This window comes from Durio zibethinus, chromosome 4, assembly GCF_047325235.1.
Source record: "Durio zibethinus cultivar Kanyao isolate XHJ-2024 chromosome 4, ASM4732523v1, whole genome shotgun sequence".
Classification (NCBI taxonomy): domain Eukaryota; kingdom Viridiplantae; phylum Streptophyta; class Magnoliopsida; order Malvales; family Malvaceae; genus Durio; species Durio zibethinus.
This window is the reverse complement of record NC_143165.1, coordinates 9400910-9472998: the sequence shown is the minus strand read 5'-3', so window position 1 is coordinate 9472998 and position 72089 is coordinate 9400910. Positions and strand designations below refer to the sequence as shown.

The window sequence follows — 72089 nt, the reverse complement described above, 5'->3', positions numbered from 1 at the left end:
AAACTTATTAATTGATAAATATAGCTACGTGTCATGTCTTTATACTTATGTTTCAATTATTGGATTTTTTCAACATTCATGAAAGCTTATTATTTATTAGACTACGAAAAGAGCATAAAGTATCTCTCATCCTATAAAGTTAACTCTTTTTACGCACCTCAGACTTTCAAATTTTCTAAATATTAAGTTGAACATGTCGTTGAGACTTAAGTTAATTATTTTATGTTACATAACAATTATTGATTATTCACACTAAAAAACAATTGTTGATTATTATATTCTTATAAAAAATATAATAAAGTGGCATCCATGTTGGCAAGTCTTTTCTTATTTTAGATTATTACTAATTTAATTTTTAATTTTGAATTTAAAATATAAAGTTGTTGGTAATATGAATATATGAATAGTTAGATATTTATAGTTATAAAAAATATAAGAAAATATTAGTTTTTCCATTTTAGATCTTAAAATTAACGAATACAAAACAATCAAATTAAATATAATAGTGATGTCATGAATTTTTTAAAAATATGATTTGAGAATGATTAGTTTTAAAATTTAAAAATATTATAATGTAATGTTATCCATAATATACTTCTTTTATTTCTTTCAGAAATGGTTCGGCCCGCTATGATTTTTTTCCAATAAAATTATAAAGTAATAATTAACAAACTATATTAAGCTAATATCTTTGACTTACAGTACTACTCAATAACAAATTAATATATTCAACAAATAAATAAATTTAATAAGGCAAAAAACAATAATTGCAATTTATAAATGGTATAACTAATAACAAAATGAAGGCACCTTAAATATCACCAATATTTAATTATAATTTGATAACAATAATGACAAAATTATTAAAGTAAAATTGAAATTTATATTTTATGATTACTACAATAAATGAAATTTATTACCAAAAAATGTGAAAATGTTTTAATTTTGATAGAATTTTCTTTTCTTACATGAAATCTAACACAAAAATGTCCTTGAAATTTAACAATTTTGCTTACGTAAAATTTATTAAAATTACTTGAAATCTAACAATTAACACAAAAAAGTAATCAAAACTAAAATAAGAACTATATTGTGAAAAATAAGAAAGACTAACTAACATAATTTCAAACAATAGCTTCAACATAGAACTTGTAAAATAATATGTGAGCAAACTATACTTTTTCATTTCCAATTAAATTAATGTATAAATTTACTTACCCAATATAATTTATACAAAAAAAATTATTGAAAATAAAAACTTAAAAATTAATATAAAATAAAACAATATAAATTTTATAAAAAACCAAGAAATAATATAAAAAAAATTTATCCCTTTTACAAATTCATCCATTGAAAAGGAATACGTCATCAATAAGTTTTTCTTAAAGCAACAAATAAGAGATTAGACAATAAAAATTTATCTTTAACTTTAAGAATAAAAAATTCTTAAAAGATGAAAATAAATAAAATTCAAAGTTAGAGAGATTACATACATTTATAAGAAACCTAAAACATAAATTAAAAATAATGATAAAATTGATATTTACTTCCAATAATAATAAGAAAGTTAATTTTTAAAACAAATAATTGCTCTTATAATATTACCAATATAAAAATATTAAAAACAAGAATACCCTAAAACTTGAAAGCATAACATCATACAATTTACGGACTCGTCACCAATAATTCGAAGATGAGACAAATTTATACCAACAACAATACCAATAATATATAATAAAAACTTTAATTTTTTAATAACTGATGTTTTTCCTTCGATTCAACCGATTATAATTGGATCTGATTATCTCGGCCAAAAGTTACTAACCTTTTTTTATTAATTTAAGAAATAAATGAAATTTCTCACATCTTTATAAGAAAACAAAATATCTACGTATATTTTAATATTATTTTTTAAACATTGTAGAAAATTTACTTAAAACTCTAAAAAAGGTTAAAATAATAAAATAAAATAAAAATATTTATATTTATTTAATTACTTTTTAAAAATAGTAATTTTCTTTTGTGATTTTCTCATTTCTTTTAGTAGAGATGTTCATAATTTGATTTTAACTTAATTAACCTATTGAATCAATTTAATATTGTTAATCGGTTGATTATTGAATTAATTTTAATTGATTAACAAAAATAATTTTAAAAAAATTTTGGTTTTTGATTTATTTAATTTAGAAATTGAATTAATCGAATTAATCAAAATTTTAATTGAAATAGAATATAATCTAAATATAAAATAAAAATGCATGAAATTGATAATTTAATTTCATAAATTATTAAAGTTTTTAACATAATATTTTGGCATTTGAATATTTTGTTAAAATTCATAAATTTATTCAATTAATAAAAATAAAAAATATAATTTGATTAATTTAATTTTAGATAAGTTGATTTAAAATTAAACAAATTGACGGAATAAACACTTCTATATTTTAAAATGAATATTTTTTTAAAACACTTATAATGCGTGATCAAATTTTAATTTTATATAATTAAAAATAGTTTTAAATTTTCAAAAATATTCAAAAACCACAATTATAATAAATTAGTATTTCGTAGGAAAAAAAAAAAAAACCTGGGAAACTCCGGTTGGTCCACCGACACGGACCAACCGTGAGACTGACATACCACTTGACTGACCGAAAACCCAAAAAAGACAAAACCGTCGTCGTACCAAAGTATGGGGGAATTCTGGTAGCCAGAATCTTGTCCTCCCATGGACAAAACAAGAACTAAAATCTGGTAAACATCGTTCATATGGGGCCACCAATCTGCAAATGGGCCCCACTTAGGGACTGATTTCTTCCTGTGGGAACCATCGACCATTGCTGTTGGAAACTTGATGCAAACCAAAAACATACCAATGTGTCGGCTACTAAACTATTTTTAAATTTAATAATGATATGATACTTAGTTAACGAATTAATTTAGATCAATTAATAAAAGTAATTTTAAAAGAATTTTAATTTTTAATTAATTCAGTTCAAAAATTAAATTAATCGAAATTTTAAATGAAATATAACAAAATCCAAATATAAAATAAAAAACACATAAAATAGATCTTTTTATTTCATAAGTTGTTAAATTTTTTAACATAATATTTTGATATTTGAATATTTTATTAGATAATTTTATTTTGTTTATTTAAAATATAAGAAATTAAAAGTTTAAAATATAATTTAATTTTAATGTATTTATTATTTGATTAATTAAAAAAATTAATTGAATTGATCGAATTAAAATAATATAATATAATATAATATAGTATAATATGTGAGCAAACTATACTTTTTCATTTCCAATTAAATTAATGTATAAATTTACTTACCCAATATAATTTATACAAAAAAATTATTGAAAATAAAAACTTAAAACTTAATATAAAATAAAACAAAATAAATTTTATAAAAAACCAAGAAATAATATAAAAAATTTTATCCCTTTTACAAATTCATCCATTGAAAAGGAATACGTCATCCATAAGTTTTTTTTTTAAAGCAATAAATAAGAGATTAGACAATAAAAATTTATCTTTAACTTTAAGAATAAAAATTTCTTAAAAGATGAAAATAAATAAAATTAAAAGTTAAAGAGATTACATACATTTATAAGAAACCTAAAACATAAATCAAAAAATGATTAAAATGATATTTACTTCCAATAATAATAAAAAAGTTAATTTTTAAAACAAATAATTGCTCTTATAATATTACCAATATAAAAATATTAAAAACAAGAATGCCCTAAAACTTGAAAGCATAGCATCATACAATTTACGGACTCGTCACCAATAATTTGAAGATGAGACAAATTTATACCAACAACAATACCAATAATATATAAAAAAAACTTTGAAAAAATTTTTAAAAAAACTCAAAATCTATAAAAAAGATTATCAGAAAATAAAAATATTAACACTTAGTTGAACATTTATCAAAATAATCATAAGCTACAAACAAAAAAACATACGGTGGCCTTTCACCTCTTGACCAAATAGCTAAGAGGCTTTCCAGGAAAGGTGTCATCTTTGAGAGAGACAAAACATAAGAGATCTAGAGAGAGAGAGATTCAATAACTGATGTTTTTTTTTCGATTCAACAGATTATAATTGGATCCGATTATCCCGGCCAAAAGTTATTAACTTTTTTTTATTAATTTAGGAAATAAATGAAATTTCTCACATCTTTATAAGAAAACAAAATATCTTCGTATATTTTAATATTATTTTTCAAACATTGTAGAAAATTTACTTAAAACTCTAAAAAAGGTTAAAATAATAAAATAAAATAAAAATATTTATATTTATTTAATTATTTTTAAAAAATAGTAATTTTCTTTTGTGATTTTCTCATTTCTTTTAGTAGAGATGTTCATAATTTGATTTTAACTTAATTAGCCTACTGAATCAATTTAATATTATTAATCGGTTGATTATTGAGTTAATTTTAATTGATTAACAAAAATAATTGATTTAATTCGATTAACCACTCAGTTAACGAATTAATTTAGATCAATTAATAAAAATAATTTTAAAAGAATTTTAGTTTTTAATTAATTCAGTTCAAAAATTAAATTAATCAAAATTTTAAACGAAATATAACAAAATCCAAATAAAAAATACATAAAATAGATCTTTTTATTTCATAAGTTGTTAGAATTTTTTAACATAATATTTTGATATTTGAATATTTTATTAGATAATTCTATTTTATTTATTTAAAATATAAGAAATTAAGAGTTTAAAATATAATTTAATTTTAATGTATTTATTATTCGATTAATTAAAAAAATTAATTGAATTGATCGAATTAAAATAATATAATCAATTTAATTTTAAATAATTCTATTTGAAATAATTCAAATTAAATGAATGAATAACCTATTTATATGTAGTATTTTTCTTTGCACGTTTTCTTGACATTTTAAAAAGAAAACCAAACAATAATTTTTTTGGTGACAATTACTTAATTCCATTCACATAGATAACACATTTTTCCAAGTTGTCCTGAAAAATACAGTTTGAAAATTATAAAAATTAATGCATGGTTAAGAATTGATTGAAAACTAAAAAGAAAAAGGCTTTTTGTGCCATATGATATTTGTTCCCAAAGTATTCCACGCCCCTGCTTGACCAATAGGTAAGTGACAATTTGTTGGATTTCAATTCTTTTAAGCCAGCTTTTGTGGCCTCTTCTTTTCAATTCTCTCAATCTTTCAAATACTTGTTAGAAAAGAAAAAAAAATGTTTTCCTTTGAAAATTAAGCAAATATTTGTTTTTAATTGATCTGTCAAATGTTGGATGTTGTTTATTTTGGAAGATATGGTTTTCATTATCAATTTTTTTTTTTACTAATTTCAAATTATTTGATTATTATGTTCAATGAACTAATTGGTCAATTAGAATTTTTTGATGGAATTATTAAGTTATGGAATTTAATATAATTTGAGTATAGATTTTTTTTACTTTTTTGTTTCTGTAAAATTCTTTTTTTTTTTTATCTTGTTTCTAAATAAAGTGTCAAAATATATTTCTACCATCTCATTTTGTCATTTTCTTTGTCGATCGCTTTAACTTTCACGTGTATTAAGAATGAATTTTTTATTTTTGTGTATTAATATTTTTAATTTAAATTTTTATATAATATGTTGTTTTTTATTATTAGAAAGTAAAAAAAATAAAAATCAATTCGAAATATAGAAAAAAAAATGTATTAAGTGTCAAAAAAATATATTAGGACATTAAAAAAAATGTAGAAAAAAATGAGATGGTAGAAGTAGCATTAATTGACAACATCCATACAATATATATATATATATATATTTATTTATTTATTTAAGAAATGAACATGCAAATGATAGGTTAATATAGCATTAAGTTTTGAAATTTAATGATCAAATTCAATCATAATTAATGGTGTAATCAATCGAGTTCGAACCGAAAAAATATTAAACTCAAACTCGAGCTTGATTTGAAATTCGAGATTCGAAATTCGATTTGAACTCGATTGAATTTTATTTTTTTTAGCTCGAATTCGATTCGAAATAGAAATCAAACTACTAGAGTTTGCTCAATTAAGCTCGATTAATATGTAAAAATAAATTCAATTCTTATATTTGATAAAAATTTGATTATTTATGTTCGAGTTCGAGTTTAAAATATTTTATTAATTAAAATAATAATAATATATTAAAAATAAAAGCTCAATTAAACTCGTAAGCTACTAGAGTAAAGTATAAGAATGTTCAAACTTCACTCGATCGATAAGTCGAACTACTTGAACTCAAGCTCGACTCGATAATAACCAAGTCGAATTGAAGTTTTATTCAAATCTAACTTAAGTAATTTATGAGTACTTATATATCATTTACACCTTTAATCACAATAAGATAAAATGACATGTATTTTGTTTAGAAAAATTTTCCAACTTTTAGATTTTCTAAGTTAAAATATTTTACTGTTTAAACTCAATAATTTAAGATTAAATAAAGGTCTATTCAAATTTAACATCTAAGGTGCTATTTTCAACTTTCATTCTTATAAAAAATAATTCTTCTACTTGATATGGTACCAAAATCAATGTTTGCTTCCATTATATATATAAAAAAATCTCTTGTAACTTTCCACTTTCCAGGCTAACAAACAAACCCATGATAGATTGTAAAATATTAATTTATTTTTCCAGTGTTAAGATTTGCAATTTCCTGGGAAAAAGTGGGTGTGGTAACAAAAGATGCTACTTTGACACGAAACTTGGAATATATTATTAGTCCTTTGACAAGAAAGTTGGAATATTTGAAAAACATATTTTCTTTGGCAGCAATGAAGAAAATTTATTAGTATTTTTTACCCATTTTCAGTTTCCATCAACAATTTGTTGGAAAAGTGACTGGGAATGCTGCAAATGCAAAGGCTAGTTTTTATGTATTTCACACATAAAAATAATTGCATGAATCAATCTGAATTATGCTGCAAATCCATATTTTACTTTTTGCTCAAGGGAAACATGTAGCTATACACAACAAATGTTTATAACCGACGGATGATTGGTTAAAGTGGCAAAAAGATTGTAATCATTTCTTTATTGTTTGGGTTTGAATTTACTAAAAGATTAAAAAAAGGTAAATTTTTCTTTACATAAATGTCAATTTATTGGATTTCAATACTTAATTCAGTTTTTGGGGCCACTTATTTTGAATTCTCTTTGCTTGTTAGAAAAGAAAAAAGAGTTTTCCTTTAAAAATCTAAGCAAATACTTGTTTTCAATTGATCTGTCAAATGTTGGATGTTGATTATTTTGGAAGATATGGCTTCATTATCAATTTTATACTAGTTTCAAATGTTCTGTCCAACTTCTAATTAATTTTTTGATTATTATGTTCAATGCACTAATTGGTCAATAAGAATTTTTCAATGGAATTACTAATTCATGGAATTTAGTGTAATTTGAATATAGATAATTTTTTTTACTTTTTGGTTCTTATAAAATTTCTTTCTTTTTGTTTTCTGTTTCCTAATTAAAATTATCAAAACATATTTCCTCCATCTCATTTTATCATTTTCTTTGTCTCATTAACTTTCACGTGTATTAAGAATAAATCTTTGATTTTTGTGTATTTATTATTTTTAATCCAAATTTTTATGTAATATTGATGTGCCATTTTTTTTTTTATTGTTAACAAGTAAAAAAAATTTTGAAATATCAATTTTAAATATAGAAAAATAAGAGTATTAAATGTTTAAAAATGAAAAACAAATTATTTTAAGATATTAAAAAAATGGACACAAAAAATGAGACAATGGAAACAGGGACGGAGTTAATTTAAATTTTTTTCATTGAAATACAAATTAATTTTAAAAATTACAAATAAAATTAGTACGTATAATATTTTTGTATATGAAAAAATTTTGCAATAGAAATAGTACTTGCAAAATTAGTTATATGATTTTTGACAAATAGCCTAAACACTATTTAGATAAATCATCTTTCATAATAGACACACATATATATATATAAATATATTAATTTAATAAAATTTTACATACAAAATTCTTAAAGATAAATATAATATGTGAAAGAATGAAATAAAAATTGACACATCTAATTTTATTATTTACTTTTGATTTATTAGTTTTGTTATTTTCTTTCAAAAAAAAAATATATTTGGTTTTTTATTCAATTTAATTTGGAGAATAAAAAATGATTATTTTCTTACATATAATGAAGAGAAGAATGAAAACATAAATTTATATTAGTTAAAGATGATTATTTATTTTTATTTTATATGTTATTTTGTGGAGTTAGAAAGTGATTAAACCATTTAAGTAGTGCAAGCTCCAAGTCTCATTACCGGCCCTTATAAGATCATCTTGCATCAATCTAAACAAATTATTAGAAAACATTAAAAGTTTAACAATTTCAAAGTCTCTATAAATAGTTTACTTCAATTTTTACAAACTTGAAAATATATAAATATATATTATAAGAAAATTTCTTAGCATTTAAAGTGTCAATGTTCAATTACTAGATAACCAACAAAAAACTTCTTCTATTAACCTTAATTTAGTTGGGACAAATATGATCACAAAAATCTTCAATCACAAAAATTTTCAATGGGACCAAATTTTAAAATTTTCAAACTTTTAAAATTTTTTTTATAATAAATCCAAAAGAAATTTAAGAATTCATTGAGGACAACTGCCCCATATGCTTTTATGTATATCCGTCTCTTGGGAGTAGCATTTATGGACAACATTGATATGGTATGTTAATATAATACTGAATTTTTAATTTTAATGGTCGAATTCAATTAGTAATAGTCTAAAAGTGACAAGTACATTATTTTAAAAAATGTTTATCCTCTTGGACTTTTTTTTTTTGAAATTTTAATTTTAATGGTCAAATTTAATTTATGATAGTCTAAAAGTAATGAGTGCATTATTTAAAAAAAACTGTTCAACTTCTTAGATTTTAATTCTAATTGCTAAATTCAATTCATGATAATCTAATGATATGTATTGGTACCAATCTAATGACAATCCAGCAAAATTGTGGGTACCAAGGGAAAGGTCTCTTCAAGATCTTTTTAACGGTATGTGTGACACCTCATTTAATTAAATAAATTAATAGAATTTAGTGTTTCAAATTTTTTATTTTTGAGTTTCTAACAATTACAGATATCCAACTTTCAACAGTCAGAACTCTTTACTCTTGTGACTGATTTGGTCTAACTTTAGGTGCTTTTGATAGTACAAAAAGTGAACTTTCTAGTGGTATAATTGGTTTGTTCAGATGATTTATATGCTAATATAATCGAAGTTCTAAAGTAAGCTTCATAAATCTGAAACTCATAAAATCTGGACTGTTTGTGATAATTTATCAAATTTTGGCCTTCGAAACTTAGGCTTCTGAAAATTATTTTTGCCAAAACAAAATTCTAGGTTGTAGCATTACATCTCTACTTTAAATTTGTGCCTCCTTTTGTCATTAGGAACTGTAGGATATTTGAGCTTTTGTGGCTCAAAAGAAGCCAAATGATCACAAAATGTGAGAATTTCAGGATTTAAAAATTCTCGTTTTTAATTATTTTAAAAATTATTTTCAGTCAATATATGATGTATTTGGTTATAAATTACTTTAATTTTAGTTATATTATTTTTAATGAATTTTTACTTATTTTAATATATTTTTACTGTATTAATTTCATATTATTAATATTAATTTCAAAACGTGTGCAGTCTTTCAGTCCAATTAGGGAAGAAGAGGTATCAAAGATGGTTAGAGCAATTTCTTCAAAAGCAGGATCACCAGTCAACCTCAGTAAGATGCTATATTCTCTCACATATGAAATTGTTTCAAGGACTGCTTTTGGTGGGAAATGCAAAGATCAGAAAGATGAATTCTCATTACTTTTCAGAGAAATGATACGGTAGAGTTCAGGTTTCAGTGTTGTAGACTTGTTCCCTTCAGTCAAATTGCTTCAGTTCCTCAGTGGATTGAGGCCTAAACTTGAGAGGCTGCACCAAAAAGTAGATAAGATTCTTGATATTGTCATCAATGAATATAAAGCTAGCAACGAAATGCCAAAGAATAGTGAGGGGAATTGGATGATGTTCTGAATGTTCTTTTGACCCTTCAGAAGAATGGTGACCTTGAATTTCCTTTAACAACTGACAACATCAAAGCAGTAATCTTGGTTAGTAAGTCTATTTCTAATATATTTTTTACGTTTTGCATTGTAAAATTTGCTTGATTGATTAATGATCTTTTGTTTTATTTGCAATCATTATCTAATCTAACGGGATTGATTGAGTTAGTGAGGTTCGAATACTTCACGTGTAATGCTTAGGTTTGAATCCTGCTGTTCACAATCTGTAAATCTAATGTAAGTCCTCTATGAGACCTATGCTTTGCATTACCCCTAGATAAGAACACCTCCCCTCATCTTAAACTTTTTTGCACAAAAACAAAGTTACTATTTGTGTTTCTATGCTTATGAATCAAAATTTACGGAATTTAATAATACTTTTTTTTAATAATTAATACCACTTCAGGATATTTTTGTTGCTGGGAGTGATACATCATTCACAGCAATAGAATGGGCAATGTCAGAAATGCTGAAAGACCCAAGAGTCATGGAGAAGGCTCAAGCAGAGGTGAGGCAGGTTTTCAACAGAAAAGGGAATGTTGATAGTGAAGGGTTACATGAATTAAAGTACTTGAAACTTGTCATCAAAGAAACTTTGAGATTGCACCCTCCTGTTCCTCTGCTACTTCCAAGAGAATGCTCACGGAGATGCAAAATCAATGGATATGATATACCAGTCAAGTCCAGAGTCATCATCAATGCATGGGCAATTGGCAAGCATTCTGACTATTGGAGTGAAGCTGAGAGATTCTATCCGGAGAGATTTATTAATAGTTCAATTGACTACAAAAGGGCTGATTTTGAATTCATCCCATTCGGTGCTGGAAGAAGAATATGTCCTGGTATAGTGTATGGTATTGCCAATGCTGAGTTACCTCTTGCACAGCTGTTATATCATTTTGACTGGAAACTTCAAGGTGGAAAAAAGCTGGAAGATCTTGACATGGATGAGGCTTTTGGAGCTACAGTTAAAAGGAAAAATGATCTGTGCTTGATTGGAACCCCTTATTCGTCTCTTAACAACTGACTTGCGTTTAGACAAAAGGAAAAAAAATTGCATCAGAATTGAGTGCCGACAGTGAACAGTACTCAGGGTAGTAAGAAAATATCATTGTGAATTGTGCCTCTTGCTCGTATTATTTTGTGATGTTAGTCATGCTTAGTTATAAATTTGTGAAACTCTTTTTTTTAAGGAGATATGTTTAGATCTGATAATTTTAATCATGATATGATGATAAAATATGAAGAATATATGAAACCAAAGCGATTTAAAATTTCAAAAAAAATCATTTATAGATTTCAAAAAATTAAAACATACATATTTTATATTTGGTGTATGAACACGAATCATGACACGATGATTTTTGTGTTTTATATATATTAAATACAAATACATGAAATGTTGGTCTATATACGTCTTAACTACTACACCTAATGGTTTTTATATAAGTTCAGCAGATAATAAATACAGTAGCAAGTAGTTTTCTGCAATTTTCTTCTCTATTTTGTTCTCCCTTTAGTGTTTTTTTTTTTTTTTTTCATTCCTTGCGTCAATACTACAGCAATGTACACTAAAGGTGTGCCTTGACTTTGATATGTGTGAAATATATAAAAATTCCAAAACATTTAGAACTACTCAAGTAATTAAAAGAAAATAAAAACCTGAACCTGTAAGCTAAATAATTGCTGAGCTTTGCCCTGTGAGATATGTGACTCTTTGGATGTATTTTAGCAAAGAGATAACATAAAAAATAGCCTGAATGTGATTCAAAACATCATGCAGATATTTGATGAAAAAGATGGTTTGACATCTTTTGATTTGTTTAATTCTATTAATTTGTTCAATTTAATTAGTATGTGGATTGATAGGCTGTGAATTTTCAATCCATCAACTTTGTTGTGTTGCTAAACCAGATAAACATGTGCTACTCTTTGCTTTGATTTTAAGTTAGTGATGTAAATAAGGATTAACAAATGTGTGAAAAATAATAACAATGAATGAACTCAGAGCAGCTAGTTCATTGATTATTCTATCATTGGTCAACTAAAACAGTTATATGGGACTGTGAACTGACAGCTGAGCATCAAAGTATGTTAAAAGGAGAGTTCATTGTAAAAGGAAATCATAATAACAACCTTTCCAAAAATCAGTTTCTCTCTTTATTCTTATTTCTCCAACTCTTTTCTTCTTAGTTGACAGCATTTGATCTGAGCTGTATCAACCCATCTCTTCTAATGCACACAGGATTGCTCTTCAACCTTGGAGATGTAAGCAACATGAAGCATTCATTTCACTTGTGAGGAAAGTTGTTTCTTGAAAGCATCATTGAAGAACATAGTTGATGACATAACAGATGGTCTAGTTGATGTTCTTTTGAATCTTCAGGATCATGGAAGCTTCGAATTTCCCGTAACAACTGATAACATCAAAGCTGTTTCACATCTCATATCTTGCATGTTTGTTTAATTATATAATCCTATAAATTTACCGTACTCAAAAATCAATTAACTTCAGCTTGAGATTAATATGATTTGGAAGGAACATTTAGTTAGTGTTCAATGAGACCTTGCCTTCTTCAGTTCCATGAAAACTAAGTACTTCATTTCAGGACATTCTCTTGGGTGGAACTGACACAGCTTCTACAACAGTAGAAAGGGCAATGTCAGAAATGATGAATAATCAAATTTGGCAAAGGCACAAGAAGAAGTGAGATAAGTGTATATAATATTAATTATTATGTATCAACCATTCATCTGTATCTTTAGCTAAATTCTGTAAATTTTTCACACAAAATTCATATACGAAGTTTCAATAACATTTTAATGGAATATATATACACTAAAGAAGAAAAGAAAACATTACTAGGAACATCTTCAGCAGTGTCTAAAAACAAAGTCAATTATCCTTCATCTGATTCCACCCAAGATTGAAATGAATAAATCAGGTTGTGGGGTATGGAAATTTAGCAGGTAAAAAGTACAAGATAAAGAGGGTGATATTAAGAGACTGAAAGTGCCTGCATGCCTGGATCCGAATTTGCTGGAAAGTGATGAGAAGGTAGTTTTCCAAGAATTTATTAGACCTAGATAAACCTGCTTAAACCGATCCGGAAAGGATGTACCGAGTAAAGCAGTTGTAGGAATGGTTTCTCTGCTGGTTGGTCTTAGAAATGAGCAAAACCTCAGAAGTCTATTGTAAGGTTGCAATGTCCTCTCTTCCCAATATTTTACCCAAAATCTTTCCTGCTATTCCTTGTATAGACGACTGAAAAAAAACAAAAAAAAAATTCTGACTATAACTAAGAAAATTATAAAAACTGAGAGGTTTTTTGAGTTTTTCACCTACTTCATGAGTTTATACCATTATATCAAGAAGTTTTTGATGGTATGGGATTATCTTGCCATTGGCAGTTTAGATATCCATTGAAATATCTAGTTAGTGAAGCTTTTAGTTATTTAGAGCAAATCAATTTCAGATATACAGCTTTTCATGAACAATTTGTTGGCTAAGATGAATGTAAAACAAAATATCAACTGTCATTTCAAGGCATGTAACAAGATTCAAATGAATGAACTAGGTTGGGGTAAGTGGCTACATTCAATGTCTTGGAACCCAAAAATAAACAAAGGGAAGTAATGAAAGCAGAGCAGACAAGGACATTAGGCATTATATCATGTGCAATTGACACCAAGAAGATCAATTGCCAATCACATTTCTCGAAAGAGAATCACAAAAGTTTTCTATTATATGCATTATTAAACCCTTTCTTGTAATTTTCATGGCAGTTTTTTGGTCACATTGCTTAGTACTCCTTTATTGTGGGTTGGAATGAGTTTAATAAGGTTAAATATTGTGTCTCATCCAAAAGTTTGTGAGGAATCTTTCTTTCCTTTGATTCTTTGCTTGTTATTATTTGGTATTTTATTTAATCTGTTCAACTATCAATACTTTCAAGTTATTTATCTCAGCTCAGGAACCTGACTTTTGTTTCAGGCTGGTACGGTAAATATAATTTTTTTTATTTAACGATGCAGTCCACGAGCTTTGCTCAATATATCTCCTTTGAGTTGGTTCAAGTAAATTTATTCACATTGGATTTGACAAATTCATAAAAATTTACTTTTATATGATCTTTCAAAGAATTCAAATCCAAACAATAAAAAAATACTAAAATCTCTTTGCCATTTTAATCAATCATCTGTTGGTTGTAAACATTTTTTTTTTTTAAATAGCTACATGTTTCTCTTGAGCAAAAGGTAAAATATAGATTCGTATCATAACTCAATTGATTCATGCCATCATTTTTATAAGATGACATCCAATAGATATAAAATTCAAATTTCACTGCTTGTAAATCATTCTTCTATGCTGCAGCATCATGTAAAAAAGAAAAGGACATGTAGCTGAGAAGATCACAATAAGTAATTTAACTACTGGCCGTAAAGAAAAGAGATGGTATAAGTCTTGGAAAGCAGCCTGATCATTGAATTTTTTTATTCCAAGGCTTTTTTCGCCACTATCTTGGCATGGTTTAAACTGACAGACCAAGCATGTTTCACAAATACTGTCTTGGAAGATATAAATAAAAGTTCAAGAGAGGCATAAAAGTTTGTTAATGTTAAGATTTCACTGAACTAGAAGACAAAAAGATGTCAATGGAGAACCATTTCGTCAATCACCTACATAATGGAATGCAAGCCATAAGACTGTCTATTATTCTACATTCATGGACCAGCTGTTCTTCTCGTTTCCAATGCTGTTCACTTTTGTTATCTTCTTGTTCATGTTGCTGAAACTAGGGAAGAGATTCAAGACCAACAACTTGATTCAAAATTTACCACCAGGGCCATGGAAGTTGCCTGTTATCGGGAATATGCGCCTGCTTGTTGGTTCTCTACCCCATCATTCATTAAGAGATTTGGCCAAGAAATTTGACCCCTTGATGCATCTTCAGCTTGGAGAAATTTCAAATATCGTTATTTCTTCTCCACAAACTGCTGCAGAAGTGATGAAAACCCATGACATCATTTTCGCTAATGGGCCTCATCTAGTTTCTGTAAATATTTTATCTTGTAATTTTACAGACATTTTATTTTCACCATATGGAGACTATTGGAGGCAGCTGACAAAATTTGCCTGTTGGAGATGCTAAGTTCAAAACGTGTGCAATCTTTCAGTCCAATTAGGGAAGAAGAGGTATCAAAGATGGTTAGAGCAATTTCTTCAAAAGCAGGATCACCAGTCAACCATAGTAAGATGCTGTGTTCTCTCACATTTGAAATTGTTTCAAGGACTGCTTTTGGTGGGAAATGCAAAGATCAGATAGATAAATTCACATAACTTTTCAGAGAAATGATACGGTTGAGTTCCGGTTTCAGTGTTGTAGACTTGTTTCCTTCAGTCAAATTGCTTCAGTTCCTCGGTGGATTGAGGCCAAAACTTGAGAGGCTGCATCGAAAAGTAGATAAGATTCTTGATATTGTCATCAATGAACATAAAGCTAGCAACGAAATGCTAAAGAGTAGCGAGAGGGAATTGGATGATCTTCTGGATGTTCTTTTGAGCATTCAAGAGAATGGTGACCTTGAAGTTCCTTTAACAACGGACAACATCAAAGCAGTAATCTCGGTTAGTAAGTGTATTTCTCATATACTTTCTACATGTTGCATTGCAACATTTGCTTGATTGATTAATGATCTTCTGAAGTTACTTGTGATCATTTTCTGAAGCAGTATCCCTTTAGCAGTGGGAGCAACTGGGAACATAGTTCCAATATGAAAGTTACTATTTGTCTTTCAATACTAATGAAGCAAAATTCACAGAATTTAATCCTCCTTTTTTTTAATTACTAATGCTACTTCAGGATGTTGTTGCTGCTGGGAGTGATACATTATTCACAACATCAGAATGGGCGATGTTAGAAATGCTGGAAAACCCAAGGGTCATGCAGAAGGCACAGGCAGAGGTGAGGCAGGTTTTCAATAGAAAAGGGAATGTTGATGGTGAAGGGTTACATGAATTAAAGTACATGAAACTTGTCATCAAAGAAACTTTGAGATTGCACCCTCCTGCTCCTCTGCTAGTTCCAAGAGAATGCTCACAGAGATGCATAATCAATGGATATGATATACCAGTCAAGTCCAGAGTCATCATCAATGCATGGGCAATTGGCAGGCATTCTGACTATTGCAATGAACCTGAGAGATTCGATCCAGAGAGATTTGTTAATAGTTCAATTGACTACAAAGGCGCTGATTTTGAATTCATCCCATTTGGTGCTGGAAGAAGGATGTGTCCTGGCATGGTGTTTGGTATTGCCAATGTTGAGTCACCTCTTGCACCGCTGCTATATCATTTTGACTGGAAACTTCAAGGTGGAAAAAAGCTTGAAGATCTTGACATGGATGAGGTTTTTGGAGCTGTAGTTGGAAGAAAAAATTATCTGTGCTTGATTTCAACCCCTCATTCTTATCTTAACAACTGAATTGAATTGATACAAAAGAGAAAAAAAAATTGTATCACAATTGAGTACTGGCAGTGAACAGTACTCAAGGTAATAAGAAAATATCATTTTGATTTGTGCCACTTAATTGTATTATTAATGATGTTAGTTATATAAATTTGTGAAACTCCTTATTTTAAAGAGATATGTTTAGATCTAATAATTTTAAACACCATATAGTGACACAATATGAAAAATATACAATACAATACGATTCAAAATTTTAACAAAAATCAAATATAAATTTAGTAAAAATAAAAAAATATATTTTATATTTGACGTATGGACACAAATTATGGCAAGACAGTTTTTATATTTTCTACATATTAAACACAAAATAAATAAACACGATACATGAATTGTAAGATCTATATTTGTCTTTAACTACTACACCAAATGATTATTGTGTAAGTTAAGCTGATAATACTTATAGCAGCAAGTAGTTTTCTGCAATTTTCATCTCTACTTTATTATTTCTTCAGTTTTTTTTTTTTTTTTTCATTCCTTACCCTTCAACCTTGGAGATGCAAGCAACATGAAGCAGCAACTTTCCTCACAAATGAAATGAATGCTTCATGTTGCTTGCATCTCCAAGGTTACCAATCCACATAATAATTAAATTGAAAAAAATAATAGAAAAAAAAAATGTCAATGATGCATAAAGGAATTAAAAAATCAAAAGATGCCAAACCATCTCTTTCATCAAATATTTGCATGATGTTTGAATCACGTTCAGGCTATTTTTTATGTTATCTCTTTGCTAAGATACATCCAAAAACTCACATTTTCACTGGACAAAGCTCAGCAATTATTTATTTTCTTTTGATTACTTGAGCAGTTCTTGGTACATCTTTAGTGTACATTGTTGTAGTATTGAGGCAAAGAATGAAAAAAAAAGAAAAAAAAAAAAAAAAAAGCCACCCTAAAGAGAGAATAAAGTAGAGAAGAAAATTGCAGAAAGCTACTTGCAGCTATATAGCTGAACTTACAAAAACCATTAGGTGTAGTAGTTAAGAAGTATATAGACATGTTAATTCATGTATTTGTATTTGTATTTGTTTATTTCGTATTTAATAATGTAAAACACAAAAATTATATTGTCACAATTCGTATTAACACACCAAATATAAAATATATTTTTTGGTTTTTATTAAACTTATATACAATTTTTACTAAAATTTTAAACCTTATTATTTTCTTATGTTTTTCATATTACATCATTATATCATGTTTAAAATTATTAGATTTAGATATATCTCCAAAAAGAAGTTTCACAAATTTATAACTAAGCATAACTATCATCACCAATAATAAAAGCAAGTGGCACAATTCAAAATGATATTTTCTTATTACCTTGAGTACTGTTCCCTGTCAGTACTCAATTCTGATACAATTTTTTTTTTCTTTTTGTCTTAATGTAATTCAGTTGTTAAGAGAAGAGTAAGGGGCTGCAACCAAGCACAGATCATTTTTTCTTCTAACTACAGCTCCTAAAACCTCATCCATGTCAAGATCTTCAAGCTCTTTTCCACCTTGAAGTTTCCAGTCAAAATGATATAGCAGCTGTGCAAGAGGTAACTCAACATTGGCAATACCATACACCATGCCAGGACACTTCCTTCTTCCAGCACCAAATGGGATGAATTCAAAATCAGCCCCTTTGTAGTCAGTCAATTGAATTATTGAACTATTAACAAATCTCTTTTGATAGAATCTCTCAGCCTCACTCCAATAGTCAGAATTCCTGCCAATTGCCCATGCATTGATGAGGACTCTGGACTTGACTGGTATATCATATCCATTGATTTTGCATCTCTGTGAGCATTCTCTTGGAAGTAGCAAAGGTAGAGGAGGCTGCAATCTGAATGTTTCTTTGATGACAAGTTTCAAGTACTCTAATTCAGGTAACCCTTCAATATTAACATTCCTTTTTCCATTGAAAACCAGCCTTACCTCTGCTTGAGCCTTCTGCATAACTCTTGGATTTTTCAGCATTTCTGACATTGCCCATTCTAATGTTGTGAATGTTGTATCACTCCCAGCAACAAAAACATCCTGAAGTAGCATTAATAATTAAAAAAAAAAAAAAAGTACGATTAAATTCTGTGAATTTTGGCTCATGGGTATTGAAAAACAACTAGTAACCTTCATTCTTGAACTATGTTCCCAGTTGTTCCCACTGCTAAAGCGATACAGCTTCAGATTATGATCACAAGTAACTTCAGAAGATCATTAATCAATCAAGCAAATTTTGCAATGGAAAATGTAAAAAGTATATGATAAATAAACTTACTAACCAAGATTAGTGCTTTGATGTTGTCAGTTGTTAAAGGAAATTCAAGGTCACCATTCTCCTAAAGAGTCAAAAGAGCATCTAGAAGATCATCCAATTCCCCCTCACTACTCTTTGGCATTCTGTTGCTAGTTCTATGTTCACTGATGACATTTTCAAGAATCTTATTTACTTTTCGGTGCAGCCTCTCAAGTTTTGGCCTCAATCCACTGAGGAACTGAAGTGGTTTGACTGAAGGGAACAAGTCTATAACTCTGAAACCTGAAATCAACTGTAAAATTTCCCTGAAAAGTAATGTGAATTCCTCTTTCTGATCTTTGCATTTTCCACCAAAAGCAGTCGTTGAAACAATTTCAAAAATGAGAGAACACAGCATCTTACTAAGGTTGACTGGTGATCCTGCTTTTGAAGAAATTGCTCTAACAATCTTTGATACCTCTTCTTCCCTAATTGAATTGAAAGATTGCACACCTCTTGAACTTGGCATCTCCAACACGCAAATTTTTCGCAGCTTCCTCCAACAGTCTCCATGTGGTGAAAATGCAATGTCTGTTGAATTATAAGAGAAAATATTTGCAGAAACCAGATGAGGCCTATTCGCGAAAATGATGTCATGGGTTCTCATCACTTCTATAGCAGTTTGTGGGCAAGAAACAACGATGTTTGAAATTTCTCCAAGCTGAAGGTACATCAAGGGGCCAAATTTCTTGGCCAAATCTCTTAATGAATGATGGGTTAGAGAGCCACCAAGGAGATGCATATTCCAATGACAGGCAACTTCCATGGCCCTGGTGGTAGATTTTTTATCAAGTTGTTGGTCTTGAATCTCTTCCCTAGTTTCAGCAACATGAACAAGAAGATAACAAAAGTGAACAGCATTGGAAAGGAGAAGAACAGGTGCTCCATGAATGTAGAATATTAGACAGTCTTATGGCTTTTTTTACTGAAGTTGCATTCATCCACTTACATGTAGGTGATTTGTAAACTGGTTCTCCATTGACTTTAGTTTGTCTTCTAGTTCAATGGAATCTTAACATTAACAAAGTTTTATGTCTCCCTTAAACAACTTCAGAGAAGTATTGACTGTTGAAAAGATTAAATAAAATACCAAATAATGACCAGCAAAGAAACAACAGAAAGAAAGATTCCTTGAAAACTTTTCGATAAGACACAATATTTAACCTTATTAAACTCATTCCAACCGAAGATAAAGGAGTGCTAAGCAATGTAACAAAACTGCCATGAAAATTTAATTGTCACTTGCACATTATATAATGTCTGATGTCCTATTCCCTCTGTTTATTTTGGGAACATTTGAAAATTGATCTCTGAAACAACTTGCATCAATCATACAAGTTAATTCAGATCCCACAACATTAGGAAGCAATAGCTGCCATGTGAAATGTGATTTGACATGGTGCACGGTACGGAATGGAAGCCAGGTTCAGATCTTTTTTTCTGCTAACAGAAGCCCCAAAGGCCTCACTCACGTCTAGATCTTCATGTTCCAATCAAAATGGTACAGTAAATACGCAAGGGAAAGCTCATAAATAGCCATACCGAATGATATGCCTGGACACATCCGCCTTCCAGCACCAAATGGAATAAATTCGAAATCAGCCCTTTATAGTCAATTGAACTACAGAGGAATCTCTCTGGATCAAACCTCTCAGCTTCATTCCAACGGTTGGGATCTCTTCCAATTGCCCTTGCATTAACAATCACTTTGGAGTTGGCTGGTATCTCACATCCATTAATCTCACATCTCTCCACACTTTCTCCCTTGGAAGTAGCCAAGTCCCAGGAGGGTGTAATCTTAAAGTTTTCTTGATAACTAATTTCAAGTACTTCAGTTCATGAAGGTTTGGTTCATTGACATCCCTTGTTCTATCAAAGACTTTTCTCACCTCTGCTTGTGCTTTTTTTTCCAGCATTCAAGGATTTTTTATCACTTCTGACATTGCCCATTCTACTGTTGCTGATGCTGTCTCAGTTCCAGCCTGGAGCATGTCCTGAAAAGAAGTACTTAGTTAAAGTACAAAACATCTTTGCACAGTTTCAAGTAACTCTCTGGTATTAAATAGTTGAGTGCACACAGTATTTCCACACCATTGATTTCTCGAAGAAAGCAAGGTTTCCATACATGAACTCTAACTAAATTTTACTTAGAAATGATAATAACCTCAAGCTGAAGCTAATTGACCTGTGAGCGGGGTAAATTATAGGACTATACACACACAGGATATCAGATGTCAAACTACTAACCTGGATCAAAGCTTTGATGATGTCAGTTGTTAAGGGAAATTCTAGGCCTCCATGATCCAGAAGATTCAAAAGAACATTAACTAGGTCATCTGTTACATCATCGCCATTCTTCAGATTTGCATTGTTAGCTCTATGTTCTTCAATGATGCTTTCAAGAATTGCGTCTAAATCTTGGTAAAGCCTCTCAAGTTTGGCTCTCATCCCACGGATTTGATCGAAGGAAACAGATTGGTAATGCTAAAACCAGCTGCCTCTTTCACAACTTTCCAGACAAATGAAATGAATGCTTCATGTTGCTTGCATCTCTCGCGAAGGCAGTCCTTAAAATGATGCTATATGATAAGTTGTATAACATCTCTCCTAGGTTGATGGGCAATCCTGTATGTATTAGAAGAGATGGATCTAATTAGATTTGATGCCTGCTCTTCCCTGATTGATCAGAGTGATCGTATACATTTTGCACTTAACAGCTCCAAGTGCAAATTTTTTTTATTCTGCCTCTAATAGCCTCCGTATGGTGCATAACCAATATCTGTAAAATTGTAAAATAATATTCTTGCAGCAAGGAGAAATTAAGGACTTGTTACAAAAATTTATATCATGTGTTTTCATCACTTCTTTAGCAGCCTCTGGAGAATAAACTAAAATGTGTGATAATTCACCAAGGAACTATGCTTTTTGGATTTCATCCGTTCATAGTTTAAACACCATGGAAATGAACAGAAGAAGGGTGAAGGAGAATGGGAACAACTGGAATTAGTTATCCCTTATAAAACTATAGAAGAGGAAAACCTCTTCAGGTAATTGTTGATGAAATTGCACGTCTTCTGAATTTATATGCAGCATGCAGAATCTTAGTATACCTGAAGATCTTCTTACCGGGGTTTCAATTTTATAGTTCATATCTTCTCCACTTTCAACAAAACAGAACATTTGTTAGACAGAACATACTGTCCGGATAGTTTCAACTTCCAAGTGCCAAGTGCTTATAGACATACATTTTCTAGATTCTTATGACATATAGTTAAGAAACCATTTGTTTGCACATGGCTCGTATGCCATGATTAAATTTCCCAATGATACGAGGAATTGTAAATTTTCTTTTCTTTTTTTTCTTTTTTTGTACAAAAGAAATCGTAGCCTAAGATAAAGGTTGCAAGTGTTGGAATTTGAATCATAAATCTATTAAATACCATCTCTTTTAAGTGTGGTTACATGAACCAATTGCGTTAAACTTTGGGTTCAAAAATTTCAAAAATTTGATATCAACTTAAGATGTGTAACGTCCACAAACCAACATTAAAAGAATGTGTAAATATAATATAACATGTATATATAAAGATTTAAACTCAAATCTATAAGATGCCTTTTGTAGGACAACCGTATGACCTTCAAATAAAAGAGAACAATATTTCGCAAGTTAGATGCGAATCTCCACAATATGTGTGCTCAAAACAGGACTGAGTTCTGTGCATGATGGACAACAAAATGCAAATAATCATTCTTGATAGAGCATCAAATAAAACAACCTTTTCAAGCTTGACAATTCTTACATACCATAACTTGATTTGGAAATATTAACTCAAACATCAAAACTCTGGGACTGGAAACTGATAGTCAAAACTCGAAAGATCTGAATTAAGCTCAAAATTTTAATACAATTCCATAAAGCAACTAAAGTGACCTAGACATGTGGCTTTCACAATTGGTCATATTTCATAATTTCCCTCCTATAACCCTTCCCAGATCTTCTCAAATACTAAATAGAAGGCTTGATGAAATCACTACCTTCTAACAACTATAAATGCATGCCATAGTTTTGCTTGCATCACTACAAATTGGTGACTTGCACCAAAAATAGAGTTCCCATATTTATTGACATCTTGTTGGAGTAAAAGCATGATGCAAATGAACAATCCTATTGCCTGGTAAGTGGTAACAATAAGGAAAAATTCTCATACCTCAAAATAGATTACAGTATTATTATTAACATATTCTAAAATGCAAAACAAGATCTGGGCATTAATGCACTAGATAATGACAAAACAGAACCTTTCTCTCATCAAACCAAACAAGGAACAATTTCGGCATATGCTACAAACTCTAGACCTTTTGGACCAAAGCATCTATGTATTAGCCACCCCATACCAACAGAATAAATGGTAATGAAGATATGCCGTCATAACTGCTATCATTCTTCTATTAATCCTCCTCTGCCTCTGCATTATTTATCAATGTCACTTTATTGAAACTAGTAAAGGCTTTGATAAAAAAACATAAGGATACGACACTAAACATTCTTTTACATTTCAATACTATGTTTCAATACTCAGCCATTGAAAGAAAAGGAGCTCTCATATTCATTGACAAAAATTCATGATTGGGAGTCCATTTCTGGTAAAAAAAGAACATAAATATAAAAAGGTACTACTGCAATGCACTCCAGCAATAATGAAGTTATAATTCCCACAAGAACATATGCAATATTGTTCAGCTAGAAACTCTTCTGTTTGATAATAGAAGAACTTCAGTTCTCTCTTGTAACCAAACAAAAAGCAGCAATCCAAAGGAGGTTAAAATTCCAAAACTTCCTTTAAATGACATAATCGGACCACTCAGTAATGTGTGAAGTATGATCCATGGTAAAACTTGGAATCTTGTCATGCTTTATGGGGTTCTCCCTCCCTCCAATCAATCTAGCTGGATTCCCTACCGCAGTGGTCCTTGGAGGTAGTTCCTTTAACACCACAGAGCCAGCACCAATCTTAGCTCCATCACCAATCTTAATATTCCCCAAAATACAAGTACCAGCACCAATCAAAACTCCATCTCCAATCTTTGGATGTCTATCACCAGAAACCTTACCAGTTCCTCCTAATGTCACATTATGTAAAATTGACACATTGTTGCCAATCACAGCTGTTTCTCCAACAACAACTCCAGTAGCATGATCAAGCAATATCCCACTCCCAATCTTAGCTCCAGGATGAATATCCACACCAAAAACCTCAGACACCCTATTTTGTATCAGCAAGGCCAAAACTTTCCTCCCTTGTGACCAGAAATTATGTGCTACCCTATGTGCTTGACATGCAAGGAAACCTTTAAAATTCAAAAAACAATGCACATAACTTATGCAGGCAGGGTCTCTTTCTTTAACAGCTTTCAAATCTTCCTTTACAGCTTTTATAATTCCTTGATCTTCAATGACCACCCCCATGAAAATATCAAACAAAGTACTACTAGGAAGAGTTGAATTGCTTAAGTTGATTGACAAGTTATTTGCTAAAGCACTTTCTAATGAATTCTGAGACAAAATTGAGCTGTAATAATAATTTGACAAGATGGGTTCTTGCTCAACATCTAACCTTGCTTCTTCTTTCATTTTCAGCCATAAAGCATCAACCTTTTCTCCCTCAAAAGAAAAATCAACCAGTTCTCTCGGGTGAATGGTTTTTGTGTGGCTTTCATCAAAGGGTATGCTTGAAACATGATCAGGAAAAGTGGGTCTGCAGAAATTTACATACTTGTAATGATTTTCATCAGGCTGAGACATGTTTGGACGCTGGGAAACTTGGGAAGGCTCTGTTGCTCTTGAGGTGTCAATACAAGCAGCCATGGGCTTGGAAAGTTTCTGGGGATGTCTGGCTGATATGAAAATTGATGGAGAAGAGTGTGGATGAGAGAAAGCAGGAGAATTGCTATATAAAGAGAGAGGCAGAGGTCGAGGTGTCCCCAGAACTTTCATGGAAAATGAGATTTTCTGGGAAAAACAAGAAAAACTGAATAAATTTTCTATTAGTTGCTTGCCCCCAAGAATTTGTAAGCACATGATTTTATAGAAGTTCTAGGCAGTCCTACCAAGGGTAAAAACGGTATTCTACATAAACTTTGTAATTTTGATATTAAAAATCACATTATTACTAAATTGGCAACTTTTTTATTCTTTTGAAAATCCAAAAGAGAATTGGTAAAATTTTTATTGTTTTGAAAAACATTTTTATTGTGTTGAATAGGAAAGTTGGTAACATTTTTATTATTTTGAATAACATATTTATTGTTTTGAATAGGCAAAAGAGAATTGGAAACATTTTAAATAGGCAAAATGATAAAAAAAAAATAGGAGAAAAAAAATAGTAGAAGCTTCCATTACTTTATTTAATAGTGATAAATATATTTTCAATTAAATTTAAGGTTGAAATTTGCTCAAATTATTTTTATATTTTTAATTAATTTTATATTTTATTTAAAATCATTAAATTTTAATCTTAGATTTAACTGAGAGTTATTTATCACCATTAAATAAAGTAGTGAAAATTTTTATTATTTTTTAAGTAATGAAGAAAATCCTTTCTCGAGACGAGAGTTTTTTAATAAAATTTTAATAATCATTCAAGTTTTTATAATTTTATTATAATAAATTAAGTTCTCAAAATTTTATTTTCATTAATTAAGCGTTTAATAGATGAAAATTGGTTAATTATCAGTACTCATTTTTATCAAATTAATAATTCAATTGAAGTAAAAATAAATATTTAAAATTTTAATTGAATAAAAAATATTTAAAGATTCAACTAATTTGAAATAATAAATTTTAAATTTTGATTAATTGTAATAAAATATCTAAGATTTAAATAATTATTGAATTTTTAAAATATTTTTTACCTTTTTGTAGTTTGAATTCAATATTTAAGATAATACCTTTTTTAAATAAAATTTTTTACAAAAAAAAAGATAAAAATTAAAAATAAAATTATCATAACGATCAATGTTGTTAGAGAAGGATGAGGTATTTCTATAAAAAAAAAAAAAATTGTAGCTAAAGATTTTTTTTTTTAAGAAATATTTTTATGCAATAAATATGAGGATTATTCTTTTTTTTATCAATTTAGTTATTTTTTTTTTAAATAATCTTCCGGTTATTCTTCAATGCATTTAGATGTGGTCAATGACTTAGTGCATGACATACTATTTTTCTTAAGGCAATTTTTAATGAGGAAGATTTTTTATATTTATTGTTATAGTTTACTATAAATATAATGAATTTTTTTAAAATAAAAGAGAATTTTGAAATCTTAAATTTTTTTTTTATACTTGAGGACATCAAAATTTAGACCCTAATTATTTAAATTAAAAATCAGTATTTTATTAATAGATCACATAAATATTAACAATTTAAAATCTTATATTCAAAGTATTGAATAAGTGAAGATACATCTTTTTATTTTAGAAGAAAATGGTAACTTTGTTTTTGATAATATGAAGAAATTCTAAAGTATAATAATCTCATAAAGTTCTTCACAGCTCAAATTAATAGTATTTTCCTTCTTAAAATAATAAAAAAAAAATCATATTTCTACTTCAAGATTAAGGTCTCATATTTTGTCTATAAAAGCAAACACCTTTAAGATTGCCTTTTGACTCTCAACGCAACAGTGCAATAAATCTAATCATTTAAAATATAATATAGTGATATAAATAAAAAGTATGATGGTAATAAAATTTAAAATTTTAATAAAAATTATATATATTTAATTAAATAAAAAAATTTATTTTATGTTTTTATGGGACATAAATTATAACATATAATTTTTGTATAAAATATTATATAAATATATAAATTATTAATATTTTATATAAAATAAATATACAAATATTAAATCTATATAAAAGGAAATCCACTCGATACTAACCTATAAATGCGGTATAGCATTGGCCAAGGGGCAGAGTTAGCGTGAATCGTGGTCCTTACTAAATGCACTTTTAAAGGTTTTTTTCTTTTTAAATAACGGTGGTCTACATTTTTATGGCTATCTCCATTTTTCTTGCTTTCTAGAGTGTCCCATCCTACCTAATATTTTTACTAAAAACACCTGTTTCAACACCAAAAATAGGAAAAAGAAAAAAGAAAGAACCAAATTCTGTTCATTTTAAGGTTTGAAAAGAGATGGAAGTCTCTTCATTTAAGCTTAATTTAGGTATGCTTTAGCAATGAGGTTGAAAATAAATTCTGCATTTAAAAGTTTATTTTAATTCAACTTTAAAGTTAAACAACAAAAAAGAAGTGTTTTTTATTTAAAAGTCTGATTTTCAAATTCAAATAAAAAATATTTTAAAGATATACTTTTTGTTAGATATAATAATTTGAAACACAACTGATAATATGATATAAATAAAAAATACATGATTAACACAGCTTAAAATTTAAAAAAGTCATAAATAAGTTTAATAAAATAAAACAAGTTTTATATTTTATATATTCATGTAAATACAAATTATAATATATAATTTTCATATAAAATATGACACGAATATAATATTTTATACGACGTAATAACACGAATTGAATCTATTTTTTGCAATCAACCACAATTTTTGTAAGTATTTTCATGTATTTAAACTTTTATTATTTTGTATTCATTTTTTTTAATTTCAATTCATTATAGTATTTATTACAATAGTATTAATATTTAAAATTCTTAAATCTTATTTTTTTAATTTATTTTTTTCAAATCGCAACAACAATATTAAACTAAACTTTAGCAATGCTTCAACATAAAATCCATATGATAGAAAAACAATACCCTAATACAATAAAAAGAGATTTGATCACGCTATCAAATGATATCTTAGAAAATATCCTTCAACTTTAATATCAAACAATTTTTATTTAGTAAATAAAAAAATAAAGAATATAAATGAATAAATAGATAATAATGCATAAACATTGGCTATCTTATCATTTGCCAAAGAATTATTTGGATAATTGTTTGGTCGAAATACTTTCTTATCCTTGTTAAATAAAAGGAAAAATGTATCAAACAATTAAATTTAAACACGTGCCAATTCAAAGCTATATATAATTGAATATATATATATATATATATTATTTCACGAAAATGGACATTTTATTTGGAAAAATGCTACCTTGTTTGAAACATAGTCAATCTTTTAAAATTTCTCAATTTATGGTGTTTAATTAAGAAAATTTATATATACATATATATATGATATAGAATTTGTTTTTCATACACTAATAGCAAAATTTTTTAATTTTATAAATGAAATTAAGAAATTAACACGTGTTTTATTTTTTTATCAATTTTTATTTTAAATATAAAGTAGATCGTATTTTAAGAATAATAAAAATATTGATATTTATATATCGAATTTATTAAATATTATTTTTTTAAAATAATTGTATAAATTATTTGAATTAAGTTTGAATTTAATTTTTTTATTTTTTAATATATTTTAAGAGTTATGCGTTACTCTATTAACTTTATTTATAAAAATTTAAAAATTTTTAGTGATAAAATACTTTAAAAAAATTTTTTAATGCCACACATTTTTTTCTGAAATAGAAATAATAATAATGTAATACTTCAATTGTAAATGAGATTCTAAAGCATTAATTTATTAAGTGTGTATATATATAAATATATATATATATATTGTATTAAAAAATTGTTGAGAAAGTGACGGGCTGTGACGTGGGCAATGACGCGTGGCCTTTTAAAATACTGATTGGATTGGGCTGTTGTGTGGTCACCGTGGCTTTCACGCATCCTTCAAAGGAGTGGTTTTTAAAAATACTTGTATCAATCTTTGACTTTGTGTAACGGATTTCGTCTTCCAAGTTTGAATTGAACTCTGACTCAAACAACAGGGGCTGCTTCTCTGTTTACCCACGGCCGACATCAAAATTTTGTTACTTTTTTATTCTTAAAAGAAGCGATTCATGAGGGTGATATTAAGTAGTACTTAGATGCGATAACCGTTTGACGGATCGGATTTGGTTAAATTTTTAGATAATATTTAAGTTATAAATTTTTAAATTTTGATTTGAATTCAAATTAATTTTTTTAAAATTTATCTGATTTAAATTATTTTTTTTTGTTTAATTTGATTTGATTTATTAATTTTTTAAATTTAATTTTTTTAAATATTATTTTAATATAAATTTTAATTTATTTTATAATAATTTAACAAATGTATAAAAACAAATAATTTGATTTGAATATTTTTAGTTTTTTTATTTTTCGATCCAAAATTCAAGTCAAATTTAAAAAATTATTTGATATTTGAACTTAAATTGAATAAAAAAAAGAATTAAATAGTACAATTTTAAATTAATTTTTGATTTGTTTTTTTATTTTAGTAAAATCTAATAAATTTGAAATTCAAATCTAAATTCGTAAAATTTTTTTATTTTTAGAATACAATCTCCTTTGTATCAAAAAATTTTTTCATGAATTGGGTTCATTCTTACAAATCTAATTTTATTTTCTATTAAATATATACTAGGAAAAAATTTTAATCAAAAAATTAAATTTTAAATGCATTATATTGATGTAAATTAGGTTTTTTTTTTAACTATAAAAAAATTAAATTTAATCAAAACTTAGGGATATATATCATCGAATCATAAAAAAATAAAAAAGAAAAACCTTAAATCAAAAGAAAGATCTAAATATTGTATCTTAAATTTGTTGATGTTTTTAAATGAATTTTATTACTTAAAATCAAATTGTCTTTTGAAGCAAACTAAGTAGGTGAAATTAATTAGATTGGGTTAGCTTTTGTCATCAATTTTAATACTACTAGTCAAAATATGCACTTCAAAAAAAATTAACCTCACCCAAGGATGATGAAACAAAGTCTAGAGAGGTGTAGAAAATGCATAGAATTCAATGTATTCCTTTATCTTTTAATTGCCCAAATTTAATTAGATTTTGAATTCTACTTTGATTGTGAAATTACATTAATCATATAATTTTGATTTAACATATATTACACTAATTTCTTTTATTTTGTGAATAAATGTAACAATAGATTAGATGGGTTATTTTTATTGGTAGAGTTTTTAAGATAAATCCATACTTCATAGTCCATTGTCAACTTGAAAATTATTGAACTCTAAGGGTTTGTTTGATAGAGTAAATAAAAAAAAAATTAAAAGAGGAAAAATTAAAAGAGGAAAAAAACAGAAAAATGGAAAATATTTTTTTTTCATTCATGTATTTGGTTGGAAAGATGAAAAAAATTAAAAGAAATATGTAATTTCTTTTCATTAGTGACTTCATCAAGTTGAACAATAATAAAAATTAAAATTATATGACTTTATCATTATAATATTTTTTAAATTAAGAAGAAAAAAAAACTCTAAATATAATGAATATTTTTATAAATATGCAACACTTACTCATATTCTCTCTTTTTTTTTTTTTACTTCATCTTTTTAATTTGAAAATATGTATATTTGTGAATAAATATGAAAATAGTAGTCTTTTTTATTTTCTTTAGGCTCCTTTTTTTTAAACCAAACACATCAAAAATTTTTTCACTTTCTCTTGTCTATTCTTTCACTTTCCCATGTACCAAACATATCATTAATCTCAATGATCAAAATTCAATACATAATAATTTCAAATAAAAAATGAAAATCATTAATTGTAGGAGCCTCCACAATCCATGATCCAAATTCAATGACCCTTTTTTTAAGCATTTCGTGTTCAAACCAAAGGTGCCTCTTCAAATTGCTAAAAGACCTCAATCTAGATGATGCTTTTGTTGATAGGGTAAGCTTTGGCTCATGATGGGGGGCACAAGTTGACTTGTCTCGTCCCTTAATCGATACCAAGCAGATTTTGAAAAAGTTGAATCACCAAAATTTTAATTGTAAAAGCTGATCATATTCAATTTTCATTTTATTCTCTCTCTCTTTAGTTCAAACATTTAAAGCATAATTCAAAGATTTGATAAAATCATTGTCAAGAGGTTGATTTAATTAGTAAAAAATGTTCATTTTGATATAAAAATTATGAGTTCGAGTCTAATTGATGATTTATTATTGCGATCATCTTAAATGTATGACCTCTTACTATTGTTCTTAGATCATTGTGTAAAATATATCTTATGTTAATCTAAGAGATTAAATAATTTATTTATTTTTGAATTTATTTCAACAAAAGAAATGATAAAACCAGCATATATTAACCAAATGAAATTTTTAGGTTTAGTTTAACATTGTTATTGTGATTTAAAAAAAATTAAGTTTGGAAACAAAAAAAATTATTAAATATATCGATAATGACGGTTTTAAACTTTAAAAGTAAAGTTAATAGGATAATACGTACCTTTTAAGATATATTTAAAAAAAATTTAAAATTAATTAAAATAAAAATAGGAACTTACGTTAATTTTTTAATACTATTTATGGAATTAAAAATTTACACTAATAATGTTTCAAATACTAATTAACTTTGACAACAATGGCTTTGAAAGTATAGCAAGAAAAATGTGATTTACGAATTTTAAGTATTTAGTATTATTATGAAAAACAATGTGGTGTATTAAAATATTTTTAAAAATATGTATAAAAATTTAAAATTTTAAAATTAATAACAATAAATTAAGTCTTATATATCATACCTTTAGGTTGATTATACAAAAGATTAAAAAAAAAAAATCATAATAAGTCGTAATTTTAAATTTTTTTACACCATTCATTTTTATAAAAAATAATCTTTTCATTTATTTCCTTAATTTTCATATATTTTTTATTATTTACATTCATGTCTAATAGGGATTAAAAAAAATTACTCTCAAAAGTGCATTTGAATGACAACCACACTTTTAAAGAGACTCTTGCATTTGATTTGTAAAACCAAATCATTTGACTGAAAAACTAATTGGGGGTTATGAAGAAACGAAACTTCATAGCAAAAAGCCTATTCTCACCACAAAACTCAACAGTGCCTTACTATTCTTGATAGCTTTTTTTTTTTTTAATTTTAAATTTCACATTTTTTATATATGATAATGAAAATGCATGTTAAAGAAACAATTAGAAGAACTTATCTTTGTCATTTCAATGCAAAAAGACTTGAATATCTATTTACCATATTGTTTATTTTATACAAGATACATTGTATACAAATGATAAGTAAGTTGATCTTGGGATATAGCTAGTCAAAGTTGATAAAAAAAAATTTATTCCCATTAATATAATCATTTTTTTGTTATGCCCACGTTTAAGTGATCATTATGTCACATTTATGCAGGGAATTAAGAGGATATTGTCCATCCATTTTTCTACTAAAATAGAGGTTGACGGTGATGGCAGGCACAACAAAGACAATGGCCAAAAGAAAAGTAATAAAATATAAAGGAAAAAAACTCTTTTTCTATTACTTTATGTATTGGTAGACTTATTCATGGTCTGAATAATTTACTAGGTCGTGAAACTTTTTTTATTTATATTAAAATTTGGACGAAAATTTGTGGGTTTAGGTTCGAGTCGTTTCAATCATGAACATTTTTAATATAAGTTGCTTGGCATGATATTTTTTAGTTTTGTTTATAAAATTAAATTTGATAATTCGTATATTTATGTCATATAAAATATAAAAATTTATGTATTTGTATCATATTTTATATAAAAATTATATGTTATAATTCATATTGATACGAAGATATAAAATATTTTTTTATTTTATTAAACTCGTAAATAATTATTATTAAAATTTTAAATCATATCATTTTTATATCATATTTGTATCATATTACTATATTATAGTTTAAATTATCAGGTTTACATGAAATAACATTTTATATGAGAAATTTGAGAAGCTTTGTTCATGAGAAATGAATCAATGAATTATACTTAGTAACATGATTTTGCATATGATACTTGAAAAAAAAGTCATTAATGGAGCAAATTGGTTTATCAATTTTTTATGGCATAGGTTGCCAAATTGGCTTGCTCCAAGGATGGTCTAAATGATTGCTTTATACTTTGCAGGGAAGCTTTTTGCCAATTGCAACCTATTACCATCAAATTACAGTGGAACAAATTTGAAGAAAAACTTGCAAAATCATTCCTTTGAACTCCTAATAGAACCAAAAAAAATTTACAATTTCAAGATATGAGAAGAGATTTTAAACATCAAGATTTAAACGATAAATTTATTAAATATCATTCTTTATGAATTATTATGTAAATAATTTGGATTAAGTCTTGATTCATAAATTAGATGAGTAATATACTAAATCAATAGATGTATGATTCTCCTTTTTCCTTTTTGTGAAAGTAAAAATTCAATACTTTCGAAACCCCCTAAAGAAAAGAATCCAAATGTAGCAGCCTCAGTAGGTCCTAGGAAAGGGAGAGGTGGGTAAATCCCAAAGTATGAAAAGAAACATGCAATCAACTGTTAAACTTCAGAACAATAATCAAAAACAAAAATGCAATGGTAGAAAATCTGGCAAGAGGGTTTAAACAATAAATTGATAATTTTAAATATAATATAATGATATAGCATAAAAATAATTAAAAAAATAAAAAAATAATATGATTTAAAATTTTAATAAAAATTATAAATATCTTTGACAACAAAAAAAAAACAATACCATTTAAAATTTTAATAAAAATTATATATATTTGATAAAAACAAAAAAAAAAAGTGTTCAATAAAATTAATGTGTTTATATGAATTTAATACGATAAATTTTATATTTTATATGTATTTGATATAAAATAAATACAATACAAAAATAATCAAATTTACGATGAGAGTGGAGGCTTCAACGGATAAAGATTGGTCAATATTTGGTAATCCAAACCAAGAATGAGATTGGTTAAAAAGATACGTAAACATCATGGGATTAGCCAATATTCATGATATAACCTGAAGAACATTCCTTTTGTTCCTTAGAAATCAGAGTTGTGGCCACAACAATACTTAAAAAAAAAAAAGAAATCAACCTTGCAGACCTACTGACTATGATTTGGAACCAAAATCTGTGGCTTTAAGATGAGAATTTTCAACTATAGACTCACATCTTATCCATGGAAAGCAGCCCAATGCAGTGAGCATCACATGGAAATTGAGTTGAGAAGGAATTATACTTTGTTTTTATCCTCAAAATAAGTGGCCAACTTGAATTTTACTGCTTAATCTATACGTAGTACTGTTGTGTCCTCTAACAACTTGCCTACGACAATTTTAATTGCTCAACCGAAGCTTGGTTAAAAGACAAGACTTTCTGAAATATGTTCTATCTTGTCTGAGAATTGGTCATTAAAATGTTGTTATTGTAACAACTATATTTTTTATGTTATTGCCTATACCCACATTTAAAAGTGGCAATTGAAGATATCAATTAGAGGTATTTATGGGTCATCAGATATTTCGGACTTTAAAATTTTTTTAAATCTTATTTAAATTGAAAAAATAAATTATAAATACATTCATCAAACTTACTTCACATAATAAAAATTTTAAAAAATCCTTTTTTTAAAAAATAAAAAATAAAAATAAAAATTTACATATATATTTATATAATTATAATATTTTAATTATATATTTTATTTGAGCTGGGTTGGATTTGGGCTTTAATTTTTTGATTCAATTATTGACCTAAAATTTAAACAAATTTAAAAGTTATGATCAAATTCATTTAACAAGCTTTAATTTCTAATTCAAGTGCTCTTAAAATTTGGATGAACTTTCGAGTTTGAGCAAATAAAATAACCTGACTTTTGAAAAAGTTTAATATCAATTAGTCATTTTGAGTTTAGTTTTTTTATCAAAGAAATTACAATCTGAAAATAACAAAAAAAAATACAAATATTAAAATAACAGAAAATCTGGCAAGAGGGTTTAAACAATAAATTGATAATTTTAAATATAATATAATGATATAGCATAAAAATAATTAAAAAAATAAAAAAATTAATATGATTTAAAATTTTAATAAAAATTATAAATATCTTTGACAACAAAAAAAAAACAATACCATTTAAAATTTTAATAAAAATTATATATATTTGATAAAAACAAAAAAAAAGTGTTTAATAAAATTAATGTGTTTATATGAATTTAATACGATAATTTTTATATTTTATATGTATTTGATATAAAATAAATATAATACAAAAATAATCAAATTTACGATGAGCGTGGAGGCCTCAACGGATAAAGATTGGTCAATATTTGGTAATGAGAAATATTTGATAATCCAAACCAAGAATGAGATTGGTTAAAAAGATACGTAAACATCATGGGATTAGTCAATATTCATGATATAACCTAAAGAGCATTCCTTTTGTTCCTTAGACATCAAAGTTGTGGCCACAACAATATTTAAAAAGAAAAAAAATCAACCTTGCAGACCTATTGACTTTAAATTTAGGCGAAATGACCACATCAAGGATTAAACAAACCTCGGTTGCATCTGTGGAACCATAAAAATTCATTCCTTCTACTGCTCTAAGCTTTTCTTCCAATAACTTCATCTTTTCCTGAGCACTAGTATCTTTCACTTTCTCGAGTGCTTGGATCCCTAACTTCTCTCTTTCTTTAAGATCATTCAAATCAGGAACCAAGATTGGCTTGGGTGACTTTTTCATCATAACAGGATTAAAAAAGTTTTGAAACTGTCCTGAAATAAGTGTTGATGTCATTCTTGGATAAAGATTGGAATATTCAACAGGAGTAAAAATTTACACTCTGGTTCCTTGAGAAGGTTGAGTTGGCCGCGGCTCGAACCCTGGAGGGTAAACAAGATCCACCATATTTGGTAATTGCTTTCGAAAGCTAGGATTTCCTTCCACTGCTTTTCCCTTATCAAGCTCCTTAAGCATGTCCATTATCTTATCAATATCCCATTTTAATTCTTTTTTAGCCTTTTCCATCCTCTCAAATCGACTAGCCTGTTCTTGTTCCATGATTCTTGTTTGAGCTCTGGTGTTGTATGAATGATAAATAGGTTAAGTCAAAATTTTTTTTGTGGGTGAGCTATTTTTGAACCTTTATTATCATAAATTTTTAAAATCAGAATGCTATGCATTGAAAATTTTATTTTTTTTATTTTTTGAAAAAAATGGTGCACATGATACACGAATGCAAGTGAGAGATATTTGCTCTTGGACAAATTTTAGCATTAAAAACTTTCATTGATTCATGAGATTTAAGCAAATCTATAGTTCTATGGGATCTATAAAGAAAAGAAAGATGTCCTAAAGCAAATACCTTAATGCAAAATTGTATGATATGATTTATGTAAAAAATAAATAAATAAAATTGAGTTAGTGTGAGGATGTGGAAAAAAATTTTGAGATTTTTTTGTTTTATTTTATTTTGTATTATACACAACTTTTATTCTTAGGTATTTCCTACAAGAAGGTGGACAAGGCTCTATATAAGGCTAGTTTTCTAGGCTTATTATATGCTGGGTTTGGATTGACAGTGTCTAAAGATTTCCAAATTGCTCTTCACTATCGTCCATGTTGGACTAGTAAGGCATCTCGATCCTCATCCATTACAGGCTATGAGCGAAAATGGTTCAATTCGAGGGAAAGTATTTCGCTTGCCATTGCGGAGGTTATCACCTCACGAGGGCATAGGTACTTTACTTTTTCCTATAAAGGACGGAGCTCGGGTATAGAGCTCATGCATGAGATGTATCGTGCCATTGTGTGCAAATATATCCTAATTTATTGAGAGTAATAGATACAGAAAAATAAAACATAAAAGGCATTGTAAAATAAATGTGTGTGAATTTTTTTGCTTTTTATTTTCGATTTGTTTTTTTTTTACCTTTTTTATTGAAAATGAAAAATAAAAATCTAAGAAATTGATTAAGATTGTTTAAATCAAAATTTAAGGATAACAAGTTGTTAATTTTGGCCTGATTTTCAAAAATAAAAGGTAATCCCCAGTGGAGTTGCCAAGCTGTCGTAACGGTTTTGTGTCCGCTTGACAAATTTGAAAACAAAAATAAAATAAAAAAAAATAGAGTCGCCACCAATCTTTTTTGGCTAGGTGCGATTGGCCATCTATTAAAACATATCATTTTAATGAAATCTTAAAATTAATTAAAATTTATTAAAAAAATAATTTTATGGTCTGCAAAAACAGTATGAGTTCGAGAATCGGTTACGCGTGGGAAATGATTAGCACCCCCACAACGTCCGTTTAAAACGGTACCCATTAACTACATGTTATCCTTCGATTTTGATAAAAAAATAGTCTTATTTTTTGTGTTTGAAAAAATAATTTTCTTTGATTTCTTTTGTTTATTGAAAATTGGTTTGTTTTGTTTTATTTTAAAAAAAAATTATTATTAAAATTTTATTCAAAAAAAATAAATTAGAACTTTTTTATTGAAATAATTCTCAAAATATCCCAGTACTTTAATAATATTAGAAGAACTCTTTCTCACCTAAAGATTTCTTAGACATCGCTTCTCGAAATATTTCAAAATTTTATCATCGGAGGCTCAAATTTACTTTTCACAAAACTTTATTATGCGTGCATTGCAAAATGCTGATATGTTGATGCACATATTTTATTTTACTCCTTAAAAATTTTGATTTATTTATTGAATTATTATTATTGTAAAGAAAGAAGAACTTTTATTATATTGAAGATTTTCTATAAATATTTCAATACGCTGGTAATATTTTAAAAAAACCTTCTCACCTAGAGATTTCTTAAAGTATCTCTACTCGGAATACTTTTAGAGTCCCGTTATCGGACAAAATTTTCTTTTTCTCATTTTTTATTACTTATTCTTAATTTATTAATTAATTTTTATTTATTATTTTATAAAAAAAGAAAATTTTTATTGTATAAAAATTTTTTTTATAAATACTCCAATACGTTGGTAGTATTTAAAAAAATTTTCTTACCTAAAGATTTTGTAGGTATCATTATTCAAAGTACCTTTGAATCTCATCATTGGACAAAATTTTTTTTTCTTATTTTTTTATTATTTTATAACGTTTATTTTAAAAATAACAAAATTATCACAAATTTTTACTATATATTTCATTGTTTATTTTTATTTGTTAATATTATAAAACAACAAAAATTTATTCTAGTAAATTTAAACATTTTTACATGCCTAAATATTAATAACAAAATTTAAAATAACAAAAAAATATTTAAGAAAAATAATAAAAAAAATTTTTACCTGAACCGGATCGGTCAATGGTCCGGTCAACGTTGGTCTAGGCCGATCGATTAGCAATGGTTTGGTTCAGCGGTTCAGACCAACTCGAATCGATTCACTGGCGGTTCGGCTGGACCAATCAGGGGTCAAAGGACAAATCGGGTAGCGGGTCAGTTACGCCGACCCTGGGTCGGGTCACAGGCGAACGCGCAGATCCTCTTTGTGTCAAAACGACGTCATTTAAGCCTTTAATAAAACAGCGTCGTTTTAGCTATTGACAGCTTATATAAAAGCCAACTTTTTTTTTAAATTCATTTCAACCTTCTTCCGAAAAAAAAAGTTTCAGTTCCAAAAAAAAACTCTCTGGCCTTGCCAAAATCCGAAGCCAAACTACCCCGTCAGCCGTTGCCTATGGTTACCGTCGGCGGTCGCTGCCGGTGGTCGCCAGTAACCAAAAAAATATCAAAAACATCAAAACGTTCTCCTCAACCCCCTCTCTCCAGATACGTCTTCCTTTTCACTGAAAACGACCCCGATCGATGTAGATCGGGGTTTAAAATTTTGGTTTTCCTCTCTTTTTTTTAACTAAAACTAACTATATATATATTTTTTTGTAGGTTTTACTTGGCGCTGGGTTCCTCGCCTGATAGGGGAGGACTATGATTTGTTTGGTTTCTAATAGGCTTTTTGGTTCTATTTTGGTGTTTTTTTTTTGTAAAAAAAAATGTATGGAGGCTGTGACTGGAAGGTCGCGGATGATCAGCTTTTTTAGTGTGAATGGGATCTTTCCGCCCTCTCATGTGAACTTGGGGTGCTGAGCTTTATAGGCTTTGGTGAACATGGGGCAAAGAGGGTGATGGGGTTACAGTTTTGGTGTACAAGGGTAGAGAGGGGCGATGGGTCTACACAGGGGCAACAGTGGGTAGACAGGGGGTGATTGGACTATATAAGGATGGCAGTAATGCTGTGCACGACACTTACTGCCATTGATATTTTTTTTTGTTTTTTTTTTATATTTTATTTAATTTTTATTATTGTATTTAATAACATTATTATAATAAAAATAGCAAATTAGATTAAAGTCAAACAAATTTGATGTCTATAAACGAAGGCTTCAACGGATAAAGATTGGTAATCCAAACCAAGAATGAGATTGGTTAAAAAGATACGTAAACATAATGGGATTAGTCAATATTCATTACCTGAAGAACATTCCTTTTGTTCCTTAGACATCAGAGCTGTGGCCACAACAATATTTAAAAAAAAAAAAGAAATCCCTTGCAGACCTACTGACTATGATTTGGAACCAAAATCTGTGGCTTTAAGATGAGAATTTTCAACTATAGACTCACATCTTATCCATGGAAAGCAGCCCAATGCAGTGAGCATCACATGGAAGTTGAGTTGACAAGGAATTATACTTTGTTTTTATCCTCAAAATAAGTGGCCAACTTGAATTTTACTGCTTAATCTATACGTAGTACTGTTGTGTCCTCTAACAACTTGCCTACGACAATTTTAATTGCTCAACCGAAGCTTGGTTAAAAGACAAGACTTTCTGAAATATGTTCTATCTTGTCTGAGAATTGGTCATTAAAATGTTGTTATTGTAACAACTATATTTTTTATGTTATTGCCTATACCCACATTTAAAAGTGGCAGTTGAAGATATCAATTAGAGGTATTTATGGGTCATCAGATATTTCGGACTTTAAAATTTTTCTAAATCTTATTTAAATTGAAAAAATAAATTATAAATACATTCATTAAACTTACTTCACATAATAAAAATTAAAAAAAAATCATTTTAAAAAAATTAAAAAAAAAATAACATATATATTTATATAATTATAATATTTTAATTATATATTTTATTTGAGCTGGGTTGGATTTGGGCTTTAATTTTTTGATTCAATGATTGATCTAAAATTTAAACAAATTTAAAAATTATGATCAAATTCATTTAATAAGTTTTAATTTCTAATTCGAAGTGTTTTTAAAATTTGGATAAATTTTTGAGTTTGAGCAAATAACCTGACATTTGAACAAGTTTAATATCAATTAGTTATTTTGAGTTCAGTTTTTTTTATCAAAGAAATTACAATCTGAAAATAACCAAAAAAAAATACAAATATTAAAATTTAAATTTTATACCTTATGAATGTCACATCTTAAAAAATAAAATTTGAATGACTGCAACAGTAATACAATAGGCTCAATGAACAAAAAGAAATGGCAAAGGTTCAATTTTTCTCTCACATTTCTTAGCAAACAAACAAAGAATTATCCAAATGCACTTAAAAAAACACTCAATCCTGTCAACGCAAAATACCTTTTTTTTTTTTTTTCGATTCCCATGATTTCTTAGTATAATTCAAAGTTCTTAATGTTTTAATCAGGGAAGAAAGCTTTTCCAAACCTGGGGTGCCTCTTCCAAGGCTTCAGGAGCAGCAAAAAGCTTGGTGGGTCATTGTAATAATTCCTTAGCTTCAAGGGGTTGAAAGAGAATGGTGAAGAATAAGATAGTAAAGTGAACTTTGGTCTGGATGAAGAAGAATTTGGGATATTTAAAGAAGGAATTGGAGTTGAAGAGATTGATAATATCACCATTGCAAATTACAATGTTCGTGATATTTAAGTGTTCTCTGCTTTAAAACATAAAATGTGACACAACTTTTATAAAAAAAAATGATACGAATTTTTAATTTTTTATATCGCTTGTATCATCAAAATTTTTAAATGAACCTAATGAGGAAGCCTAAAAAGAGGTCTAACTTGAATGGGCTTAGAAATGGGATGGTTCCAGTATTTGTGATTAAGGCTTTGATATGCACAAATTATTGATGATGATCTAAAAATCCCATGTGTAAAATTTATTTTTAATATTTAAATATTATAAAATTAAAATTAAATAAAATTTATTTTTATTAATAAAACAATATTTCAAATAAAATAATTAGGATGCTGTTTAAATTAATTATTTATAGCCCCTACCATTTATAGAAGTAGGACATTAATCATGCAATTTTAATACGCAAAAATATAATAGAGGCTTTACCATAAATAGGACTCAGCAATTTATTCAAGTTTACTTTGGACAAAATTCGAATTTCAACTTGATTATTATCGAGCTCGAATTTATTTCCATATTGACCTGATTCAGCTTGGTTAACCAGTAAGCAAGAATATAAAGTCAAGAAAATATGATAATTCTCATTAATCATTATAAGAGAATACAGATTTGGGGTTGCAACTTACAAGATACAAGCAAAGCCCATGATTAAGAAACTGAGGAAGAACAGACTCCATTGAAGAGGAGCTCCTAATCAAAGATCTTCAAATGCAAATCCTATTTCTAGTTCGAACAATTACCACAACGGGAACCACAATAAAGTACTAACCTTGTTACTGTACACAGACCAAGGCCACCAAGTCAATACACAAAACACAATGACTTTGCATTCCTGTGTCACTATTTACAGAAGGTCTTAACTAAAGCCATGTTAGTCAACATTAGTACCACCATCCTCGTTATAAAAGAATCAGTTGCATCAGACATTCTAAGTTGTTGCTTCCATGAGCTCTGCAGTTTTACAGTTCTGCTCATTGTCATTTTTGGTCTCTAACTCGCCTTCCTTATCACCATTGTCGTTGGTGTTGTTTTCATCATTATCATCCACATCATTTAGTTTATCAAGAATGAAGTTGGCATCATCAGCATTTCCATAACCATTTTCTGATGGTGGAGGCTTCTTATAATCACTATCATCCCCATCTTTTTCAATTTTTGATGATTGAAGCTCCTTACCACCAGTGTCTTCTAGAAGGTTATCAGGAGAGTCCTGAATAGCTAACTCAGGCTTTTCCCCTTCAACAACTTTGGGTATAGTTTTGGCAGCAAAAACTTCATTTGTCATTGTGCCTCTGCCACCAACCTTGGCATCCATGACAACAGTAGAGGACATGGAAACTTTTGTTTCGGTGTTGGGTCTAATGGCAGCAGATATCACAGAGAGAATATCAGGTCTGGCCTCAATATCTATCCATTGGTCCCCATCCCAATCTCTGGAAATTCTTAGATCTTTTTTGTCTATGTTCAGGAATAAATTTTCACCTAACATGATAAGAGTAAATATTATTTGAAGTGGGTAAGAGAAAGCATCAATTGGATCACAATAAACAAGAAGGAACAGCAACATATACATTTCAAAATAAACAAACCAGGCAAGTAAACTTGCAAAGTATCATCACTGCTGCTGTTGGCTCTAATTACAACCCCTTCCCACCAGCCATCGCTCCACCATGCATCAACAGCGGCCCCAACCTCAAGTGCAAGTGCTGTTTGAGAGATACGAGGAGCAGGTCGTACTGTTTGGCGGCCTGCGTACCTCATTCCAAGTTTGTCAGGCATAGCAAGCTTTAAAATTGGGATCCATTCCTACACAGTGGAGAATGCATCAGCTTTCATTTCAAAGAGAATAACAAACGCATTTATTAAAAAAACATGAGATTTACTAGAGATTCAGTTTTGCAGCTCGGCAAAGTGACAAAACATTTCAAACCATGAACTGGAATCACCACTAGTGGAAATTTGTTCTTTACTTACTATACAACTTTATGGAGATCAACTGATTGGGAAGATATGCCGATACAAGTTTTTAAAATGCCTAAAACATACCTTAAGATTACCATATTCATCTTCATCCTGCACATCATCATATTGAACCTTCATCTGTTTTCTTGATACTTGCAATACTGTACATCTGAACCAGCAGCCTCGGATGCCACTATCTTGGCAGAGCAACTCTATCTTTTCGTCAACCTTGAAAACTGAGCCATACCAATGTTGACTCTCAGCATGCTTAGGGGAAAGCAATCTCTTTCCAGACAAAGCATATTTAATTTTCTTGTATGAAGTTTTATAAGTCATCAAATGGTTACCAGAAATCCTGTTTCCTGCATGATCTGTCACAAACATTGGACTACTTCTATTAGTTCTGGTCCTCTTATTTCCCAGCTTCAAATTTTCACTGGGGCTTAGTTCTTCCTCCTCTTCTTCATTTAGGCAATGGCTCATGTTGTCACGCTCTGAGAACAGACTGGAATTCAAACACGAGAGAATCGGTTGATCAAAATAGCCACGCAATTTACTCAAATCGAATGGCTTCACTTTATTGCTTCTGAACTGCCTAGAGCATACATGCACTCTAGCTAATAAAGCATCAGGAAAAACAGCTGAGCATTTCTCATAGTGCTCACGTGTTAAGACACTCGCAAGACCATCAACACACTCTGCACTAATCACCTGTGAATAAGGAGTGATGAAAACTTCTTTTGGGTGAGGATTTCTTACGGAAATGACACCCTTGACTTCCTTAGTAAGGTGAAACCACCTCACTTTGACCTTCTTCTGCCCTCGCTTGTCTTCATACATGTCCTCCAAGTAAGCAAGATAGTGATTCTCGCCTTTAGCCATGACAAAGACAAAAGAATGAACCTGAGCATCAGGAAAAATGTCAACAGACTTCACAGTCAAAGAAAGAACAAATGATAAAGTCACATCAAAATGCACGATTGCCTGGTCCCAAAGAGAAATGATATTGCTATACCCATCAAGGCCCAAAAGTTCATGCCTCCTTATATCAGGATAAGTATGAGCAACAGAGATGCAAACCCCATGCCATCATATCACATAATTATGGCCTCAAGCAACAAAGCATTTAGAAGCACTTCATGAATTACAGCAATTTGTTTCAACTGAACCATTTATTTTTCCTCATTCCACCAATTAAATTTATGAAATTTGACCAGGTCTAGACATGGGATTAGAGTTTAGGCAAGTAGATCTACTCATTTCATTTCCTGTATAAAAGTCCAACATCCCAATCTGCACCATCTTTCTTTTTCTTCATATGTTGATGCTTACCACTATTGTGGTCCCATTGCGACCAAATGCTGGGAAATGTTTGAGCTGTTTACCACATGTCCAGGCAGTGCCTGACCACACAATTCTCGAAAGATGGCCCTGTAAAGTAGGAGTCAATGTCAGACAAAATCAAAGAAAGAATAAGGAACAGAACTAATAGAAAATCAAGATGATATACCATATCATGCAGTGCTTGGGCCTTCCAAGCACTAATCTCTATCATTGTATGATCACAAGATCGCAAAGCTAGCAGTTCTTCATGTTTTGGTAACTCTGTCATTGAAGATGTTACAAAAACTGTGAATGAATTTCATAGATATTCAGCATAGTGTTTCCTTGTTCCTTTCCAAGGAAACAAGAATTCTAAAGACCAATGACTCTTAATAGTTTGTTGCTTCAACCATAAATGGTAAGGAAAAACCGACCATTCAATAATAATTGATAATAACATTTTTTTACATCCAACTAAAAGAGTAGTACAACAAGTGACTCACAAGGATTATACTTTAAAAAAAAAATGGAAGAACAATGAAATAAAGTTAGAAGTATGTGATGGACAGTAAAGAAAACTCATACAAGACCTCAAATTCATCATTAAACTCTTATATAATGGACAAGCGACGATATAAAGCTTAATCATTAAGCTTTTCTGACGCCTGATAAACAGAAATTTAGATCAGTTCTGAATTCTAAACTGCTTTGCTAAGAAGGTCTTATTTATATATACATAGTGACTGATGCATTTTATTGTGATTTACTATCTTTCAATGCCAAGAAAATAAAAGAATTCAAAGACCAAAGGGTGCAATACATACTAGATTGATCTCCCTGCAGATGCTGCTTTGAGAGCATAGATGTAAGCCAATCCACAACCTCTCTTCTTGACCTCCATTTGAAACCAGGATGAATTGAATGCTCATCACCATATACCCTCACAAACTCCTCAGCAACAACATAAAACATGTGCCTAACACTCCTCTCAGTACCAATAACTGCACGGATGGATTCCCCAGAGGAATCCTTCAAGAAATAGTGAACCACACGATTACCACGCTCCTGTGAAACAAATTCCTCCTTCCACTCCATGAAACAACGACCATTTCCAGACATTTTGATATAAAGCACCAAGAGGAGATTTACAATACAGAATCTTCTTGACTACCTATTCACATAGCTAAAGACAATCACCATGCAATCATCAAGAAAATTGCTAGAACATTGCAATAAGCTATTACCTTAAAAACAAACCTTCTAGCCAAGATCAAAAGGTGGAATGAATAGGAAAATAAGAAGAATAAGAAACTAAATGTTTGACCATCTAAAAGCTCAGAAACTCCAACTTCCTAGAAATATATTCCTCAAATAAGTTACAAATTGTTGAATAGAAGATATCCAGCTGACTTGGAAACCTTCCAAATGAACAAAAAGGAAGCTCCTTGCATTAAATCAAAACTACAATTAACTGACAATAACCCCAAAGATGCCACCATGAATCTCCAGCTGAATTTTCAAAGAATTCTACCCACCAAGAGGATGGAATTAGAAAAAACTGACCAGAACTCAGAAAAAGCTGAACCTTGAAGATCTGCAAGTAGATCAGAGTTAAACCCTAGAAAACTGAAGTCCAAGCTTGGAAGGACCAACAAGGACCAAGATATGGCTTTGACTTGCTGAACTAAGAGAATCATCAAGAAAAAGGGAAAATGGGCACTTTTCTTTAGACCAAAACATACGATATTTAGCATCAAAACAAGATCTTTTATGGAAAATTTCAGTTTCTCACAAGGGTTCGGGAAAGGGGTGAAAGCTAAAGACTTTGTACTTGTTTTGATGTGTGGAACAAGAGAGAGTGGGAGAAGAGAGAGGTGATAAAAGATGATGAGGTAAGAGCAGAAACAAGAGAGCCAAAAAAGGACATTTTGATGGGTAGTTTGGAAGTTGCAGAGGTTTGGCATGCAGCTGCTGATTGAGAAGACAAACCAGAAATGGTAGAAGAAGAAAAAACTGAAATGTATTGTAGCTTTGCAGATCGGAGCTGAGCCCATCACTCATTTGTACAGACCTCCAGTCCATGGGCCCTTAGAAAACAGTTTTTGTATAGAAGTTTAGTGACAAAAGCGAACACTTTGAATGTAAATTATACATTTATATTTGTAAGCTTTTTATTATCGATTTAGATAAAATTTAAATTTGATTTAATTATTATCGAAATAAATTTTTATTCAAGTAGCTCAAATTTTCGAAAAAATTGAATACAAATTTTTAATATTTGATTTGAGTAATTTATGAATCTAATCGAATTTTTATATTTTAATATATTTTAATTAAAAATTTATTATTTTACACGTGTGTATATATATATATATATATATGAAATCAAGTTTGAACTCAAATTTAAATACAAAAAATTGAATTTAAAGTTGAATATGAGAATCAAAATCTTTTTATTTGGTAAATGAATTTAGTTTAGTGAATTTAAATAATTTAATTTTTATTTCAAATCAAATTCAAATTTGAATTGAAAATTCGATTAACTTAGAATTGAATTTTAAATAGTGAATTTTCAATTGAATTCAAGTTTAAACTCGAATTTTTCATTACATCAATTTGACTCGATTCAATTTTACTTTTAATAGACATAAATTATATGTTAATTTACAAATCCTTCATAAAAAAATTATTAATAATAAAATTCAAAACCAAATTTTATAAATAAAATATTCAAATTTTATCAATTCAAATTTGTTTGTAAATACTTTTTTTTCTGACATTACTAAAGTGGGGTTTCCCCCCCCCCCCCCTTTTTTTTTTCATGATCGTCACTTTTATATAAGAAATTAAGAATTAATGGGTTAATATTCCATAATATAAATGCTAGTAAGTGATGTTAGCTATGATTTTGATATTAAATTGGCAATTTTTTATTTAAATTGATAAAAAAAAGGAATGAAAGTTGGCCTTTGTGATGATAGAAAGAGTCAAATGGAGTATTCAAAGCCAAAAGCAAATGATATAATTATGGAGTTTCTAAAATCTCCATGTTAGTACTAAACTGCATCTTAATTTTTTTAATCCTTTTGTCATTCCTTTTGTAATGAATTCCCTGATGGACTTTGTAGTGCCAAGAGAGCTACTAGTCCAAGCTTCTTTATTTTTTTTCCCCCTCAACTATTATCACATATACATAAAACTAATGTCTCTTGGGTGTTTCGTAGTTGCATTTAAAAGAGTAATTGAATGGTGTTGGATTGATAATTTGATATAATGAACATTTTAAATTTTATTATTTTAAATTTAATTTAAATTTAATTAAATTTTAATTTTTTAATTTAAATTTAATTTAAATTAAAAATTAAATTATTTTAATTCGTTCGATTAAATTTATTTAATAAAAATAAATTTGATTTTCATGTTTAATTTTAAATTTAAATTGATACACATAAATATAAAGTAATAATTTTTAATTAAAATAATTAAAATTTATTAAAATTTAAAATTTTTATTAAATTCATGAATTATTTAATTTAAACTTAAATATTATGATATTCAAACTCGTTAATTTAATCAAATTTAAATTTTACCTTAATCAAAATGAGTAACTTAAAGAGTATTGAGGCATCGTTTCATCTTTGACGTATGAACAGGTTATTCATGCTCGTTGATTATGCATTCATTTATCAGCATATTGGCGCATAGCAGAATAACAACTGCTCTTTAAAAGCTTCACTCCTTACAAAAAATCAAATCCTGTCCTGTGTCTCTAATTTTCTAAGCTCCTTCTTATTAAACACTTCAATTATTTTGGAATCAAGTTAAAAATCCCCTCAAAGCATTAACTTTCTCCAGAAAACCAAAAGGTGGAAAACAACTCGAGCTGATCATTGTTATGGTAGTTACCCAAAGTGGGTCTCTTTTATTTGTTGTTTTTAGCTGCGTATTGAGGAATAGCAATGGCGGGAATAGCAATATTACTAGATCTATGCAAGAAAAACCCAAGCTTTTGCTCTCCACAAAGCTTCCATTCTTCTGGGTTCTTCTCTGCCTCCGCTGCCGCCGTATCAGCCGCCGCTACCATCGCTGCTGGAACCCCTTTTGCCTCTAGGTTCCTTTTTGGGTATGTTTATATCCATGTATTGGTTCACTTTGTTTGTTATTGCTTGGTTGTCAATGGTAATTAGAAGAAGGTGACGGCTTTTGATGGTTTTTAGGCAAATTGTGTAAGGTGTATATCAGTGTTCATGTTGTTATCTGTGTGTGTATGCAGTGCTGAATTTGATTTTTCTATTGCTTTGTGAACAGTGCTGATTTGATTGGATTGGATTGGATTGGATAGTGGATGTTCATGGAATTTAGGCAATTGGGTTTTGTTTATTTGATTCCGTACGATAACAACAAACCAAGCTTTATATCTCGTATCTTTGGAATGGGGAATCATGTTAGGTCGTAGTTTTAAATCTTCTTGCATCACTCATTTCTGTCAACAACTTCCTTTTCATCTATTTCATATACATTTTTTTATGTTCATATGAGTGTACATATCATTATCTCTGTGTATAATGTATGCCTGTGTTTGATTTGTGTATTAATTAATGGACTGTCCTGATTTCAATTGGATTAGGATTGGGTTTATGTAAGAACTTAGAATGGTTTCAATTGCATCGAATTTGGCTTTCAATAATGTATTAGGCTGCTCAGTTTGGTTTAGAAGGCTATGTTCTTATTGCTTAGTTAATTATTGTTGTAAATTTGTTACTTTCTTGTGCATGAAGTTGATGTTAGCCTGGGTTGTCTTATTTTTATATAACGGCTTAAGAACTACAACTAGCTTAGGATTGTGATTTTTTTTTTTTTTTTTTGATAGTTGAGGCTGTCAAGATTTGAACCCAAATCATTGGAACTGAGAGTCCAGCACTCTACTAACAAATCACAGGTAAATGGTTGAAGGTGGAATGAGTAAAAAGTTTGTATTTAATCCCTAGTGGTTGTATTGCAGTTATCCCAAGGTTTCTCATTGTGATGCTGCTGCGGAATTGCCTGAAGATTACATTACAAATATACGAAGAGTATCTGAAGATATCTTTAAGAATGATGGTCTAAAATTCACAGTCAAGGGGTAAAAGATTGAGTTGAAGCCTCTTTTTTCAGCTTTTGAGTTGAGAACATTTGCTATGACTACCTTGAGGTCATTTCTGATGTTCTATTTGCCTCTATTGGAGCCTGCTACAAACACAGAAGAGGATGATGATGACTTCCTGCAGGAGACTCCAGAAGAGCGCCATGTCCATTAAGTTGTTCCCTTCAAAAAATCAGTGAGGCAATTAATTCGTGAGGTGAGTTGTTTCCTTTTGGTCTGGCCTTTGACCTTCTATGATATCCTGCCACTGAGCCGGTTTCATGATATTGTTCATCTGTCTCTATTGTATGTATCTTATCAAATTCTGATATGCTTTTTGAGCTAGACTCAAGCAAAAAGCCAGATATTTTTATAATTCATCAATGTAAGCAGTTAAAGTTAATAAAAATGTATGGATTTATGTAATTTATATGCTAACTAAATTCATATTTACACATGACTAATATGTTCAATTCTTCTTCCTTTGATGTTCATTAAATCTAAGCTACAGTCTAAGCTACAGTTTGTTTGCTGTAGATTGTTGAGTCTCCATGTTTGACAATCCTTGGCTATTCAAGGAACAGCTTAACTTCATTATGGTCTATGCCTTCTCAGACTACTGTTGTAACGACAAGATGGGTTCTTGAAAGACTTGTTGGTATTTATGTTTCACAACGCATGGCATGGAAACTCCTTAAAGGTACTTTCTGTCCATCATTCCACAAAGTCATGGTGGTAGATAGGTGGTTATACTTTTAACTTGCCTGTGATGTCGTAAAAGGGGAAAAAAATGCTTTTCAATAGTATTTTTCAAATATTCTTCTCGCTGATTATTATTGTAAGCTGCTGATGAGTTTGATCAACCATGTGAAGATGTTCCAAAATCAGCTGTACGGAAGTCCCAAAGGGGAATGCCTACCATAGTATACTTCTTCAGAGTTAGCAGAACAACTTTCAGAGGTCAAAACCATTATCAATGTGTTTCTGTTTTATTATTAATAGCTTCTTTAGCTTTGTAACATCCCTGTCTTTTTCCCAATGTTTATTCAGGTCACCTTCTTGGAGTTGCAGTAACATGGCTTGTCCAAACTGGTATCGAAATCTACGGATGCTTTTCTCACATAACGAACTACAATGACAGTGATGAGATCAACATAACAGAGCGAGCTAAACTTCTTGGAAAGAAGATTTCTGGTATTACCATCAGATGTGGAGCATCATTGATTTTTGCTTCCATTGGAGCAGGGATTGGTGCTACTCTTTTTCGTCCTTCGATCAGCCAGTGGATTGGTAAGTTAGTCGCCTATATGCATCTCTTACTCTTTGTCACTTATAGCAAATAGTTACCTGTTACTGACATCCCAATTTTGTGTATCAATTTACCTGCCTTGCAATGGCATCATTTGAAATTATGCATCTTTTTCAACAGGCTGTGCTGCTGGAGACTTGGCTGGGCCAATTATAGTATCAGTTTTCCTTGAGAAAGCTCTTCATGTGGACCTCTACAGCACTGGGTATCACTCACTCTACTTCAAACTTCACATTTGTACTTTAGCACCTTTATTAATGCATTTAATGAAAATTTACCAATAATACCATTCTTTTTGAAACAGAAACTGCTTCTCAAGCTGCTGATCCGAATTTTCCCGTTGGGGCGAGCCTTTTTCTCAGTTTATACCAATGAACTTTTCCTAGTTCAGTCTCTTCTATCTTAGTAGAGCTGTAAAATGAAAATGGTTTCAATGCTTGCACTGTATCTGATAATTACATGGTTAGGACAAAGATGTGTAAACCAACAACCATGATACAGGCATTAGATCAAGCCTAAACATGTCAATCACTCATGTTTAAGGTAGAATTAGATCATTCTTGTGGAAAAGAAACTGAATATCATTTTGAATCCAAAATTTAACTCATTTGATTTAAGCAGTCACCCTTAAGAGGTGACTGCAATCCTTCTCCTATCTCTGCCAAACAAGAAAATAATATTACACCGGCTGTGGCCAAAATTTCGATTTCATAAATGATCGAAGACATTGGAAGTTTGCCTACATATCAGCCTAAAAAAATACAAGTCCTTTCATCAGGTACTTAAAATGATGCAGTGGAAGATGCAATTCATCAATGTATGATCTTCATCAGAAAATGGCTTTTCTACTGGCAAAAATGGAGCTTGAAAACTTGAACAATATTGTCTTTCACATTCCTCTAATTCATCCTGCTGAATGATTTATAAAATCCCCAACCAACTATACATAAACTCTGTCCTCATCACCGCCAGAACCGACCTTGCTGCCTCCGTTCTTGCATTCGCCTGTGTCATCAGGGTTCCAAATCAAAATGTTGTTCAATAAAATTTTAATATGGATGTGATTAGCATTTATCAATGTTATCATCAAGTATAAAAATGGAATATCTGAGATAGTAAGAATATACTTAACCTCTGATGCTCTTTAGAACGCTCAAGAAACTCTTTTGCAATATCTTTTCTTTCATGAGACTGTAATACTTATCTGATATCAGCTGGACCGTTGCGGCCCACATCTGCAGACAAACCAAAACAGATGATACTACACTCAACAAAATATCTAGCAAACGTCTAATCGGAAAAGCTAATCAAGTGAGACTGTGTTGATCCACGTATACCTTAGATATAATAATTTTAAATATGAGATAATAATATGGTATAAAATAACACATAATAAATTATGTATGTATTTTTTATAATCATATTTTATATCTTAATCGTATCGACACATTTAAGGCATAATATTACACATGTCATGTTTTGTGTTTTATGCGTGTTATACGCTTATGATACAACTAATTAATTAATCGTATTTTAATTTTGTTATCGTGTCAACACTTATAAATGACATATTTATAACATACCCATAATTGTGTTTTTGTATTTTTATTATATTATCATTTTGATTTAATATTAAATTGTTGATTATTTATTTTAATATTAATTGTGTTTAATTATATTGTATTATCTTAAACGGATTAAAATATTTTATCATATCATATAATGTATAATATATATTATAAACGTATCATATTCATATTTTAATTATTTTTATCATTTAAATATTCATGTCATGTTTGTATAAAAAATATTTATGTCATATTTAAAATCATATCTGACGATATAATAACACAAATTGTCAGATCTAGGTCTAATAGACCCTACCAACTAGACACGTTAAATTTGAGCATAGGCAACAAGGAAGGGGAAAAGAAACATCATAAGACTTACATTCAAGAAATGGAATAAGATCCAAAAGTGCTGTATCATCTGTCTCAAGCTTATACAGTTTAATGGGAACACAATTTTCTGGTTGAAGGCTAGAGTCAAATGCATGAGCACCACATATAAAATCTTGGCTGGAACCCTTTGAAGCTGTGAAAGATCCTGCCAATGGAACTGTCTGTTAGCAAGAATAATGATTTTGAAGTAGCAGCTCTTAAAGACACTGTCCCATAAATTTTTCATATTAAAAAATATATATAGTAAAATGATACAAAACAAAGTTTTTATTATTTTACTATTATTATTAATCTTTTAACAAAAAATATTAAATTTAAATTGTTTCTTTAAGTAATAAAAAAATTAAAAGGATAAAAATTTGTAATTGGAAATAATATTTTTGTATTATTATTATATTCCTTTCGTTTCTTTTTTTATTAATTATTTTAGAATGTTTCAAAATTATGTTTTTTTTTTACTTAAATTTCTTACTTTATTATATTTCAAAATTAATTTTCATGATTTTTTTATTTTTGATATTAAAACTTTTGAAACATCAAATTTATAAAAAAAAAAAATTAAAAATTTAATATTATATATACCTAAGTCAAAAATTTTTTTTCCAAATTCTATAAAAATCAATGAAGGACTAACAATTTAGGGCAAAATGAGTATATATTTATAACAATATGCACATATTACTTTAAAAAATAGAAAGTTCTAGTTTAAACTAATGTTAGGTAGTTAATTTAATCTAGATGTGCATCAATAAATATTGATTATGATGAAACAAGCTATTTATAACCTTGGCATAATCCAATTTACACCTTTAATTAAGTATTTCCATCAAATTTGTAAAGCATTATATATTAATATATATTTGTAAAATTCAGCCTTTTTATTGGGACAATAACTTGATTACTATATTTTTTTTCTTATGAAAAATCTAAAATTTCAAACTCACACTTTTTTTTGAAACAAAGATAAATGAGATCAGATTGATCATCTCCTAAACATTGCAAGAATCAAAGATAAATGGGACAATTTTTTTTTTAAATTGGCATCTTATTTTTTGCAAAATATATAAAAATAAAGATAATATCATATTTATTGATAAATACTTCATTTGAACGATTGATAAAAATAAATTTTTATCATTGTATCATATAATTTATCTGTGATTTAAATGATTGATAAAAAAAAAAATCAAAATTGACAGTGAAATAAATGCAGGGTTGAAACTTATAATGAATGATATCCACAAAAATTGATGAAGCATTGAATGCCATGCAAATTAGTAACAAATGACTGATGATTGACCTTTTAAATTTCTTGCAAAATATATCAAAAGCTACAAAACCATAATATATGCAACGCTTTAGATGGTGATGGATCCCTCTTTTTATGTAAACACTAGGCTAAAAGTCCAAGCATAAATGGGAATCCTTTCACCACCACTTATTCAAATCAAATCTAAATCCGTTATTTTCATATAAGAAGCTCATCAATCAATGGATATTAATGCTAGTTTTATGTTAATATAATGAATAATATCTCTCAGGAGTACATATGATCATTAAGATTCCTTAATTTAGCAGCAAATCTTCATCCATAAACCTCAAAATCAAAAAATAAAATAAAATGAATGAAAATCACTTGAAACCTTTTAATCTTTCACATCAACTTCAATTACTTTTCTCTGTTTAATTCCCAATCATATATATATATATATATATATATATATATATATATGAAAGTGGTGGTTCAACTTTACATCTATTTTTAAGTATTAATTTTAATATATTTAAAGTATGAGATTAAATTTTTTTTTATTTGTATCTCTCATATAATAAACTTACTTCGACACAATATTGATATTTGATCATTAGAAATGTTTATTCGGTTAATTTAATTAATTTTGAATCAAATTATTTAAAATTAAATTAATTAAATTATGTTATTTTATTTTTATTATCCCAATCGAATTAAATCACTCAATTAAAATAGAAATATAAACAATCTAATTGATCAATTAATAAGTATGTTTAATCAAATTGCCTTGAAAGGAAAAAAAAAGCCAATGTTCTTAATTAGCATAAAGATTTTTTATTTTGAGGAAATAGTTACAAGACAAGGCAGAGGGGAAGAGACCCTTTCAATGAAAAAGAAAGCAAAGAAACGAGGCAGAAATTTGTGAACACGTGTATTCTAAATGATACAGGTCATGTATAAAATTAACCATACCATTAGTACAATTATTTTCAAACCCTTAAAGATTAGAAAATGACAGAATTTAGTAGTTTTTAAATTAACATCAATGATTTTGCAATTTCATGCATTTTATTCTCAAGAATTATTAAAATCTTAGATGTTAAAATTTGGCAACTTTTAAGAGATAAAGGGCTAAAAATGATGAAAATTTTAGTTATTTTATGATATAATTACTAACCCCAATAAATAAATAAATAAAAGAAAAAGAAAATACAATACAATACAAAACAAAGAAAATGGTTATTAAAGTTTGTCATTAGGATCCATCCAAATCCCCCTGGTATAAGAAACTATTCATAAGAAAGCTAAAGTGTCAATTTTGGGAGAAAGAAAATGGGAAAAGAAAAAGGAAAAAAAAAAAAAAGAATTGTGACTTTTAGAAATAACGTGTAAAAATTTATACTTAACCTGAGATATTATTCATTTTGGCTCGAAAATCTCACGATTTTATCTTACAAAAAATATCTAATAAATTTAAATTTAAATTTTTATTAATATATCATAACAGATTTTTAAAATCTCCAATTATAAAATTAGGATGTTACATGATTAGATTGAAAGTGAATTTTGAGACCATCCATTCATGCCCACTACTCCATTTATTGACTTTGGGGGGGGGGGGGGAGAGGTAAGTTTAAAAGTGAATATTATACCTTACTGTTTGTTTGTATTATATACGTCTAAATTATAAAAATTATAACATCATAATTTATGTCGATATTTCAAATATAAAATATTTTTTTTTATTTTTATTAAATTTATATATAATTTTTATTAAGATTTTAAATCATATTTTTTTTGTATTGCGTCATGTCATTACGTAATATCTAAAATTGTCAAAGTGTAATAAATATGAATCCCACTTTTATCTCTCATGGATTTTGGTCCCAACTTCCCATTTATTCACATCTTACCTATTTCTCAATGATGTAGCAAAAATCAATCTCAAATTAGTAAATAATAAAGTAAAGGGTTGACAGCTACAAAATTCCAAAATTTCAAGTCCCATCCAAATGGCAACCTTGAATTTGATACAAATCATACAAAATCTTAAAAGCTTGGTTTGCTTACCTTAAGATTTCATATTAAGGTTTATTTAGTGGCTCTGATTTGCATGCAAAACAAGGTCTCTTTTGGAAAATAAATCCACATTTCATGTTACTCAAATCAATTTGATTCCTCTATAAAAAGGCCAAGCCCCTCAGTTGCTTGACCATACCAATTACCAACCTGTAATTCTCAAAGCATCCTTCCAATTTCAAGCCATTTGAAGTTCAAACTTCAAACTCAAATACCCAAAAGAGAGGTTCAAGAAATGGATCAAACAGAAAACCAGAAGCAACAATCATTGAGTCAGATCATAAAGCCTCAGTTTCACAGAAAACTTACTCAGTTGCTTATCTCAGCTTCTGTTTTTTCCCTATTCTTTTCTCATTCATATTGGCTTCCCTTGCTACATTCCTTGAACTTCAACTTACATAACACAATTCCTTTCCAGTTGTTTAGCCATACTATAGATAAAAATTTTATATTCCTTCTTTGCAATGGACTTCTTGTTTTTCTTGCAAAATACTCAGGAATAGGATCGATCAGTGGTGATCAGTCTTTCAAGAGCTATGAACATGTTCCGCAATCCGAGTCAACTGCTTTGGAGCCAAAAGCACCATTGTTGGGGAAGGAAGTTGCTTTGGAGAGTGCTGAGATGGAAGGAATACAAGAAGAGGAACAAGAAGAAGAAGATGGAGAAAAATGGGTTTTGAAGCCGAGTGTGGAAGAAGAAGAAGAAGAAGAAGAAGAAGAAGAGGAAGAAGAAAATGCCGCTTTTGTTGAGGAAGATGAAGAAGAGATGAACAAAAGGTTTGATGAGTTTATCAGAAAGATGAAAGAAGAACTAAGGGTTGAAGCTGGACAGCAATAGTCAAAGTTTAAGGATCTTGTGACGATTCCAAGTGGAATTAAAATCATCAGAATCTCTTTAATTTGCCTCTGATATTAGTAAATTGTTTGCTTTTCTGTTTCTCCCATAGACTATATTTTGTACAAAAATGCTAGTAGTAGTTTATGTAGTCTAGCTCATTTGTTTCTTTCTTTTTCTTCCCCTTCTTTGTGTAGTAAAATTTCTTGTTCCTTCAGAGGATTCAAGCTGCAGTTGCATGTAAAATTATGAATTTGGTTAGGTTAATATGTAATTTGGCCCCTGAAATATATTAATTTTAACAATTTGGTACTTATAAAACTTTGTTTCCGTTAAACATTTTGCATCATTGATTAATATCATTAGTCAAAATACTGAAATGGTAAATATTAACAAATAAAAATATGCTACATGTGATAATGCTATTGATTGTTTTTAGCACATCAGTTTTCCATTAACAAAATTAGTGTATAAGATAAAATGCTTAACGAAAATAAAATTCGGATACTTAATCATAAATTTCTTTCTATAAGTATCGAAAAATGATTCAGGAGTTAAATCACACATTAACCCATTTGGTTACACAATCTTAGCCTTATTTGTAATGCCCTATTTGCAAGGAAATGTGCTAACAAAGATCCAAACTAGATGCATCATAATCCAAATTTAATGAGTTCATAATCAAAATTTTTCTTGTAATTTGACAGAGACTACCTGAAACATAAATAAAAATTCCAGGTGGCAGAAGGCAGATCATGAACTGATTCAGAATATGATTGCCAACAAATCAACCAATCAGAAACAACCTATTGATGTACATGTGGATGATGAGAAAGAAAACATTAAAGGGTGTTCTCCAAGCCTCTATTTTATCATATGGTTCTTACCTGATATCAGGTCTCTTCAATTTCTGTCTTAAGCATTTAAATGATATTAATTTAGTGCTCCATTTGTATTAGACAGAAATGACCCTGTGAAAATTATGGCAATTAGGACTAGCTTTGACTATGAAAAGCACTGTAACAGCAATTGATATACTTCAGCCAAGGTAAATTGATTGATTTGTTTTGCTTTGTTGTTAGGGTGATTAACTTGACTTGGGCTTTCTTTTGGAAAATAGACAAAATGAAGGTAGGTAGAAGAAAATTTATGGATTAAGGAAGAGGCGAGAAAAAAATCGAAAAAATTAAAAATTAATTTTAAATTATAGTGTTCGGTTTGATTTGGATTAATTTTTTTTATTTGATTTAGATTAAGTTTTAATATTGAATATATATTAAGTTTAAATCGGATTTCAAATCGAAATACATAAAAAAAAATCAAATCAAACCGAATTATATATTTTTATTATTTTTATATATTTTTTAAATTTTTATAAAATAAAAATAATTATTTTATATATAAATCTATTTAAATTTATTAAAAATTTATTAAAATAATATATAAAATTTAAAAATAAATAAAATTTAACAACCAATAAACCTAACTAAATCGATAAAATTCGATTTGTATCAAATTAATTTAAAAAAATTTTAATTCAAATTCTGATTGAATTTTGAAAATCTATAATATTATACATCATTCAAAAAATTAAATCGAATTAGATTGAATCCAAACAATTATCCGTCATTATTATCAGCAGTTCGGCACACACCAATAGAATAATAGAAAATTGCCAATAATGCCATGTGGCAACTCTTTTGGATCCAAAGAAAAGGTTGAAACTTGATGAGGAAGCATTTCTGCCCGCATGCTTTTTCACCAGTAGCAGAAATGATAATGTCATGGAATCAATGGTTCATGTCCTAATCTAGATCCTGCAAACTGCCATCTCATAGAAAAAATCAAAAGGAAGAACAACACAAGTTAAAAGCTGAAAAAAACTGTTTGTTACAACAAAAAGACACACAAATTTGTATTTTCATAGCTGAAAATAGATTGAAATCTGTCATCTGATAACATTGTACAATCAATAGAAGTAACCATAGAATCAGTGATCCCTTTGGACCTCTGTGGCTAGAAACTGAGGAGCTTTCATTTTCAATCCCCTGGTTAGGATTTAAAACACGAAGCAACCTACTCTCCACCTGGGGTCCTCTTCAATGGAAAATCAAAGTAAAAAATGAATGAACATTGTTATTCACAAATCTGCATCAGTGAGAAAGCAAAGATTTGAACCTAACAAAACGTTAACTCTTTGTTTGGAACAGTGCAGTTCAGCTGGTAGGGTGTTAAATTCAGCATTTCTCACTTTTCATCAGGACTTTGGCGCCTACCTGAGCCATACACGTGAAGCATGAGGCAAACCATAGCCAGCAGGGTCCTTGAATGATCATAATGGCAAAGAGATTATTTTGGTTGAATGCCTTAGACATTTAATTTGGTCTAGATTCAGATTAATTGGACCTGATCCAAATGGATAAGCTTATTTTATTTTTATTTTTTTTATTTTGTATTTTATATTTTTATATTTTTATATTTATTTTATATTATATATATTTTTTATTTATATCTTATGTATTACTTATTTATTTATTTATTATTACTATTTATTAATATATATTTATTTTTTGTGTTAATATATATATTTATTATTACTTAGCTATTTATATATTATTATATATTGTATTTATTATTATTTATCTATTTATATATTATAATTTATCTATTATTTATTTTTATTTATCTGTTAATATTTTGATTTATCTTATTATTTTCTTTTAATTATCTATTAATATTTTTTATTTGATTTTTATTTTTTTTTCGATAGAGATTATAATTATTTTTAGAGAATCCTACCGTGAGTGGGGATTCAATCATAATCCATATTGGATTCAATTATTGAATCCCAATCTAAGAAGGAGTTGGGATTGATCAGAAACTTTTCTGATCAATCCCTATAAATAGATCCACGGATCAAAGGGAAAACACACAGAAAAAAAGGGACATTGGCTGAGAGAGAGTACACAGAAAAGAAACAAAAGCTAAAAAAGGTTTTGATGCATTACAACTGCTCTAGGAATCGGTGAGAATTTTTGAAGAATTTTTTTTACGAATTTTTTTTGGAAACTTTTAGAAAATTTTCAGATTTTGGTTGAATTTTTCGATGACTTTTTCGGCCAATTTTGAATTTTTCGGCTAACTTCTCAGTTTCTGGTGACTTTTTCAGAAATCAATCAGTTTTTCGATGAACTTCCTGCGAAAAACCCAGATTCTGACAAAAATTTTTAGAATCCGACGAGAATTTCACCGGAGTTCTTCGCGGTTTAGAGAGAAGGCAGAGGAAAAGAAGGGAAGAGAGAGAGAGATAGAAGGCTCGGTCTGTTAAAAAAACAAAAGGATTAGCCTTTTATACCCAGTGAAAACGATGCCATTTTGGCGTTAGTAAACCTAGAAGATCCTCGCATTTTGCCAAAATCTGACCCGACCCGAGCGTTAACCCGCTTTCGACCCGCGTGCGATCACGTCTCCAAACCGTTAGGCGAGCCGAGCCAACACCTCCGAGCCGCGTCTCCGAGCTATTTTTCTTCCTTAAGTCGAGCCGAGCCGCTAAGCCGAGCCGTTTCCAAGTTTTTTTTTCATTTTTCATTTTATTTTTTATATATTTATTTATTTTTATTTTTATTATTATTATTATTTATTTATTAGATTAGATTTGTTTAGTACTTTTTATTTTTATTTTATTTTCCTCTTTTTAATTTTATTATTTTATTTTCTTTAAATAAAATTCAAAAAAAAATATTTTTGAGGAAAAGTTGAAAGTATCAATTTTTCTTAAGAATAAGCTTTCAAAAATGGATTTTTAAGGAAAAGTTGAAAGTATCAATTTTTCTCGAAATTAAAATTTCTAAAAAATATTTTGAGAAAAGTTAAAAATATCAATTTTTCTTGCATAAAAGCAATCATTTTTTTTCTTTTTTATTTTCTTAAATTTTCTTTTAATGTTAAATAATCCGACGATGGAATCTCTGTAAGTGACACAGTAGTTTTCTTACATACTCTTGAGGTGAGGAGATTTTTTTAATTTTTTGCTAAAAGTATTAGAGTCAATTGAGAATAATTTTCAATAATTAATTACTTGGTAAATTTTTAAGGCTTATTGGATAACACAAAATTAAGCTGGTACCATTTTTTTATGGGCGTTGTGAGGGTGTTATAACATTCCTCACGCGTAACCGAACTCCCGAATCCTGTTCTGGTTAGTAGACCTGAACCTATTTTTTTAAGGACCCTTAAACTTAGGTGTTCCCTGAAAGGATAGATTCCTTAAGTGGCCAATCACACCTAGATAAAAAAGATTGGTGGTGACTCCTTAAGTCAATGTCTAGCGATGGATCTCCGGATCTAGACGTTATGACAGCTTGGCGACTCCACTGGAGATACTCTGAGAGTCAGGCCAGTAAATAAATTTGTGTTATCCAAAAGCCTAATAAAATTGAACCTTTTTGTATATATTTTATTTATTCATTCATGTTTATTTACTTTATTAATTATGTCATTCATATGCATGTGCATAACATGAGCTCTATACCCGAGCTCCGTCCCTCTAGGAGGGAGTAAAGTACCTATTGCTTTCGTGAGATCTAATGCCTCTATAGTGGCTAGTGAAATACTCCCACTCAAATTGAATCTTTTTCGCTTGTAGCCTATAATGAGTGAGGATTAGGGTGCCTTACTAGTCTGTGATAGGCAATAATGTAAAGAGCAATTTGGGAACCTTTAGACTTTAACCTCAAACCACATATAGTGAACCTTAAGAGTGCCTAACCTATAGATAGAGCCAGTACTCTTTTCTTTTTAGAATTGACTAAAAGCATATGATTCATTCTTCTTATTCTGTGTGACATTTTAATTTACTTAGTTATTTATTTATTTCTTTTTTCTGGGCATACTAACATTTTCTCTCATTTTTTTGCATTGGTTCATGCTCATATCATAAAGTTGCATAAAGAACATTTGCTTGAAAGACGGTCTTCAACAAAATTTTTTTCATGGACTCCACTGAACAACTAATTTGTTTTTTATTCGTATTAGCACCTTGTGAGACACCCAACGAAGTAAGAACCCAATCAAAAAAAATTCAATTGAGGATGAGAGATTGTTTACCAATCGGATATGATTCTACTTTGTTTCAAGAATCATCTATCTTCCTTAAACAAAATAATTTAAAGGATTTGAATGACATATAAAAGAAGATGAGTCCGTCAAGATAAGAGCAGTTTTGTCAGAGATACGATCATATAGCACACCTTCTAACAGTAGTTATTGATGATTAACTAATCAGAGCTACAACACAGTTTTGAGATCTTGCATATAAGTGTTTTATCTTTAATAAAGTTGATATGACTTCAACCATCGAAGAATATTCAAATTTATTGGGTTTGTACTTCAAGGCTTCTGACAAGATATATGTCAAAAAATACAAGTCAAGATTTCGTAAGGGTCTGGCTCAACTCATGGGGATAGACAAAGAAGTTATGGATTCACATACAAAGAAGAAATAAGAATAGGTTTGCCTACCTTGAAAGTTCTTTCATGAGTTTTTAGTGTAACATGCCAATAAAGAACGGGAGTTAGATATATTTACCTTAGCCATATACGGAATGGTGATCTTTCCAAAGGTTTTGGGTTATATTGAGATAGCGATGGTTGACTTCTTCGAAAATGTGATCAATGGCTGTAATCTTTCAACGGTAATATTAGCAGAAACTATCAGATCTTTAAGTTACTGTCATCGAAATGGAGGGCGCTTTATAGGTTGTATACAGTTATTGTACTTATGGATGAAAAGCTATTTCGAATGAGAAAAAGGTGTTTTCTCGAAGCTTTATATCCGTAATCAAACTTTGATCAAAGAATTTTGTGAAAGTGGGTGGTCAGAACGAAAGTTTAAAAAGGAATGGATAACTTTCCTATAAAAGTTGACCAGTGTTGATATAAGATGGTTGGCCCTATAGATGAATCATGAGCCTATGTTGTATCAATGTGGGGATAATACAGTGGTCCCAATTCTGGGTTTATGGGGAGTGACAAATTATGCATTACTTCTAGTGAGAAAGCAGTTTAAAGGAGAACAGTTCATTCTTATGACTTATGGACTTCATCAGTTAGATTTCTCTTATAGTGAGCCAAAAGTATTTCAAAGGATGAATGAGATGATTAAAGCATGGAAAAATCCTCGAAGAGTGAGTCTTGGATCGTTTACTGATAAAGTCACTCCAGGGTATTTGGTTTGGAGAGTAAAATGAAGACAAAAAATGGTATTCACTTATGAAAGCTTTCAACCGCCAATAGAAGAAAAACTTAAAGAGACACCATCAGAATTAGAGCTTGCAACAAAAAAATTTGAGTCTAAAAAGGGTAAGTTAAAGCAAAAAATCTAGAAGCTTCAAGAAGAAAAAGACCAGTGAAAAGATAGAGCTGAAAGTCATGAAGCTAGAGTTCACAAGATTGCTAGAAAGCGTGATATAGTTGTTGAAGACTTAGTAGAGCTACACTAAGAGCATAAAAGGTTATATGTGAGAGAAAGGGCCAAAGAGATAACCATTGTTGAGTTAACTGAGGAGAATGTAAGATTGAAGCAAGAGTACACTGAATTAGAAGAAGAAAGCACCTAAGTACAGACAAAGAATAACATGCTAAACAGTTATCTGAACAGGCTAAGATAAAAGTTGAATGAATAAGAAAACCACATTGTCGCATTAGTTAGGGAGCATAGAGAGTTATTATACCAAGTCTGGTGTGGTAAAAGAGAGAACTTAGGAAGATAAAAATACATTGAGCATCTAACAACCCAAATCCGTAAAGGGGCATACAAGGTAAGAGAGATGGTGGAAGAAGCAGAGGCATTGAAACAAATGGTGGCCTCAGTAGGAGAACATGGACAGTGTCTGTTAAACTTTATCAAAGAAGCCAAGGCTCAGTATGAATAGATCAAACAATTTTATGGTTATAATTCTTGGATGTTAAACTCAGTGTAAATAAAAGTTCTTTAGAATAAATGAAATTTTTTAGTTAAGTACCGTCTTTAAGGCAAATATTCTTTGCATACATGCATTTTTCATTCATTGCATTCTCATTCATTACACTTAACAAGGTAACCATGAGATAGTCATGCAAATTTACTAATTCTAAGATATGGTACTCAAGGTTCAAGGATAGCTCCATCTAGTGAGAACCCTGTCCATCGATACAACACAAGATCTAAAGCTAGACAAATGAAGCAGAAAAATTCTCACAGATTTGAAAAGCTAGAAAAAGCAGAGGAGAAGATTAAAAATGAGTTGAGTAAAATTTTGAATGCTTTCAATAAGCTAAATAAGGGAAAATAGTTAAAAAAAATACAAGCCAACAAGTTTTCTCATTACAAGAAGTGACCGACCTTTTGTACCCTTCAGGTTTTGGTCCACCTCAAGCCCAGTCTGCACAAAAAGTTCCACCCTAACACTTCGCATATCTTACATATCCTGGAATGCCATCAACCTTCAACTTAAGGCATTATCATAGCTATGTAAATTTTATGTTTACTGAAAAGGTAGTAGAATCGATTCTTGATCTAGATGATTTGAAAGAGAAAAAGAAAGAAAAAGCAAAAGTAATGGAGTCTCAGGGAGATCTAAAGATTAATATGTTAGAACAAAGGTTACGAGCTATGGAAGAAATTGGTTTCTATGGTTCAGTTGATGTTGTTGGGATTTGCTTAGTCCCTGATGTGGTCATTTCTCCTAAGTTCAAAGTATCAGAATTTAAAAAATATGATGACACAAAGTACCCAAAAACTCATATCACCATGTATTACCATAAGATGGCAGCCCATGCTCATTATGAAAAACTTTTGATGCATGTTTTTCAAGATAGCCTTATAGGCTCTACTGCCAGGTGGTATGTTCAGTTGGACAAAACCTGCATCTGTTCTTGGAGCGATATGGCTCATAACTTTATCAATCAATATCGACATATTATCGATTTGGCTCCTGATCGTTTATCTTTATAGAACCTAAAAAAAAAGGTAAACGAGTCTTTTAAAGAATACGCCCAGAGATAGAAGGATATAGCTTCTCAGGTACAATCTCTTCTGACTAAAAAAGAGACTATAGTGCTGTTTGTTAGCATTTTGAAACCTTTTTATTATGAAAAGATGATAGGAAATATAATAAAAAATTTTACTGATATGATAATTTCGAGAGAAATTATCGAAAGTACCATCAAGAATAGCAAGTTAGAAGGAAATGAAGCATTCAGCAAAAGAGTCTCAAAAAAGAAAAAGATTGAAGCTCAAGCTGTAAGCTTTGATATACAGTAATTTGGGGGTTATCAACCTTACTCACCATAAGGATACCTTCCATATTACTCTACTGTAAATAACACTTCTCCTTACTCGTACCAATCATTTGTACAGTCACCTTATCTTCAAACATATCAACCCTTTCTTAGGCCTCAGAATACCACATACAATCCTAACACTCAGCCTACCCCATGATCCTAAACTCGTCCAACTAACCCAATGGACGGTTCACGGGAGCAACGAACTACTCGTGAAAAACTTATATTTGACCCAATCTCAATGACTTATACAGAATTATATAAAGAGCTTTACGACAGTCATTTGATTGCTCTTAGTAAGTTAGAACCCCTCAAGCCACCTTACCCCAGGTGGTACGATCCCACAGCCCATTATGACTACCATTATGGGATTGCTGGTCACTCTACCAAAAATTACACTGCCCTAAAACATAAAGTGCAATGATTAATCAAGGATGAAATGATTAGCTTTGATACAAGAAGGGTGACTGCACCAAATATTAGTGGCAATCCCTTGCCTAATCATAATGTAAATGCCCTAAGTGAAGAACAGGAGCACCATTTGAAGAAAAAAGTGGCAGAGATTAAAACGCCTTTTAGTCAGCTGTTTGATATCTTATGAAAAGCTGACATGATACAACTAGTGAGTTCACACAATTATCATGAAGTATCTATAGTCGGTATTAGTTGTAAATATCATAGTAGAGCCATAGGCCACTCTATCAGAACTTATGAATAGTTTCACTAAAAGGTACAAAAACTCTTGGATTCATACCAGATGGAGGTCTATGAAAGAAGAGAAAACTTAAAAAGTATTGAGGTATCCATGACTGATAAGCCTACAAAGTTGTTTCCAAAGCCAGTGACAATTCATTATAGGAATAAGCCAAAGTCAATCATAGACAAACTCATTCCTAAGCCAGTAACTTTTAAAGTTTTGACTCTTTTTTCTTATAAGGGTGATAAAGCTATACTCTAGAGATATGGTTGTGATATAGTAGTTCAAAGGCAAGAAGGGGATGTCTCTAAAGTTGACACTTCTAATATAATTGGTGTAAGAGGTGTTATCCGAAATGAAAAGTGCTACACTTCAGAATGTTAGAGAAGGCTAGAAGAGAGAAAGCCAAAAAAAGAGAAAGACGAAATAATCTTGAATTAGAACCCGAGAAAGATCGCCTGAAATCGGTATCAAAAAAAGAGGTTTATGAATTTTTAAAACTGGTAAAACATAGTGAGTATTTAGTTATTGAACAATTAAATAAAATGCAGGCTTGAATCTCATTACTATTATTGCTACTAAACTCAGAGTCACATCGAAATGCCCTGCTGAAAGTGTTGAATCAAGTATACGTGATACATAATATATCTATTAAAAATGTGAATCACCTAGCTGAAAATCTAGTCATGCTGAATCATATTTTGTTCAGCGATGATGAGATTCCCTTAGAGGGAAAAAGAAATTCCAAAGCTTTGCATATCACGATCAAGTGCAAGAGCCACATCATAGCTAAAATCTTTATCGATAATGGCTCTGCTATCAATGTCATGCCTATGTTAACTTTGGCGAGGCTACCCATTGACTACTTTCATATGAAAGACAGTCAGATGATTGTGAAAGCTTTTGATGGGACTAGAAGAGAAGTCCTGAGGGATATCGAGATGCCCTTGCAAATTAGGCCATGCACTTTTAATGTGAAGTTTTAAGTGATGGATATCTCTCCATCTTACAACTGTCTATTAAAAAGGCCATGGATTCACATGGCAGGAGCTATGCCCTTTATCTTACACCAAAAGATCAAGTTTTAATATAGAAGGTCAATTAGTAGTGGTAGTTGGAGAGAAAGACATGCTAGTGACCCAACCATTGAATACTCCGTATGTAGGGGCTATCAAAGAAGCATTAGAATGCTCATACCGATCTTTTGAGCTAGTTAATTCTGTAGGTGAGAAACTTAAAAATCAACCTTTTTCAAGGATAGTGATGAGCCAAGTCATCAATAAGGGCTGGTATCCAAGATCAGGGCTGGACAAAAACTTGCAAGGAATAAAAGAACCCCCGACGGTGATAGACAATAGTGAAAAGTTAGGCTTGGGCTATGAGGTAGTAGAATGAGAGATCAAGAGAATGCCATAGGAAAAATAGTAAGACTAATGGTCATCCTGCATCTATATGAGACTTTCAGACTTGAAAGATTCATGTACCCAAATACAAAAAAAAAGCGTGAAAAAAGTTTTTGCCCAGTTAACCATTAATGTTATTGAAGATGAAGTGGGGCTTAATCAAGAGGGGTGGGTTCGCCTTTGTCCGCCAGATTATGAGCTAAATAATTGGAGTGCGATCGAGATGCTTGTGACTTTTGAAACTAATACAATGTAATTGTAACATCCCAATAGCTATTGCCCAAGGCATTGGGGTGATCTTTCTTGTTTGGGCTATTTATCTTTTATTATTTTTAATAAAAATTAGGGATGATGCATTTTCATTTATTTTTTCTTGTGTCTTCATTATTTCTATCTTTCCAAACACATCTTGTCAACATTCTCATTTCATTCAATTTCATGTCTTTAAATGAACATGAAGATAATTATGATAATAATCAAGAGGTTAGTTTTGAAAATTCAATTAACACTGATGAACTTGACAATGAAGAGAATTCTAAGAAATATGTTATGCCTTCGGACCTAATGCGATTGATTGAACAAGAAAATAAGCCAATTGAACCTCATTAGGAGATAGTTAACTTAGTGAATCTGAGAGATAAAGAGAATAAAAAAGATGTTAGAATTGATACTTTACTTTCATCAGGAGATAGACAATGATTGCCAAACCTATTTCGAGAATTCGTAGATATATTTGCTTAGTCTTACCAGGATATGCCAGGGCTAAGCATGAAGATAATGGAGCACAGATTACCTTTAAAGCCAGAATGTAAGCCAGTTCAACAGAAACTGAGACGAATGAAGCCTGAAATGCTACTAAAGATCAAAGAAGAGGTGAAAAAATAATTTGATGTAAGTTTTTTACAAGTGGCTAAGTATCCAGAACGGGTAGCCAATATAGTATCAGTTCTTAAGAAAGATAAAAAGGTATGAATGTGTGTAGACTATCATGATTTGAATAAGGCTAGTCCAAAAGATAACTTTCTTTTACCTCATATCAACACACTGGTAGATAACACGGCTAGGTATTTAATTTTCTCTTTTATAGATGGTTTTTCATGATATAATCAGATAAAAATGGTTACAGATGATATGGAAAAGATCACTTTTATGACTATATGAGGAACTTTTTGCTACAAGATCATACTTTTTGGGTTAAAGAATGCTGGGGCAACATATTAAAAGATCATGGTAACACTCTTCTATGACATGATGTACAAAGAGATCGAGGTGTATGTAGATGATATGATTACAAAATCTTGTGAGAATGATGATCATGTCACCAGCCTCAGAAAGTTATTTGAGAGATTGAGAAGGTTCCAACTCAAGTTAAACCCAGCCAAGTGCACTTTTGAGGTAAAGTCAGAAAAGTTACTAGGCTTTATGATCAGTGAAAGAGGAATTGAAGTCGATCCAGATAAGATACGGGCTATCAAAATTTGTCACCTCTAAGTACACCAAAAGAAGTTCAAGGTTTTTTTAGAAGATTGAATTACACTTCTCGATTTATCTCTCAACTTACCTATAAATGTGATCACATATTTAAGCTTTTTCGTAAGAATAATCCTAAAAAATGGAATGAAGAATGTCAAGAGGCTTTTGATAAAATTAAGCAATACTTGTCAAACCCTCTAGTGTTGGTGCCACCTGTTCCAGAAAAACCTTTAATTCTATACTTAACAATATGTAAAAATTCAATGAGATGTATGTTGAGACAACAAGATGAGTCTAGTCGAAAAGAGAAAGCTATTTACTATCTGAGTAAAAAGTTCACAGAGTACGAATCCTAGTATTCCTCATTGAAAAAAATATGTTGTGCATTAGCATGGACTGCCAAAAGACTCAAACAGTATATGCTCTATCATACCACATGGCTTATAGTAAAACTGAATCCAATTAAATATATTTTCGAGAAACCTTCTTTGTCTGGAAGAATTGCTAGATGGCAAATAATTCTCTCAGAGTATGATATTATATATGTGAGCCAAAAGGCAATAAAAAAAAGCATTATAGCGAAGTTCTTTGCAGATCGTGCTACTGAAGAGTATGAACCAATGAGGTTGGAATTCCCTGATGAAAACCTAACGACTATTTCCCAACTGGAGAAAGGAGGGCATGGACAAAAATGTTAGAGAATGTATTTTGATGGAAATACCAATGCCTTAGGACATGGAATTGGAGTAATTTTAATCTCTCCAGAAGAACAATACTACCCTGTAACAGTAAGGTTAAATTTTAATTACACAAATAACATTACTGAATACGAGGTATGTACCATAGGTTTACAGGCTGCTATAGATAGAAGAGTGAAAGCATTAAAAGTGTTCGGGACTTAGCTCTAGTTATATATCAATTGAAAAGGGAATGAGAGATGAGAAATTCAAAACTCATTCCATATCATAAGTATATTTTATAGTTGATAAAATAATTTGAAGATGTCCAGTTTGATCATTTACCTCGAGAAGAGAATCTGATTGTTGATGCATTGGCTACTCTGGCTGTAATAATTCAAATTAATGATAATACTGACATTCAACCAATCAAGCTAGATGTTAAAAATATGCCAGCTCATTACTTCATTGTAGAAGAGGAAGAAGATGGGAAACCCTGGTATTATGATATCCTACGGTACATTAAGGATCAGTAATACCCAGTTCAAACAACAAAAAATGATAAAAGGGTCATCCGAAGATTGACTATGAGCTTTTTCTTGGATGAAGATGTTTTATACAAAAGAAGTCGAGATCAAGTATTACTAAGATGCGTAAGTAAGGTTGAAGCGAGGAAAATTATTGAAGAGATACATGATGGAATATGTGAGGCACATACCAGTGGACATACGATGACGAGACAGATCATGATAGCAGGATATTACCGATTGATGATGGAGAGTGATTGCATTGACTATGCTCATAAATGTCAGATATATGCTGATAAGATCTATGCTTCGTCATCTGTTTTACATGTTATGGCACCACCTTGGTCATTCTTAATGTGGGGCATGGATGTCATTGGTCCTATCACCCCAAAGGCTTCTAACGGGCATAGATTCATTTTTGTGATGATAGATTACTTCACAAAATAGGTAGAGGCAACATCATATGTAAGTGTAACACGATCTGTGGTTTGTAAATTCATAAAAAAATATATCATCTGTAGATATAAACTTTCAAAAAAAATTATTTCAGATAATGTCAGGAATCTAAATAGTAAGATGATACAAGAAATATATGCTCAATACAATATCAAGCATCATAACTCGGTACCATACCGTTCGAAAATGAATGAGGCAGTTGAGGCAGCTGAGGCAGCCAATAAGAACATAAAAAGGATTCTAAAGAATATGACCAAGACTTATAAAGATTGGCATAAGAAGTTGTCATTTGCACTGCATGCATATCGAACATCAGTGCGTACCTCTACTTGGGCAACCTCATTTTCTTTGGTATATAGGATGGAAGCTGTACTACCAGTGAAAATGGAGATCCCGTCCTTGAAGGTTCTAAAAGAGGTTGGATTGGAAGAAGCTGAATGGATTCGATAACGTTATGAATAGTTAAATTTCATAGAAAAAAAGAGATTGACTGCACGTGCCATGGTCAGCTATATCAAAAAAGAATTATGAGGGCTCATGATAAAAAGATTTGACCCCGTCGCTTTCGAGAATAAGAGTTGGTCTTGAAGAGAATCCTTCCAATCCAGCACGATAATAGAGAAAAATGGACTCCAAATTAGAAAGGGCCGTATGTGGTGAAACAGGTTTTCTCAGGTAGAGCGCTAATACTAACTGAGATGGATGAAAATTATTTACCCCATCTTATAAATTCTGATGCTGTGAAAAAATACTATGCTTGAAAAAAAAATAAAAAAATAAAAAATGAAAAAAAGAAAAATAAAAAAAATGAATGAAAAAGGAAGACTCAAGGCGAAAATCCTAAAAGGACGGTTTGAGTCATAGAGGGTTATTTAAGTTGAAAACTTGAAAAAACAGCTTAGATAAAGAGAATACAGCATCAAATTTGAAAATTCGTTGGCATGGAGACTAGCAATTTTGGAGGAGCTCTAAGTTATTAAATACATCAAATGATTGGGTTTTCAAAAAAATCTTAAGATGTGTTATTATGATTATCCGATTGTTCATTTTTGGGCTTTGTCCCCCATACCTATCCTTGTAATTCTTCCTTGGCCAAAGTTTGCCAACATTTTGTTAATAAAAGATATTTTATTTCACTCTTTGTGTCCCTATTCTATTGACGGTTTCTCAACCGTTCTTATCTTTTTCCTCTTAATACTCTACAATGGAAGAAATGTGCAAATGCATTCTTACTTTTTGAGTTTGAAATAATGATTGATAAATGAATAATGGCATAAGAGATTTTTACATTATATTAAAAAAGTCAAGAGTGATAAAGGCAGAATCAAAATGTTTAGTTCTTGATAAAAACATTGAATTTGGAAAAAGATTTCCTACATGAAGAATGTGAGTGGAAGAGATGATTAAGAACTACACTGGCTCGATCTTAGAAGAGTAGCGTAATCTAGTTTTTAAATAATCAAAGGGTTTGATGCCCAAGAAAAGAGCTTGAGAAACTTGAGTACCACAGTTGAATAGAAATCAAGTAGCCAACATTCGCATAGCATGCATTGAATTTCACAGACATTGCATAGCATATACTACATTTAAGAAAATATAGTGCATAAATTCAAGAAGCAGGGGTATTTCAACATCCCACATAGAGAAAACAGATGTGAAGACATTTTCAAATTTGAGAAAAAGCTTGTTAGGTAAGTTTCTAATCCTTGAAATAGGATGTCTCTCGATATCAGGGTTGATTTATAAGACCTTTGGGCATAATCTCCTGAAATTCCTTCAAACATGATTTTCAACTCCTTTGGACATGATTTTTAATGAGCAATTTACTTTTCAAAGTCATTGAGCTTCTGATTAAAGGAGCCATTTATTTTTCAAAA

The 72089-nt window shown here is 29.6% G+C and overlaps 5 protein-coding genes and 4 pseudogenes across 22 annotated transcripts; 5 read left to right on the top strand and 4 right to left on the bottom strand.

The window, feature by feature from the left end:
- Positions 1 to 10547: 10547 nt before the first annotated feature.
- LOC149519101 (cytochrome P450 71D10-like) lies at positions 10548 to 11244 on the top strand. The gene has a single exon (XM_089760322.1). The coding sequence runs from the start codon at positions 10617 to 10619 to the stop codon at positions 11184 to 11186; it is 570 nt and encodes a 189-aa protein (XP_089616448.1). The 5' UTR covers positions 10548 to 10616; the 3' UTR covers positions 11187 to 11244.
- Positions 11245 to 14886: 3642 nt separating this feature from the next.
- On the top strand, positions 14887 to 15926 carry LOC149519100 (premnaspirodiene oxygenase pseudogene; annotated as a pseudogene).
- Positions 15927 to 16023: 97 nt separating this feature from the next.
- LOC149519099 (desmethyl-deoxy-podophyllotoxin synthase pseudogene) lies at positions 16024 to 16644 on the top strand (annotated as a pseudogene).
- A 1320-nt stretch (positions 16645 to 17964) lies between these two features.
- LOC149519098 (desmethyl-deoxy-podophyllotoxin synthase-like) lies at positions 17965 to 20654 on the bottom strand. Of its 5 annotated transcripts, none has more exons than XM_089759442.1 (4): positions 20516 to 20654; positions 19337 to 19788; positions 18960 to 19239; positions 17966 to 18717 (listed from the first exon to the last, which is right to left on the bottom strand). In XM_089759442.1, exon 4 carries the CDS (start codon positions 18664 to 18666, stop codon positions 18085 to 18087), a length of 582 nt encoding a protein of 193 aa, XP_089615568.1. In that variant the 5' UTR covers positions 18667 to 18717; positions 18960 to 19239; positions 19337 to 19788; positions 20516 to 20654; the 3' UTR covers positions 17966 to 18084. The 5 variants fall into 5 exon arrangements, with proteins under 5 accessions (XP_089615566.1, XP_089615568.1, XP_089615569.1 ...); XM_089759443.1 differs by having other exon boundaries at positions 18960 to 19226; XM_089759441.1 differs by having other exon boundaries at positions 18960 to 19788.
- On the bottom strand, positions 19992 to 22153 carry LOC149519097 (desmethyl-deoxy-podophyllotoxin synthase pseudogene; annotated as a pseudogene). Its single transcript, XR_016341875.1, has 3 exons — positions 22084 to 22153; positions 21221 to 21598; positions 19992 to 20967 (listed from the first exon to the last, which is right to left on the bottom strand). The product of XR_016341875.1 is annotated as a desmethyl-deoxy-podophyllotoxin synthase pseudogene (transcript).
- Positions 22154 to 22831: 678 nt separating this feature from the next.
- Positions 22832 to 25031, bottom strand: LOC149519096 (serine acetyltransferase 1, chloroplastic-like). The gene has a single exon (XM_089759438.1). The coding sequence runs from the start codon at positions 24966 to 24968 to the stop codon at positions 23814 to 23816; it is 1155 nt and encodes a 384-aa protein (XP_089615564.1). The 5' UTR covers positions 24969 to 25031; the 3' UTR covers positions 22832 to 23813.
- A 16339-nt stretch (positions 25032 to 41370) lies between these two features.
- On the bottom strand, positions 41371 to 46095 carry LOC111287475 (uncharacterized). 12 transcript variants are annotated; one of them, XM_089759436.1, is made up of 8 exons: positions 45344 to 46095; positions 44924 to 45270; positions 44287 to 44381; positions 44109 to 44207; positions 43124 to 43679; positions 42861 to 43012; positions 42404 to 42620; positions 41371 to 42296 (listed from the first exon to the last, which is right to left on the bottom strand). In XM_089759436.1, the coding sequence occupies exons 2-8, from the start codon at positions 45216 to 45218 to the stop codon at positions 41743 to 41745; spliced, it is 1968 nt and encodes a 655-aa protein (XP_089615562.1). In that variant the 5' UTR covers positions 45219 to 45270; positions 45344 to 46095; the 3' UTR covers positions 41371 to 41742. The 12 variants fall into 12 exon arrangements, with proteins under 12 accessions (XP_089615562.1, XP_089615563.1, XP_089615561.1 ...); XM_089759437.1 differs by having other exon boundaries at positions 45357 to 46095; XM_089759435.1 differs by having other exon boundaries at positions 42386 to 42620; positions 44287 to 44405; positions 44924 to 46095.
- A 1643-nt stretch (positions 46096 to 47738) lies between these two features.
- On the top strand, positions 47739 to 51174 carry LOC111288548 (uncharacterized; annotated as a pseudogene). The gene is made up of 7 exons (XR_016341505.1): positions 47739 to 48222; positions 49102 to 49438; positions 49837 to 49921; positions 50095 to 50181; positions 50272 to 50511; positions 50651 to 50735; positions 50835 to 51174. The product of XR_016341505.1 is annotated as an uncharacterized LOC111288548 (transcript).
- A 4807-nt stretch (positions 51175 to 55981) lies between these two features.
- LOC149519095 (uncharacterized) lies at positions 55982 to 56934 on the top strand. The gene has a single exon (XM_089760321.1). It carries the CDS (start codon positions 56058 to 56060, stop codon positions 56658 to 56660), a length of 603 nt encoding a protein of 200 aa, XP_089616447.1. The 5' UTR covers positions 55982 to 56057; the 3' UTR covers positions 56661 to 56934.
- The last annotated feature ends 15155 nt before the right edge of the window (positions 56935 to 72089 follow it).

Excerpts from the sequence above, each read along its gene's own strand:
- LOC149519096 (XM_089759438.1), bottom strand. The coding sequence starts at position 24,968 with ATGAAAGTTCTGGGGACACCTCGACCTCTGCCTCTCTCTTTATATAGC.
- LOC111287475 (XM_089759428.1), bottom strand. The coding sequence starts at position 45,218 with ATGTCTGGAAATGGTCGTTGTTTCATGGAGTGGAAGGAGGAATTTGTT. Across the intron at positions 43,680-44,108 it reads GCAATGGGACCACAATAGTG|GTTCATTCTTTTGTCTTTGT; the intron begins GTAAGCATCAAC and ends CCTGATGCTCAG. Across the intron at positions 42,297-42,385 it reads TGGTTTGTTTATTTTGAAAT|GTGAAAATTTATTCCTGAAC; the intron begins GTATATGTTGCT and ends TTATCATGTTAG.
- LOC149519101 (XM_089760322.1), top strand. The coding sequence starts at position 10,617 with ATGTCAGAAATGCTGAAAGACCCAAGAGTCATGGAGAAGGCTCAAGCA.
- LOC149519095 (XM_089760321.1), top strand. The coding sequence starts at position 56,058 with ATGGATCAAACAGAAAACCAGAAGCAACAATCATTGAGTCAGATCATA.
- LOC149519098 (XM_089759439.1), bottom strand. The coding sequence starts at position 19,739 with ATGGAAGTTGCCTGTCATTGGAATATGCATCTCCTTGGTGGCTCTCTA.